The sequence below is a fragment of the Felis catus genome, chromosome C2 (assembly GCF_018350175.1).
Source record: "Felis catus isolate Fca126 chromosome C2, F.catus_Fca126_mat1.0, whole genome shotgun sequence".
In the NCBI taxonomy this organism is placed as follows: domain Eukaryota; kingdom Metazoa; phylum Chordata; class Mammalia; order Carnivora; family Felidae; genus Felis; species Felis catus.
This window is the reverse complement of record NC_058376.1, coordinates 15,879,534-15,935,704: the sequence shown is the minus strand read 5'-3', so window position 1 is coordinate 15,935,704 and position 56,171 is coordinate 15,879,534. Positions and strand designations below refer to the sequence as shown.

Sequence of the window (56,171 nt, the reverse complement as noted above, 5' to 3'; positions counted from 1 at the left end):
AAGTCTGCCTCGGATTCTGTGTTTCCCCCTCTCTCTGCCCCTCCCCCATTCATGCTCTGTCTCTGTCTGTCTCAAAAATAAATAAACATTTGAAAAATAAATAAACATTAAAAAATATAATGTACACGTAAGTTTTTTTTTCCATGTCTTTTTGTTTTAACTGCTCATTTCTTTTTATCACTGAATAACATTCTACTGTCTGGATGTACCACAGTTTGTCCTTTCCAAAGGATGTGTTGTTTCCTCCAAGTTCTGGCAATTATGAATAAAGCTGCCGTAGACACGCGGGTGTTAAGTTTTTGTGTGGATGGAAGTTTTCAGCGACTTTAGGTAAATACCAGGGAGTGTGATTACTGGATCATATGGTAAGAGTTCATTTAGTTTTGTAAGAAACTGCCAAATTGTCTTCCAAAGTGGCTGAGCCATTTTGCATCCTTGTCAGTACTGGGTGTTGTCAGTGTTTTGGTTTTGACCATTCTAATATGCGTGCAGTGGTAACTCATAGTTGTTTTAATTTGTAATTCTCTAATAATATATGGTGTTCGGCAGCTTCTCATTTGCTTATTTGCCATCTTTGGTGAGGTGTCTGCTCAGATCTTTTGCCCATTTTTTACATTGGGTTTATTTTCCTATTGTTTAAAGAGGTCTTCTTATATTTTGGATACTCGTTCTTTTTCTGGTACTTATTTTGCAAAGGCTGTTCTTCCCATCTATGGCTTGTCTTTGCCTCCTCTTAATACTTATTTTTCTTTAATTGTTTAACCTCAACATCACCACCCAACTCTCTCAAAGTACTACTGACCTTCAGGTTTATAGCCATTAAAAAGGTTGAACAGTTCTAACGCTCCATTCCTTCTCCCCATTGACTGGTTTGGCGGTCAAGTGCACTTGTAGATGGGATCAAGTCATCAAGCCCATCAGTGGCTCCATCTCCAACCTCACGTTCTTAACCGGGATCGTTGCTGCTATCATCTGAGAGTTAGCTTGCGGTCTGTCCAAGTTGGCTGGGTCTTGCTGAGCTGATTGGAGCTGCCGACATTTTTGCTGACTGGAGTCATGCTATCTTTGCCAGTTTGCTGGAATAGACACAGACACCGATTGGGTCACGCTGAAGACATTCCTGTCTTGTGAAGCAAGTCTGTTTGTATTTTAGGTTTGCCAGGACTAATGAATTAAAACATTTGGACTCTCCACAACTTGCTGTTTATCAATGCCTCTGACAGGAGGAGGGTTTTCTTTTGCACTTGCTTTTTCTAGAAGCATGACAACATCCTGGCTGTTGGAGAGGCAAGGAAAGGAGAGAGGGGTTGTGGAGGGAAGCGGAACAGGAGGCCCGTGGGACGCGGGGGTCTGGGGGAGAGCAGGTAGCAGTGAGCTGCCCTGACAGCTGTCACTGCTCCTCAGATTGTCAGTGGTTGCTATGCAGCAGGTGCAGCCTGCCCTCTTACTAGGTCTTCACTCCACAAAGGCAACGACTGGCCAAGGCAGCGGCTGGCCCTGGATTACACAAGTGCAGACACTCAACTAAGTGAGGTAAGGCAACAGGTGTGAAAACCGAACTAAATGCTCGGGGCACCGGCCACTGAACCAAAGCTCTGTTACAGCCGAGAGGAGGAATCAGTGGTCCATCTCCCCAGGCGGTGTGATGAAAAGGCAAGTTGCTTTAGGGGCTCTCCTGGCCGACACCGTGGGGAACTCAAAATCAACCCCACTTGGCTGTTGTCATCCTTCCTGAGGCAGACAGATGTTCTTGGTTGTGTGGAGGGGAGGGGCTCTAATGAGCTGTGTTTATCAATTTCATTGCCCGGCGCGAGAAACCTGGAGGCAAACGTTCACCTTTTGTGCTTGGTTTCTTGGTGCAGGAAAGCGTTGGGAAATGTAGCCAAAAGAGGAGTGCTTTTCATCCCTAGATGTTAGGATAAAATGGGTTGGTGATGGTATAGTGCATAACCATAAGGCTTTTTCTTTTAGCTGCAACTTTAAGGGGCTTTTTATTGTTTGTTTTGTCAAATTTGAGACAGTCTGTTCTATTCCCTAGGAACAGGTGGCTAACAAGATGGTTGATTCTAAGCAGAGGAGACTACACAGAAATGTATGTCAGAGCTAAGATAAAACAAATCCTGAGTCAAGTAACAGCAATTTCATATTACCCTTTTCTTACGTTGAATGTTTCACGTGATTACTCTTTTCTAACTTAAAACGACACGACTCGGAGTGCTTTATGGTTCACTGCTATTTGTAGTTTTAAATGAATGGGCCGAATATCATTCTAACTGGGTGATAAACAGCTGTGGGTTTTTCTCCAAAGCTGTACTAGGTGTTTAAGCTTGTTCTCTTTCCATGTACGGGGTAGGATGATTCCATATGTATGTATGTCTAAATATACGTGTGTGCGCATATAAATATACATATGCATTCGTGTCTGCTCTATAAATAAGCGTAAAAACAAAATTCACTGTCCTAGACACTATTTTTAGATATAGAAAAGTTATGGGAAAGAGTCAGAAACCTTGCTATGAGAAAATGTCCTGGTAAACATTTCCCAGAAGCTCGCTCAGGATGGCAGAAGAGATGATTTATATTTTGCCATTTTTAGAGACGTTTTCCTTAAAATATCACTCAGTTTTTTCCTTAAAATATCACTCAGTACTCATGTACTGCTTACATGACAAGGAAAGCAGAGAGTTTAGGGAAGCGTGATTAAAAATAGAAAAGTTGCACATATGTATTCAAATAATGAAGATATATGTATAACAGTATCTTTTCCTTAGTCCCATTGAACAAAAATTATCAAATATCTTGGTTAAAATGTATTTGTGCTAAGTTCTATTATTATAACAAGGAAATATTCATGCATTTTTGCCCATCCTAACTCATCTGTAGGATGTTTTCCCATTCATTCTATCTTTATTAATTAAATGATAATTTAACACGTACATCAGTAGAATGTTTTTAAGTTCTGTCTTTTGCTTGTATCATACGTTGTTAAGATGTACAATCTGAGAAGTGTTTCATATATTTACATGTAGTTAATTAGATATTCAAAGCCCATAATGTTCATAATATAACCGTAAGATATTTAACAATAGTCTTGGTGTTCTTGAAATGGTTCCGTGATACTCATCCTTTACCACTCAATAATTCAGGTCCAATTTAGGCATTTGAGTGTGAAAAGCTAATCTAATATGAGGCTGTCTGATGCCCTCTTAGGACTTCTTCATCCCCCTCAATCAAAATAAAACATTATATCAGACCTTGAAGGGCTAGGGTTGGACCGGTCAGTGTGAAGGGATACTAAAAAAGCGAGGTGGGTGGAGATTTTGCTCTATCTTGTATATTTTATTCTAGGTGTGTATTTCCAAAACAATTCTTCTATAAGCCAGAAAAAGAATTTTACATGGGACAGGTGAATACTTTCCATGCAGGGGAGGAAAGCTAGGGACTAGGAGTATCTTCAAAATAAGACAGTAATGCTTACTAACTTTCCAAGGTCCTCTGAATATTTGAAGGACGACTTGGGTAAATGACAATGGCTCTCTTTTGTCCTTACAGCTGGAAGACCCAGGGGAAGGCCAAGGCTCAGGTGCCCACATGATCAGCACAGCCAGGGTACCTGCAGATAAGCCAGTACGCATCGCCTTCAGCCTCGATAATGCCTCAGGTACGCTCTGCCCCCAGGGAAAGGGTCACCTCTTAACCATCATCTTTTCCTGTTCCACAAAGGGTGTTTAAACATGCATGCCTGGCATGACCTAATGATGGGGCGTGTGATTTTTTCATCATGTCTTGTTCGAGTGTGGCCTCCAGAAATGCCTCTGGTGATGCTTCCCCCATTTCCAATCCTCTGGTTGTTTTAGCACATTCCTTCTTCCTTTTTACTTTCCCCACTTTCTTTTATTATCAAATACATAGAGCTATAACCACTTCTAACGATTCCAACGTATGTCATTGTTGAAACTGTGTGAGGAAACATTTATAGAAGGGCTGGCAGTTGGTTAGGTAATATAAAAATATCACTGTCCTGGTTCCAGCAGCATTTCCTGGAGCCCAAGTTCCAAATGCTGGTTTCCCACTGGTGCTCCCCCACTTCCGGCTGAATCAACAGATTTCAGCCAGAGGGATGAATGGGACAGGTGAGACAGACCCTCTCGAAACAGTAAGGTCTGAGGTGAGGCTGCCATACTTAGAGCCCTTTGTCATGGCTCCCCTCAGTGGCTTCTTAACACACATACTGAATTACACCACCTATGATGGAGACCTCAGGTGGTGTGAGGTCACAGACGTGAGGAAGGGAATGCTTGGATCTCTTTCACTGGCATAAGCCTTCTCAGTCTGTCATCTGTTAAAATCACGTAATCATGTGCTCAAACAACATTAGCATTTATACCTTGGGTCTTTTGAGGGCTGATTCTGTTAATCAATCAATCAATCAATCAATCATCTATTCTTCTTCCTACAGTGCCACTGTAGGAGTAATATTTTAAAACGTAATAATTGGAAAGGACCAAGTTTATCCCTAAAAGAATGCAAAGTAAGGATCTGGGCTCTCTGAAGTCTGACATTACACAGCCAGTTACTATATCAAGTAATTATGGTGGTAGGACATGTGGCTCCGTTTTCCTGGACTGTGCAGCCCCCCATGGAGGATATGTTCCAGAGTAAGGAGAAGTGAAGCCTTGACTCTTCATCATCTGTTCTTTTGACCCTCTTCCCATGGTCTGCTGTTGTCCTATATCTCCACTCAGGGGTTGCCTTCAAGCGCAGGGGTAAAGGGAAATTCTCCCAATAGGCAAACCACTCTATCCCAACAAAGAAATGATAGTTAACATTAATTGCGTTCCTCTTTTGTATTAGGCATTCACATATATTATTTCGAATCTTTAGAATAACCATGCAACAGGGGCGCTTGGATGGCTCAGTCGGTTGAGCGTCTGACTTCGGCTCAGGTCACGATCTCACAGTTTGTGAGTTTGAGCCCTGCATCGGGCTCTGTGCTGACAGCTCAGAGCCTGGGGCCTGCTTTGAATTCTGTGTCTCCCTCTCTCTGCTCCTCCCCTGCTGATGCTCTGTCTCTCTCTCTCCTTCAAAAAAAATAAAAACATTAAAAAAAAAATAAAATAACCATGCAACATAGGGGTGGCTGGCTGGCTGAATCAGTAGAGCACAGGACTCTTGATATGGGGGTTATGAGTTCGAGCCCCACTTTTGGTATAGAGATTTATTTATTTATTTATTCCTCAAATAAATAAATAAATCTTAAAAAAAAATAACCATGCAATGTAGGCATTAGAATTGCCAATTTACAGAAAGAGAACTTGAGGTCCAGAGACCACACTGTTAGTAGGTAACAGAGTTCTGATTTAAACTCAGGTCTCTAGATTTATGAATCTGAACTCTATTTTATATCACTTCTCTGAAAAGGAAAAGAAAAGTCCCTCCTGCTTTTATGCATTTCATAAGTGCAAGGTTTTGAGGAATAATTCATGCTTGAGTGGCTAGCTCTCAAGACAGGTACGTGTAAGCCCCCAAATCCAGGGAGAAAGAAGTATAATTTTCTTCCCTGTGACTGTGTCCCAGAACAAGTCTTATTATAGTCAACAGCCTTACAAAGAAAATTTTAGTGTATAAACTTGTTTATTCCAAGCAATATTATTGTATGATAATTTTGGACGAGACAAATAAATGTACCATTTCCTTATCTTTATTTTAACAGAATTTAATTTCTGTACAGAAAAGAGCCATGGAGAGATGGATCTTGATATTTGGGCCGTGTGAATAGACTCTTCCTTGAAGTACAAGACATACAGCTTGTAATTAATTTGCCACCATCCCTTTATTGGCCCCTGACTGGGAGCTCTTGCATGTTTTGTATCAGTCAATTTAGATTGATCTGTTCCGGTCTTTCAAATGTCCCAGGAATGCCCACTTTTGAAATTCATGTTTTTTTTTTTTTTTTTGAGATGGTAGCTTCAAAAAGGGGTTGTCATTTATTTCCAGTAGTGCCACAAAAAGATGCTTAGGAAGATTTATAAAGAAATTGCTAAAATTAAAATTTTTTTCTCCTTATGATCTATGTGTCCTCGTATCTCTAAAAAGGCATCCAACTAGAGAATCCAGGACAGGAATGGGTTTCTGTGTTTCTCAGCTTTTCTCAGAATAATCATCTGAGAGCCCTCATCAAAAATACATGTTCCCAGGCCCTAGTCCTGCATATTCGCATTTATGCAGTAGGTATAGATGGAGGCCCAGGAATCTGTATTTTTGCATGCACATGAACTTGTGAGTGTACAGAAAGATGCTTTGCAGATATTTGGAGACACTCCCTCTGAATTCTTGAAGAAGGAGCATGTGGAGTGTCACAGTGAGTAACACTTGCCGTCACACACACTGTGCATGCCTTTTGAATTCCAGTGCATTCTAGACCACACATTTAGGGGGAAATAAAGGAAAACATCCTAGACTTCCATTGTAAATGGGGGAGCTAAGGTGGAATTTTGGGAAGCATCTCCATATTCATGGATTTATTGCTGAGGGGTATGCAGAGTCCATGAGAAAAGAGACATCTTTGCCTGTTAATATTAATTTATTCATTCTTGGGTGCCTAATACAGTTATATTAAGTTATATTAAACTTCTTGCATGTTTTTGTATATTTTGCACATTTTTCTGAGATGTCTTGGTGTAGAGGTTTGTCCTTAACCTCTGGAGTCTTTGGACTCCAGGCTAAGGCTTTGGAGTCAGGAAGATGTGGTTTCTAGACCTGTCTCCATCACTATTTCTTTGATCTTGGTGAAGTCACTCAATTTTGCTCTACTTCAGTTTCCCACAAGGGGTATATAGTGATAGTTCACACATTTATTGTAAGAATTAAATCACACTATATAGGTAAAACATTTAGCATAGTGCTTGATACAAATTATGTACTCAACTGGTCCATGTATCTATGATAATTGATTCTGGAGTATTAAGGAAAATATAAACCACTTAAGCAATTTTATGTCCCACCTATATCTCCCACATCTACTTAATGTCAAGGTAGGGGCATAAATGACCTGAGATTATTTAGGGACTAGTTATCCAATTGGTGGATTGTGGGTATCCCTGCCTCTCCTTTTATCAATGAGCTGAACTTAGTTTCTGTGCTTCCAGCAACCTTCCAAAGGTGGGTGAGATGTGCAAAAGAGGAGTGTTGCATGATCCTTCCTATGGGTTTCATAAGGCAAAGAGATTTGGGGAAAAATCCGTGTCACCAAGAGCAGATGAGAACAGCTTCTTGGGAGATGTGATAGTCTGCCAGGTCTTGAAGATGGGTAGGGTATTGAAAAGCAGTGTAGCATTTCTGGGTACCAGGTACAAAAAAATGGGGGCGACACAACTTTTAACAATTCTTCTTTTTCCTGCCAAACAGAAAAGCTGAGCAAAACCTAAGAGTCAGGAAGAGCATGATATACTCAAGAAATAGTAAAATTCTTGTCAACTGGAGCAGAAGTCTGAATGGAAGGAGAGTAGCATACCATTTAAATGAACCCTGCTTTGAGCCTTACATTGAATATCTGTTTACACAGCCATAGATTAAAGCTAACAATATAATCCTGAAAGTTCAACAACACAGTTTGCATTTGATCAGAAACAATCAAGTGTCAAAAGTTCTTGAGCAAGGGAGTGATAGGATGAAAATGGTAAATGTTCCATTGGTGGCATAGTCTGGAATATGTAGAGATGAAAAAATAGATGAAGCTTTTTAGAATGGTACAGATACTGGGTACCTGGATCAGGTAACAGAATGAGATGACTGAATTCAGAGAACACTATGAAGGAAGAGTTGAAAGGACTTGGTGAGAGAGGGAGGCAAACCATAAAAGACTCTTAGATACAGAGAACAACCTGAGGGCTGCCGGAGGGGTGTTGGGTGGGGAATGGGCTAAATGGGTGATGGGCATTAAAGAAGGCACTTGTTGGGATGAGCACTGGGTGTTATATGTAAGTGATGAATCACTAAATTCTACTCCTGAAACCATTATTACACTGTATGTTAATTAACCTGGATTTAAATAAAATTAGAAAACTAAAAAAAAAAAAAGAAAATGGTGGAACTGGGACTCAAACCAAGGTCTCTTTGACACTGATATCCTTTAAACAATACCTCATTGCCCTTGGTGGGCTAGAAGCAATTTATTAATCCATCTCCTTTTGGATAAGTTGCATCCAGTACTTGATTGGAAAGAAAGGGTTATAAATGTAAATTTTTCTATCTCTAACAAAGTGTGCATGATCTTGCTTAAACCAGTCTTATGCTATGTAGCAAGAAATTGCTAAAGGACGGGGTACTGGTAAAGCTTAATTCCAAGAAATTCTACAATTGCTTTAAAAAAAAAAAAAGGACTTGGTGACAGACTGGCCCTGGTAGATGGGGAGTTTATCATTGTTTATTGATAGCAGAATGAGGCACAACAATCCAAATAGACCCTGGACCTCCAGGAACTTAAATAAAGGAAGCACGTTTTTAGGGGAACAAAAGCCCTTTAAAATACAATCACCTCTTCTAGCTTATCATCAGAACCCTTTGTTGATTAACACTTAGCTAACCATAATCTTGGAGGCATCAGTGAGTGTCTTTAATAAACTAATGATCTGATTGACATTACTTCCCAACTGGGAATTCCAAAGAGTTAACTTTCTAAATTGGGACATTCATGGAGTTAGTTTTCCCAATAGAAAATATGCAGAAGAGAAACATGAATCCCATCTCTTGGGTTATTAGAGAGTCACTGGCCCTTCTCCAATTGGAGAGAATTTAGAGTTGGACTGACATGAGGATTTCATGCTCATTACTTGAGAGTTTTCTTTATTTCAGTCAAGCTATGAAATCTGGTACACTCAAGCATGGATTTAGACCTTGACTTTGGGGTTCTTTTTGTTGTTGTTGTTATTTTTTATTTAGAAAGTGTCAAGGAGACTAGTATCAGCCCAAGATGGTAGCTTTCAACATTTTGTTTTTAAAAAATTCTTTCAAGCGAGGCACCTGGGTGGCTCAGTTGGTTAAATCATCCGACTTTGGCTGAGGTCATGGGTTCCAGTGGTCTGTGAGTTTGAGCCGCACGTCAGGCTCTGTGCTGACAACAACAGAGCCTGGAACCTGCTTCAGATTCTGTGTCTCCCTCTCTCTCTCTCCTTCCCCCGCTCACAGTCTGTCTCTTTGTCTCTCTCCCTCTCTCAAAAAAAAAATTAAAAAAAATAAAAACTAAATAATTCTTTCAAGGTATCAGAAGTTTTCCTATCTGGATATAAATTAATCAGATGACATTTAGTTGAAAAAGCACAAGGCCCATCCTGTTGGTTTAAGTAACACTATTCTCGCATATCAGGGTGTTTGTATGGAGCTGCTGAAATAGCTCCCATGCATCTAATTTAACCGTGTGACTGTCTAGTGTGCACGTGCACAATTGGTTCTCAGCAAAATTGTGAGGCAGGGAAGTGTCTGTTGTCATTGTTGCTTTCCTTCAACTTTTTCTATATGTGATACCTTTGGGTAGTATTTCCCTCTCCCTCCTCGGGCCCTAATGTTTCCCGTATTCTCTTTGCTCCCTGCTCTCAGTCCTTGTTCAATGGAAAGACTCCGGAAAACCTCATTCACACTAAGCATTAAATGAATATTGAGGTTAACTTTTTAAAAACAATCTCTCTCACGGTGTTGCTGTTGTTCTTGTTGTTGTCGTTGTCGTTGTTTTGTCATCTCCACAGGGGAGTCGGTAGGAAGTCAAGGATTTGCCTCCAGTTATGCCCAGCATGGACAGCACAGTGGGAGGGGGAGGTAATTGATTCCAAAGTCTAGTCAAGATGTTGCCTGGAACAGTGGTTCTCAAATGCTGCTTTGCAGACCTGGTCTGGCTTTGACGAAGTTTTCACTTGTCTGATGTGAAACAAAAGAAATAAGGGCATGGAATCCCCCTGGAGTTTTGCCAGCCAATGAGGTGAGGATGGCCTTTGGGAAAATAGTGGCTGGGAGAGACTTTTTGAGCTCTTTCAAGTCACCGTTCCCGACTCTGACCTGACCTCCAAAGCTGCCTCCACACGCCGCGACAGCGAGCAGTTGAAAATCCCTCATAGGTTGGTGGCAGTGGGGGTCTCCTGTATTTACATCTTTTACAAAGCACAGAGGTGAGAACCACGGTAGAAACTTTATCATCAAATACTATAAAGTCAACAATACAGTATCTCTAATCATTTTGAGTTTGTTATTCTTTTTTTTTTTTTTAATTTTTTTTCAACGTTTTTTATTTATTTTTGGGACAGAGAGAGACAGAGCATGAACGGGGGAGGGGCAGAGAGAGAGGGAGACACAGAATCGGAAACAGGCTCCAGGCTCTGAGCCATCAGCCCAGAGCCCGACGCGGGGCTCGAACTCACGGACCGCGAGATCGTGACCTGGCTGAAGTCGGACGCTTAACCGACTGCGCCACCCAGGCGCCCCTTGAGTTTGTTATTCTGATATCTGATGAAGGTTCTTTGAGATACAGTTGGATTTACTGGTTGGTATCTGTCCCTTGAGGCCACAAAGACCAGAAGGGAAATCGGTGTTTATTGAGTACGTAAATGCTTCTACTTGTATCATCTCATCAATTTAGACTGGCAACAACTCTGTGGGGAGATGCTATTCGACCCATTTTACAGATGTGGACCATTGATTGGCAAAGGGAGGCTAAGTAACTTGCCTCAAATCAAGCAGTTAATAAACAGTAGGAAGGGATTCAAAGACAGGCCCTTGGGGCTGTTTTTCCTTTATTACCCATTTGGAGGCAGGGTCCATGTAATGAGAGACAAGCATGATTGTTTCTGAAAGCAAAGAACTTCCTCAGTAGTCATAGGAAATGATGGAGAAAAATTAGTTCTGATTTGCTTTTATAGAGTGGGAAAGAAGAAAAGTTGAGTTAAGTTTTATTTGGTGGTGTGCTGAATATACTTCCAACATATTCTTTTTGAAGCCAATGTTTCTTATAAGCTAAATAAGTAAAAATATTCTTATAAAAGAATAAATTGATGAGCTACAATAATAGTGGCTAGATGAATGTTTCTAAGAAACATCAAACCTGTCTTTAAGCTGAATCAGATCTCTCTGTGTGGGGAAATATCATTCAGGCTATTTGATGTGTGATCCTGTTTGCCTCATTATTACAGGTACTGGTTGAGGCGATGTGACGATTACTATTAATTACAAAGCATTGGCAATCTGCTAGATATACCAAATCACTGCCTGCATCCATATCCATATCTGTACTTTTAATTTTATGGGTCCTGAAAAATCTAATGTGTATTAAATTTTCACATATCTAATGTTTTTTTTTAATGTGTATTCATTTTTGAGACAGAGAGAGACAGAGCATGAATAAGGGAAGTTTCAAAGAGAGAGGGAGACACAGAATCTGAAACAGGCTCCAGGCTCTGAGCTGTCAGTACAGAGCCCAACGCGGGGCTCGAACTCACGGACCGCGAGATCATGACCTGAGCCAAAGTCGGATGCCCAACCGACTGAGCCACCCAGGCGCCCCTCACATCACTAATGTTTAACAAGCAGGAAGCAAAGTTTCAAAAAGCTTTTGAGATGTCTCCAAATAATGTGGTTCTCTAACAAGAACCAAGGTATACAGGCTTTTTTAAAAAAAGTTTTTCGATACATTAGTAATGCGAGTTGGCAGCCTTATATCACTTATTTCTAAAAATAAAATATGAATCTCGATTTAGATTTAAAATGAAAGTACTTAAAGAACTTTCATGCCTAATTTTTTTTACTGATATTTCATATAGAAAGTGTTTGCTTTGATGGGGAAGTAAAAGAGAAACATTTCTTAAATTCTGAGTTAAATGAAGAAGGAAAACCCATGAGACATGAGGTTGTGGCTGCACTAGGGAAATCTCTCTTAACTGGCATGGGGATAACTAAGTAATCAGAAGCAATGATTCTCACTCTGCCTACTGTCTGTATTATTCAGATGAGGAACAATACCTTCAATGCCCACCATCATACACATATGCACATATTCACATACAGGTGCCTTGTCCCCCATTACCCCTTTGGTTGGGTTTATGGTGAAAGGAACGGAGAAAGTGAACCCAGTTTTATTAAGCATTTATTATCATTACTGATTATTTCCTAGGTGTCAGGCTTCAGGCTAAATGAATTGACATGTGCATTCCTTTACTAATAACAAGTTTTTGAGGCAGGGAATATCATGCCCATTTTGCAGAGAAGAAACTACGTCTCAAAGAGATTATGTGGGTTGTTCATATCAAAAGGTGGCTGACTTGAGCCCTACAGAGGCTTGCATTGACCCTCTTTGCCTTTAGTGGTTAGGAGCCTTCCCAGGCAAATGGTTCCAGGAAAATTTTTGCATGAGCCTTGGCACATGTACCCATTGCCCAAACTCATTTGCCTCTTAAGTGTGCGTTTGTTCCTGAAGGATGATCTCCAGGACACTCACGGGCAGGATAGCTACACAATTTGCAGAGACATAGTGCAAAAAGTGCAGGGCTACTTGTTCAAAAATGATTAAGAATTTCAAGTATTATGGATAGAATATTAAACCAGGAGCAGGGTCCACCAGAGGGAAGGGCTCTGTGTGTCTGCACAGACACATGCCCATGGAGCCGGCTCTGACTGCAGAGAATGCAGTCAGATGGAATGGATTCTGGACAAGGCTGACTCTTGGGTTTCTGGTTGGGGAGCAGAGTGGGGCTTGGAAGTGTCCTCTGAGGGTGGCTTATCTCTGTTCTGAGGGCTCCTCTGTGTGGAAATCTAGATTCTTCCTACCAAGGATCTGCCTCCAATTATGCCCAGGATGGAGAGCACAGTGGGGGGGGGGGGGAGGGGGGGGAGGTAACTGATTCCAAAGTCCAGTCAAGATTTTGCCTGGAACAGTGGTTCTCAAATGCTGCTTTGTAAACCTGGTCTGGTTTGACGAAGTTTTCACTTCTCTGATGTAAAACAAAAGAAATAAGGACATGGCATGAAGTGTTTCGGTGTGTGTTTGCTTTTGTCTCTAAAGCTAAATTTATCCAATATAATGGACACTCTTCTACGATCATTTTTGTCTTCAGATTTGGGGACTAACGTGTTCTCTCTGTCATAAAGAGAAGCTAATGATAGGTAGTTATTTTGACTCATCTTCACTCGCCGAATAAAAAGGTGGACACTCTAAGGCGTGATTCCAAATGTTTTGAGGAACATTTCACTGTTGCATGAAGTACAAAAGTCTGGGAGCCCATGGACCAGAAAGTGAAGAAAAGCAGAGTAGTATAGAGAAGAGCCCCAGGCTGTGAGTCACCCCTTAATCTTAGGAGACTCCTTTCTTTTGTTGGGGCCCTTATCCTTTGCTCTACACTGAGTCCTGGAGCACGACAGCTTAGCCCCATTCTCCAAAAACTCTGACCCCATGGCCTCTCATTGCTAAATAACAGTGAGGATTTGGACTTACAGTGCCACTTGGTCCCATGTATCTTATTCATGGAGAAACACAGAGCGGACAACTTAAAGAAATCTGAAACAGAATAACCTCAAAGGCAACTCAACAGCTGTTCGATAGATGCTGAGGCGAGCCCATAATAAAATGTACTATGGCATGTCATAATGGTTGGAATACCAGTAAGAAAGTTCTATCTTAAGTTCCATTGACTTAGTCTCATTGTGTTTGCAAAACAGGCAGTGAACATCTGCTTATCAAAAAAAAAAAAAAATCCCTTTAGATTCCTTCCCTTATATTTTATTCTTTCAAAGTTCCTTAGGATACATTTTACTTCGTCCATTAAGCCCACTGTGGCATTTTGAAAATGAGTTATTTTTTTAAATAATAACACGTTAAAGATTATGATAAAATGATTTGCCAATTTAGCCTACAGCCTTAGTTGCTGCCCCGCCCATAACAAGCATTCAATCACTATTTGGTAAACAAATATATTTTAATAAAAGTATACTTGCATTTTGATTTTGTCACATTATAAGCATGACTAGTAAACTGCTTTCCTTTAAAAAAAAAACAAAAACAAAAACAAAAACACAAGCCAAACTTGCCAGAGAGAGGGTCTCTTGCATACCTACTGCACCATCTACTTTGTTCTTCTGGAATCGTCAAAACAAACTTAACTGCTCTCAGGAACTCTGATCCAATATCACTGTCAAAATGTTTTACAACGATTTGGCCAAATGTTTGTGGAACAGCTGTGCTACTAGTCTGCCTGAGTCATTTTCCTTCTTTCCTTTTGGCCCAATCCTGTGATTCATCATTCTGCTTTTAGAATATTTGCCTATTTTTAAAACCAGTCAAAGAAGGCAGCCACTGTTTGAAAGTAAACACACCACGCATCAACTCAGGGCAGCTATGCAAGCAGCTTCACAAGCCCTGAAATTTCTGGCTGCAAGGGTGCTAGCTAAACCAGATGGCATCAGGCAGTGGAATACAGGACCGACTTTCAGACTTGGTTGTCTCCTTACATCTGTCTTTGGTTTTCTTATTTCCGTTGCCATTTCCTGCTTGAATTAATCCAACTTGAACCCGTTGTTTAACAAAAGTCTTATTTTTATTCTGCTCGTCGTTACGACGTCCATTACATGTTTCTATGCCAATTAATTAGACTTTGTTTTCAAACTCAAGAAATCCAGTCTGAAACGTTATCTGCAAAATTATCAGCATGGTTACATAGAAGCGCCATGGTTTAACTATAGATAATGACATAGATTTCTATAATACACTTTATTAATTCTGGGTCAGACCAGTATTTGCTATTTACTTGACCGTAGTAAAGCAATTGAATAGCTTTCTTCTTTTTTATGATTGAGCAGGAAGGAGTGTGACTTCACATGGAGGAAGGTGGATTAAATCCAAGGAGCCTTGAGCTCCATTCCTGGCTGTCTTTTGGAATTCTAGAAGGCACTGTCTATTCTGGTACTTTATAGAAGTGGTTTCTCCTTCTAACGAGTGCCTGTTCATCTATGATTATTAGATGCCAAAGTATAATATGTTCCCATTGACCTGTGCCAAATTGCCCTGGCCTTGAACTCAATGCACTGACATAATCAAGATGTCTGGGTCTGGGTTATTGATATTTCATTGAAGTAAATTTAAGTGAACCTTAGACCAAAATCAGTTTTAGAAACTATAGGTTTTATTATGAAGGCTACCTGTAAAGGATCCATAGCAACAAGTGAATATTTCTGTCTTTTGTCCAATGCTTTTCAGATGAAGGGGTGTATTTAAAAAGCCACAGTATTTGTCAGAAGTCATTCTGAGTAGGAAGAGAGTGCTCAAAAGGGCCTGAGGATTGGGTGTCCTCTTGATTCAATCCTCTAGGCTGCAGCAAGGGTCTTGGGAGCATTTCTCCATTTCTACTTCCTCTGGGAAGCTGAATAGTGTTAAATGGGAGTATTATTATACTACGCTTGGCTAAAATATACCAGAGGCTGTTAACTGCTGTGACCCTTGAGGTGTTTGGCAGAGGCAAATACTGTCCTTGTTTGAATTATCTTTCTGGTAATTCTCTTTGATGCCTTCAAAGAACTGTAATGCCTGGAAGCCAGGAGCTTCATTTTGCTCTGGACTATGTTATCAGAGAGTAGGGAGAGAAGACTTGTTTCTGCATTGGGTATGGCCCATATCACTTGCTCTTGTTCAAACAGAACATCACATTTTGGGACACCTGGGTGGCTCAGTCGGTTAAGTGTCTGACTCTTGATATCACCTCAGGTCATGATCTCACAGTTCATGAGTTCAAGCCCCGCGTCGGGCTCTGTGCTGATAGCTCGGAGCCTTCTTGGGATTCTCTCTCTCCCTCTCTCTCTGCCCTTCCCCCCCCCCAAAAGAAACATTGAAAAAAAAACCCAAAATAACAAATAGAACGTCACATTTTTATAAACAAATTTGGTTATGGTAGTGAGATTATAAAAGCCATGATATTTCCTTTCTTCATTATAATTTAAAACAGATTTGGCTTTTAAACTATTCTTTTTAATGTTTATTTTTGAGAGAGAGAGAGAGAGGCAGAGCATGAGAGGGGGAGGGGCAGAGAGAGAGAGAATGAGAGAGAGAGAGAGAGAGAGAGAGAGAGAGAGAGAGAGAGAGACAGAATCCGAAGCAGGCTCCAGGCTCTGAGCTGTCAGCACAGAGCCCGATGCGGGGCTCCAACTCACAAACTGTGAAATCATGATCTGAGCTGAAGTCGGACACTTAACTGACTGAGCCACCCAGGTGCCCTGATTTTTAAACTATTCTTAGTCTATGTTTCATTTTATTCTCATAGTCAGCTGCCCTGGGATAGGTGTTGTCAACATGGAGGGGATGGGAAATGAATGGCCCCACAGAGCCAGAGTCTGCCTGGAGACATGAGGTCCTGCTGACAAGGGACTGTCCTCAGGTGGCACGGCAGGGTCAGCAGTGTGTCCTTGAGGAGATTTGGGGCTGATTTGATTATTTGAGGCCAAACTCCTCTCAGGTTTCCTCTGATGCTTCTGAGACCATCTTTTGATCCGGCAACATCTGCCTATTGTCAGACAGTCAGTTTAAGGCAGCTGAGGACAGAGCGGCCATGGCTCTCTTCGCTCACGCTCTCCCACATCCAGGCAGTGATCTGGGCCTCAGATGGGGACCACCACCTGGTGTGTTGAGAAGAAACGCTCTGACGGGGTTGCCGCCTGTTATCAACTGTAACCCAGAACGAGGCTCTGCTTAACTGCCTGGTGGTGGTGGCTTGTGGTAAAGACATCAAAGCTTGCCACCTCACAGAAGAACTTCTATTTTTCACTAACACGTTCTTCTGTCCCATTGAGGTTGTCTTGGTCGCCTCATTAGCACCTTGTTAAAGCACTTTCCGCCATACCATGTAATCTGGCTTTGGCCAACATGAGAATACTGAAGGACAAACAATACTTCTTAATTGTAGAGCTACCAGACTGAACATTTGAGGATTCTGGGATTTGTTTGCAAAATGTTGGTCAGGCCAACTATGCTCTCCGTGGTTCTGTTTGTACCAAAGGTGAGCAAAATTGTCTTCTGTCCTCTATCTGTCCCCACCGGAAGTGATGAAAATATACATCACACGAGTCTAAAGATGGTAAGAGCGGAACATCGCCTGTGAGAGAAAGAGCTCTATAGTGAAGAATCATTTTATTTTCATGTTCTAGATGATACACCTCCTGAAGACTCCATTCCTCTGGTCTTTCCAGAATTAGACCAGCAGCTACAGGTAAGGATATTTCCAGAGTCTTTCTTTTTTCCTCCTTACTTTCACAAATTATAGTGAATGGAGAAATGGCGTAATTGAGAAAAGACTGACTTAGAGACAGAGCGGGGAGCTTTCAAGTCATGAAGCCTTGCATTTCTAGAGCTCCAAAGTCTAAGTGAAATATCAGTGAAAGCAAGCTTCTAAAGAGCTTTAGGAGTTCTGGAGCCTGGGAACAGGGCTTGTACCTACTCTCCTTTGCTGAGGATGTCCCTGTGCCATTGCAGTGATGACCCATTTCGAATTGGTGATTTAGTGGTAAACTGTGCAGATGTTACTTGTTATGGGGCAGGGGGTGGGGAAGACTTCAGAATAACCTTCCTTTGTCTCCTCCACCCCAACCCTTCTCCACTCTTCTGACAACCTTTTTTAAAAATTTTTTTCTTTAACATTTATTCATTCTTGTGACACAGAGAGAGACAGAGTGCAAGCAGGCGAGGGACAGAGAGAGAGGGAGACACAGAACCTGAAGCAGGCTCCAGGTTCTGAGCTGTCAGCACAGGGTCTGATGCAGGGCTCAGGAACTGTGAGATCATGACCTGAGCCGAAGTCAGACGCTTAACGGACTGAGCCACCCAGGTGCCCCTGACAACTTTTAATAAAATATAATTGTTTTAAGTTAAACATTCTGAAAACTGTCTGGTTTGATCCATGGGAAAAATATTTCGTGTGCATAGTTTATGGATGATCTGTCAAAGGGATCCCATTTTAATACACCAGAATTATTTGAAGGGAATTAATTTGTAACACTTCAATTTTCTTTAGACGACATATGGTGATGCCAGGCAAAGATGGCTGTCTGCCTGAAATGTTTGGATACTGGCCTTGGGTCAAATGTTCTCTTGAGTGCCTCACTTTGCAGTTACATCTAGACAAACCTAATAGGGGTCTTGAATCCTGCACGTAGACATTTGCTTCATCTCTTACTTGTTTTTCTCTACGTATTGATTTTGAACGCCTTTAGGAGGGGTCTGCCACCCCCATTTCCCCCCCAGGTGTGATGTTCCCCCTTCTCTTAACACCCAGCAGCTTTTCCCATTCGCGGGTGTGACTGCCATCCTGAAGTCATTTGCGTTTGGGAGCCCTGGTCCTGCACAGCCCTCGACAGAGGTGGGAAGAGCCCTCATGCAAACCCAACCGAAAGTCTTTTCCATTGGCTCCGGTTCTTATCTCAGTCCCAGGGCCCTGAGTTAAAAACCCGGAAGTAGCCACGTCAGAAAGGAAGAGCTGGTCCTCCAGTACCGGAGTGCTCTCTGAAAAAACAAGCCAGCACGACTCAGGTGTGACTAGGTGTGAGGAGTCCTCATTCTTACCTCTGCCACAGTCCTGGGCATTGTCACGGTGCTCCGGCAGAGAGCCCACTCCACAGAACAGTATCAGGTATACAGAGATCCCTGAAGATTGTCTCTACTGTCTCTAAAATTTCCTCGCAGGTATCAGCCATCTTGTCTCCTCCTTCTGCCCCCCCCCCCCCCCCCCATGCAGGGTCTTTAACCCAGCTCTCCTGGTTCCTGATATCTAACCATATCCCCCAATATCACTTCTTTTCACCAGGGCAAACAACTCAGCTCTCTGTTTCTGTCTGGCATTTTCCACCACACACACCCCTTGCTTCCATTCTGTCCTCAGAGGAGGGCTGTGTTTGTGCTGCTGGTGGGATGGTTGGGATTGTAAGATAATAACTAGATTTTTTTCCCCCCAAGTCCTAGTTGGTTTTTTTTTTTCTACTTCATTTTACTGTCACCTCAAAGCTATTTTATTATCATGGGAGTTAGATAAAAATGAATAAACATGTTTTGGAAATAAAACGGTAAAAGCATATTCAGGTTCTGGTTCCTCCGTCAAACTACGGATCATTAATTCTCCTTTTTTGTATTGACAAAAAAATTTTTTCCCCCTTTGGGAACATTAATGATCTTCCCTGGCTCACGGATCATTCTTCACAGGATTCATAGCACCCTTGGCAATTCTCCAGACAGTTTTTCTGTTAAAGCCTTGCAACATCCATTTGGATTTTATGGTTTTAATTCCATTTGACATATATTAGAAATTAAGTCTATTTAATTATCTTAGTACAATGAGACTATTTCATGTTCATTGATGAAGTTAAGCAGGTGAGAGGCTGCTTTCTGGCTCCTGGGTTTTGATTCCCCCCCCCCCCCCCCCGCCGCCCCATCCCAACCCTTAAAATATGGTATTATTTAAGCCTTCATGAGTGGAGGGAATATTCTTAGCTTTATACCTAAAATCATTTAAGCAAGTGCTTGTTTGTTGGGTAAAGTGTATGACTGAGTTTGTTATAAACATTTGCCAGTTTTCAAGCCATTTGGTTAGGGTCACCTCTGTCTGGGGCTGTTGCCTGCTACCTTTATTCTGTCTCCAGTGCATGAATGACGAAAATACAAGACAGTGAGACTGGAGAGGGGAAAGCTCACACAGGAAATCACTCTTAAAGCAGATTCTTCTCTCCATGTTTAGCCTAGGCATATAAATTTAAGCCATTCCGCAGCAGGAAGTCTCTGTGTTGGAAGCAATGAAAATGCTTTATGTACAAAAGGCACAATCCATTCTGCAGAGCAGGCCGACTTCACAGTCAGTGTCATGTGCTTTCATCACATGGTAATGGCTCTTGGAATTTTACCGACCATCATTGTCCTCTACGGTAGAATAAAAGTTAGGTTACAAAGGCATATGAAGTGCCTTGTGGTTGTCACTATTTGCTTGAGGATAAACTGACTCTTGATTATCTCTCCAGGAGCCTTCAAAACTTGCCAAATGAAAACTAAATGATGCCAGGTGATTATTGCCGGCCCTGCTCTCTGCAGAGCCTCAGATTTAAATCCCTCCATGCGTGTCGAGCATCGCTAGGCCAGTGATGCTTCCCCACAAATAATCTCATCTGAGCCTTGCCAGGATTGTGTGAGCTATTATGTCTCCACTTTAGAGATGAGAAACCTGAGGTCAAATTTTGGTCTAAATGAATTTTCTATTTCTGACTAGATCTCGGATTCTGAGTCTAGGCAGCTTTCTTTCCCTTGCACCTTTTGTGAAACCTACGGACTGTTTAAATTACTTTGATAGGTAGAGGTTTTTTTGTTCTGGTTTGCAAGGTTGCCATAGTGTGGTTATAGAACCTTGCAAAACCTGTTCTGACTTTCTGATATCCATTACACATTCTTGTGTTGTTTATAAAATGGAGCTATAAAGTATCTATTTGGTAGATACTCTATCACCAGTTTGACCCCCTAGATTTTTCTGTTGCTTTGCCAAGAATGTGGACATGTTTGAGCATGTAATTCGTGTGGCTTCTATTTTCACAGAAGCCAAAAAAAGCCCTGTGCAAGAATAGCAGTGACAAACATTTCTCTTGATGTCTCTATTAATGCAAAATGTTGGGCAAGAGACTTTGGGGTAAGGTAGGTGTTAAAATGAACATCTCTTTATAATGTTCATTTGTGGGCCTTCAGCCTCAGCCCGGGGGCAATGGGTAGGTTGATTCTATTTTATGCGGATTCCTTTCCTGGAACTTGGTTTCTAAATTCTCTATGCCTAGTAGAGGCAGTATTTGGGCACAGCTGATGTAGCACAGCCAGTCCAAAGAAAAGAGGCTCAATTCTATGTCCACTTCTAAGAATGAATGAAAAATCACTACTTTTCTTTAGGCCTCGGTTTCCTTCTATTTGGAAAGGAGATAATGCCTGACCTCCTTCTTTATCCTGAAGGATGGTGTGAGTCAGCACCATATTTGTCCTAAAATTTAACCACGTTCTTATGCTTCGGAGATCGTCGTTTGACCTATAGATGATCCAAAGCTAAGCTGCAATATGGTCTTAAGTGCACTGGAATGAAAATATGCTTTTATAATCGGGCAGGGAACATGTTAACCAGTACGTTGTAACAACTTCCTAATGGGACTCACAATGGCTGGAGCACGGGTATTGGCATTGGGTTGGCCTGAATTTGGATCTCAGCTCTACACCTACCAGTTTCGTGATTGATATTATTTACTCTCTCTAAACCTCACTTTTCTGAACTGCAAGGTGGAGACAGCAGTATCGATCTTACATTGTTATTGTGGGAATTAAATGTGAGAATGAGTAGATATAACACAGTGCTTGGCAAAATGATTGCTCACTTAATGTTAATCTTCTTCTCTGGTGAAATTGTGTTTTGAATGATGTATTTAAGAATTAGCAATTTATCTTTATATGTATAACATGATAAGAGAAGCATCTCTTTGGATTTTTGAGTTAGGGATAGAGGTTCTGATGCTCTCTCTTTTCCATTAAGCTAAGGTACTTGGAAAACAATATGACTTTTTTTTTTTTTAAGTCAAATTGAGCAATAGCTTCAATCCTCCTAAAGTCCTCCCATCTAATCTGAGAAGACAGTGACAGGTGTCTCTGTGGTACACACTGAACTTGCTTTTTCTCAGACAGAGTCTGGTGAGTCCAGAAACTGATGTCACCTCCACAAATAAACAATTTCCTAGCTTCAGTTGTGTGCCTTAAGATCTTGTTATCCGAGTAGTCTCTTCAGAAATTTCCTTTGAGTCTTGCATCAGTGTATTGCTTGATATCTTGGGAAAGACAGTGAGAGAAAACGGAGAAGTCTTAGCATTCCAGGATTCTGCTACACCGGTCTTGAACATCCATCTGGAAATGCAATTAAGAAATAATCCCATGGAAAACACTGAAAATGTCTGCATTTTCTCAGACACATGTTGGAAAGTATGGTATGGTTGTCTGTTGGCTGCTGTGACCACACAGAAAATATACACACATGCCTTGGAGCTTTACAATGGTAGGTGTACTTTTTTTTTTTTTCTTTTTTGTGAAGCCCAGTAGTCGTCTAACAAGATGCCTTGTTGGAAAAGTCTGAGACACTCTTGAGTTACCTCTCTCTTGAATATTGCTTACATTAATAAACATGACTTAAATAGCCTTCATTTCAATGTTATATAAGATATGCAGTAAAATTACTAGCATTGACTCTGACTATAATGTAGATATTATAGAAATGTCAATCCTTAAAATATTTTAGGGGTGCTTGGGTGGCTCAGTCGGTTAAGTGTCTGACTTTGGCTCAGTCTGTGAGTTCTATCCCGTGTCAGGCTCTGTGCTGACGGCTCAGAGCCTGGAGTCTGCTTGGGATTCTGTGTCTCCCTCTCTCTCTGCTCCTTTCCTCCTTGCACACACTCGCTCTGCCCCTCAAAAATAAATTAAGAAAAAAAAATATGTTCAATTCTAATATAACAGAGTTTTCCAATATTGCAATTAGTCCTATGTTTTTCCATTTGGTTTCTAACAAATTATGTTAATTTTGGGACATTAAAATGCAACGTAAATTTGAACCAGATACCTCCCCCTGCCCCTCCCCCAATAAAGATAACGCTGAGATTCAAGGAATAAATAAAAAATCTGCTCAGCAACTGTAGAATATTTAGCTTCCTAAATATATCCTCTGTGTGGGAAGCTGGGAGAGGAAAATTAAATTCTTACATCTCTTGAAGTGGATGGGGCCAGTAGTATTTGAAGAAGCCAAGTAGAAAACGGAAGCACTTAAGTTGGCTTTGCCCCCTTGCGGAGAGATGCTTGGCTGGGTCCTGTCCCACGGGGTGCTTTCCAGAAGACGGAGTCCATTTCAGGAGGAGATCTAAACCTGGGCAGAGAGCAGAGATGGGATGGTGTGGCTCAAGCCGGCATTCTTGGAACAGGAGCCTGTGGTTTCTCTCTTACTTCATCTTGTTAAATCTGTCCTGATGATTGGGGTGGAGACCAGGGAGAGTAGTGGCTCAGTCACACTGCCGTGTAATTTAAAGCCCTTACAAGCTTCATCCTCAGGCAGCAGATGGGGCTGAGCTGGAGGAAAGGAGGTGAGAAGGAAGTCCCGCTCCCGGGCTCTGACCTCATCCAAACCCCCATCTGGGTCTTGGAAAAATGTGTTTCAAAGTTGGCTTGAGTCGCTGTTGGGAGACTATCTTAATTTAACCTTCTTAGAACTGTGAATTTCTAGTTAGAAATTAGGTTAGAAGGTTAGAAGAATTTAACCTTCTTAGAATTGTGAGAAAACTAGTACCATGGCATTGAGTGAGTCTGAAGAGTTGTTTCTGTGATCCCACAGAATTCGTTCTCTGGTCCAGGAAGAATACCTTGACCTTTTCACTTTCAAATCAAGTATCTTTGGATTCCTTGTCTTTGGAATGTGATATTTCATTCTTCAGGCAAGAGGGTAGGACAAATGTATCCAGAATGTAGCATAATTATGGAGAAAATAAGGAAAATTTTTTCTCTGGATGTGAGAAGAAATTCACTGTCAACACAGAAGCATTTATTTATTGCTCGCCTGTTCCCAGCACGGAGCGAGGACTACAAAAACCTCTTGGAGGAGAACAGTCAAAATTAAGCAATGAAAATATGTGTTAATTTTTATTCCAAGAAGCAAATAGATTTTTCTCACCTGGTTACCACCAGTATTCTTTTACAATATTGTTTGGTTTTCAATGTGAACATGTGTTAAACCCTATCTTAAACCCAGGTATGGCTGATTAATTCATGAATGTCAATGTTTTAAATGTCACATGATAAAAGCCTTAGGATAGCTCCATTTTTACACTGGAAACCAGATTATTGTGCTTGAATTTTAGAAATGTTTCCTCAAACACTTTCATTTTCTTCAATGGATACTGTTGGTCATAGATTATCTCTTATTTTGAGGGGTTATAAGAAGGTAAGAGAGAGTCACTCTCAGTGAAGACCTTATCATGCTACACACACACACACACACACACACACACAGAGAGAGAGAGAGAGAGAGAGAGAGAGAGAGAGAGAGAGAGAGACGTTATATCATAAGGCAATGACAGTGTTCTGTGTTGTACAGAACAACATCTCATTACCTATAGTTTTACTTTTTTGGGGGGGTATAACCCTAAATATCTTAAAATTCTTCATTCACCAGAATTCCTGCTGGAATGAGAACCATACGTATTTCAAAAATTCTTTGCTTAGTTTCTTTGCCTGGGATAACTGTCAAATGCCTTTTAAAGACAATAGGTCCTGCTGCCTGTTTTTTTTGGGGTGCGGGGAGGCGTTGATTTGTCTAGTGATGTTTAGGGTTTGTGATGAATGGTTCTGGATGTAAAGGGGTGAGAAATTTTAAGCTCCCTGGAGAGAAATTTGGGAAAGAAAGAGTATTTGGGTGCAAATGAAGTGAACTTCAGATAGTGAGTCTTCATAGGAGTTCTTAGAAGATGAGGGAGGAACAGTGGAAAGATCTAATGACAATTTTTTTTTTGCATTAAGTTTTTAAAAAATTTTGGTAAAAACACACAACATAAATTTTTCCATCTTGATAATTTGGAAGTGTACAGTTCAATAACATTAAGTATATTCGCATTGTTGTGCAACTGATCTCCAGAACTTTTTCCTCTTGCAAAACTGAAACTCTATACCCATTAAACAATGCCTCATTTCCCCCTCCCGCCAGCCCCTGGCGACTAATGGAATGATTTTACGATGTTGTAGTGGGTTATGCAATATAACTTCCCTCCTTGCTTTAAAAAAACAAAACTATATTGCTCCTTAATGCGTTCATGCAGATTGTGAGGGCTTGAAGTGGAGCCCAGTTATATACCAGGTTGGATGAAGACAGAGCTCGCAGGAGCTGGAGGCTGGAGTAGCACCTGGCATCCTTTTACACCCTGAGATGCTGAACACTAAGCATTTTTGGCTTGTGCTTTTTTAACTGTGAGAAACCTTGAAAATAGCGTTATGTGTAAGTAGGCTGATCACCCTGCTAAGAGCATGTGAGGGTACTGAATATATCCGGAATTACTCCCTATCCTCATACACCCTTAGCAGCATGATCTTGCTACCTCTACATAATATTTTCAAATTTCCCACAATTAAGAAGTGCCAGTAAAAAAAAGAGCAGAGGAAGAAACTTCCCACTTAATAAAAAAGCATTGCAGGGGAGCAAGCTAAGGGGGAAAGAGACCCCTCTGTTCTTGAGAAAATTGTGAATGTAACTTTCAGTTTCGCTTTTTGATGACATCAGGGGATATTTCTCCCTCTACATGGCTACTTTCATTTATTTCCTCTTAAGACATAAAGCCTTTGCACAGAGTCCTAGAATCTTTTGGCTGTCACATAGGTTAACTATGCTGAATTTGTGGCTCAGGGACCTCGAAGTGGTGGCAAGTTTTGGCATGGACTGAATATAGCTTATGTGATGTTCGTAAGGACAGGAAACGGGATGCGTAGAGTCTTAGGGCCTTTCAGGAAGGACACAGGGCACAGATGATTTAATAGCGACTTGGCTAAGGTGTCCGGAGTAAATTGTTTTCATTCTCCTTACTGTTATACTTGGTAATTTGCCAGGGTAACAGGTGAAAATTGATGAGAGGGTGGTGATGTCTAGGACATAGGCCCAGAGGAGCCAGGAGTTCTGAATTCCTTTGGCAAGAGCTTTGCCTCATGGGGTGCATTATACGGTAATACTACAGGGCATTACTTTTCAATTTATTATCATAAATAAAGAGATAATGGTTCCAACAGACTGAGTTTATGCTACAAATGTGTTTATGGGGCAGTAGGGAAAAATGCTATATAATGTAGTTATTATTACATTTTCCATGAATTTGGACATAGGAGATGATCCACGTGAAGGTAAATTTCATGCAAATCTATTTTGAATTTTATTTCCTTTAGAAAATCTCTACTCAGAGGCCTCAGAATAAATAGGGATCATCTTATTTATCTGTCAAACTTTATAGGATTTTATAGAACTTTATAGAATTTTTATTACATCCTGGATGGGGTTGCTAAATAGAACACCCAAAGAAATCTTTGTCTTTAGTATAATGAGAGGAGAAAGAACTAAGAAATGCATTACTTCCCTATTTCCTAGTGTAAAATTAGTGAAAATATGACCTAGTCAGGCACATACTTACATATATAGACTGCTGCGAGAAAGGGATTAGACTGAAGAGCCCATTTAACAGTAAAGTTGTATTTCTCAGATTTTATATACCATTTTCTATAAATAACTGAAAAGGGTGATTAAAAAACCTCTTTAAAAGTCTATTAGCTACTGTTCCTTAAAGTAATATTTTTAATAATGTATTGCTAACTAGAAATTAGAATTATAAACCCAGGGAAAGTCAGTTCTTTAAAAAATAATTTCTAGAAAGAAGTAGGATTTTCAACACATGATGGGTCTGCAGGCTTGCCCTGTTCATCTTTGTTTTCCTTGTAGATGGGAGAAAAACAAAGACATAAATCCATGCTGTCTTTGACCTCACATGTTATAAGCATTGTCTTACTTGAAGTTTGGTCTTTCATGGGATTTGTTAATCCTTGTAAGCTTTATTTCCAGTCCAGCATCATTTCTTCAGTTTGGATGCATCTCTCAAAAGAGAGCCTTTCTTGTAGGGTTACTCCACACTACAGGATGAGATTATGCCTCTGGGCTGCAGGAACAGAAAGTAAGGGGCAATTAAAGCAGACAACTGAACTATTTCCCCACCACTGCCCTTCTTGAAAGCAGAGTTTGAGATTTCCGGGGAGAAGTACAGAATTATTAGAAGATCTAATTTTACTCCAATGCATGGCAAATAATAGATATGTCATGAGCCTTCCGGTTCTGGCTCAGGCCTGAGAATGCCCAACAATGACACTGGAAGATGAATGTAGAGAATATCAGCCCACCTCCCTATTTTCAGTCAAGCAGAATCAGCCAGACCCTGTCCAATGTTGACTGCCAATACTATTGTCCTGCAAAAAAATCTCTCTCTAAAGAACATCAGTAGAGTAAAATCATTTATAATGTATTCTGATACAAAGAAATGGACTGATTTCTTCTTGTTGTTGTTTGTGAAGCCTCTGCCGCCTTGTCATGACTCCGTGGAATCCATGCAGGTGTTCAAACAGCACTGTCAAATAGCAGAAGAATACAATGAGGTCAAAAAGGAAATCGCTCTGCTTGAGGAAAGGAAGTAAGTACTGTTTCCCTGAACCCTCTTACCTCTGAGTGATGTCTCCTGGTCATGGACTGGGGGAGGTGGGCATGGAATGGGCTGAACTTGAGGGTGAGAGGGAGGGGTGTGGGCAAGTGACATTCTATGGTTCAGAGGTTACTGGGCAACTTCCATGTTTTTATCACGTTTGACTATAGAAAGAATGCAAATGGAACTGCTGAGGATTAAAAGCTTTACTCTACGGAGTACTGAGACGAATAACAGGAGTACTTCCTACCCAAACCCAATTTTTTGATCATCATTTTTAGATCAGGAAGGTAAAAATGTCCAAACAGCACCCAGACGCACACTATGTGCCCTGTGGATGTGCCCAAAGCCCCCAGAGCACTTTGGCTTCGAGTGAGTTTTAATGAATGGTTACATGGTGGCATTCCCACGTCAAGTAAAGAAGCCACTGTGACAGATCTTTGGAATAATGTAAATGTATTAACATTTTATAGTCCAATAGCCCGAGGAAGTTTTTTTATTTTGATAGCTCCATTACCATTCCAGTTCTACTGTAGGGAACTTTGGGTATCTATTAATTAAATTAATTAAAGCATTCTAATTATAGTCACACTAAGCTTTTTCTTTCAGAATTATCATCCTTTTTAATTGCACTCGATTCTGCCAGTGTCTACCCCAGTGACCCCCATTCCTTCATACTTTCAAAGCACCAGACACTTTTCCATCCTAGCACTGGGTAGTTTGCACTTACACATTTATTAGTGGGATCTTTTGGTTAATAGTTGTGTCTCCTACTAAGTGGTAAACTACTAAGTGCTTTGAACCCCTGAAAGCAGGGCAAGTCAGGTGTTACTCACCACCATATTTCTAAAGCTGGACACAGTACATGGGATGTAAATGCTGAATCCATTTTTGTTGAGTGAGTGACACATAATCAGAACCTATTTTGATTCTTTAACTTCCTACTTTTCCCCCTCTTCCTCTTACTGATACATGATATATATTTATTACTTAGTTTTTAAATCAAAGTGAGTGAAATATGTTATGTTTTGAGAAATCTATAAAATTCTTGGGACTCTTTGAAGACCCCCCTCCACCCCCTAGATCGTGGTTGGACAGTACAACATGGTGGGGAGGAGTATGGGTTATGGGGTCAGACTTTGCACTTACTGTAAGACCTCGGATAACAAACCTTTCCTTAGTGCCTTGCTGTGTTGTGCTTCAAATGTAAAATCATACCTGGACTTATGGCCAAAGGGGGTTAAAATATGTTTAAAAAATTTTTTTTTAATGTCTATTTATTCTTTTTTTTAAAAAATTTTTAATGTTTTTATTTATTTTTGAAGGAGAGAGAGAGACAGCATGAGTGGGGGAGGAACAGAGAGAGAGGGAGACACAGAATTCAAGGCAGGCTCCAGGCTCTAAGCTGCCAGCACAGAGCCTGATGCGGGGCTCAAACTCACGAACTGTGAGATCATGACCTGAGCTGAAGTCGGATGCTTAACCGACTGAGCCACCCAGGCACCCCTAATGTCTATTTATTCTTGAGACAGAGACAGAGTGTGAACAGGGGAGGGACAGAGAGAGAGGGAGACACAGAATCTGAAACAGGCTCCAGGCTCTGAGCTGTCAGCATAGAGCCCGACGTGGGGCTTGAACCCACGAACTGTGAGATCATGACCTGAGCCGAAGTCGGACGCTTAACGACTGAGCCACCCAGGCGCCCCGGGGGTTAAAATATGTTTAAGAGGAGATCAGAAAAACGCAACTTCTCCTCATATATCTGAGACTTTCTTTTTGGTCTGAGAGTTTTCAGACCAAGGTGGTTGGAAGGCTCAGATTGCACATTTGCATACAGTCTGAGTCCTAAAAAAAGTTTCTTAAAGAAGCTGAAGAAGTTTACTAATAATGTGGCCTATAGTGAAATTAAAGGAGAATTTGTATAATCAATAACCTATAAATGTGTCTGTGTGTGTCTGTGTGTGCGTCTGTGTGTGTGTGTGTGTGTGTGTGTGTGTGTGTGCACATGAACTATGCTGTTGAGGCAGAAAAAAGCCAGGTAATTCTGTATTTATTTGTAAACTCTTCAGATTGAAGGTAATGGAGGACTTGGCTTATTTTAATTAACCCATGTGTGGTTTTTTTTTTGGCAATGTAAAACTTACCCACTAAATTATATGTTCTGTGAGTTTATATTTTTTGTATGTTTTGTTAAAAAATATGATAGGATAATGATGTAAGAGTGACTCATCTGGTCTTTTGTTGAAACATATCCCTGCTGTTTCTGCATTAACTCATCTTATTTTTTCCCTAAGCCTATTTGAACTTTGGACTTGTCTTGAAACTAGGATATTATCTCCCTCCCTCCCCAGCCCCCACTTTCTTCCTAAATAATTGGCTAGATGCATGGTAAAGGCCAAATTCTTTTGTTATCTTTTTTTCCTTTCTTTTTAAATAAAGTCTCTCAAGTTCCTTTTTCTCCATTCCTTCTTGTGCTGTTTGGGGTCAGGACTTGCTGCTTCACATCTTGGTCAATGTAATGTTATACCTGGTTTCTCTGCCTATGATTTCCTGTTGTTGGAAAAGGACACGGAGTTCTTGGCCTGGTTTGCAAGCTCTAGCCCCCTATGGCTTTACACCCCAGCAGAATGTTCTTTCTCATCATTGTCTTCAGCTACATTGACCTCTTTGCTTCTTCCTGCCTCTGTGACCTTGTTCACAGCAGCCTCTGGGTCTGGAGCACTTATTTCTTCCTCAGATGCTACCCTCGAGGAGAGCTTAGCTAATATCCCTGCCCAAACACTCCATGGGATTCATCTCTCTTCCTGGGTGAAAGAAAATACACTGGAATGACTCTTTTTGCACGTTTGTAGGCTGGGGTTATCAATTGTTATCCTTTTAACTTCACGTCCTGACTTTCTGACTGTGCATAGTTACCTACAAATGTGAATACCTTTGAATATCTCTTTGTGTCCCCATCACCGAACAGGGACTTGCGCATAGGGTCAAACATGAGTGAGGGTGATTTTGAGTGATTGATTGTAGGATATAGTAATACCCTCTGTGTATACAAACAGTGTAACAAATGTGTCATTTGTAATTTATATGGTCCATATTTAAAATACAGAGTCAATATCAGCATTAAGGAATTGCTAAGGTAAATTAAAATAGGAAGTATGGTTATATCTTATATTTATAAATAAATGATCCTGGTCCTCCAAGTGTTATTGGTGATCATTATTTCCATTAACACTTTACTGAAGTGGAAATTCATTACACAACAACTAATTTCCAGAACAGTGTTTAAGCAAGATAAATTAAGCCAAATGCATCTGACCCACGTAATTAACTCTCTGTTTTTTGGTGATTTGGATAAGAATTTCTCATCATTTCATACAGTGTGGGCGATTATGTTGGTCTCTGGTGATTGGCTAGCGTAAGCTAGACACAGAGAGAGATGTTACTCAGGTATTTTAAATGAAAGTTTTTCTTTAGTAGAGTCAGGCAGGCACAGGTTAAGCTGAACTTCTCTCTCATCTCCAGAGGGGGTCACCCTGGATCAAGCTTGGGAGACCGCAGAGGGGAGCGAAGAGTTGATTATAATTATTATTTGAAATCATGTCTATTAGATAAAGAGAGTCCAACATTTTCTAGGACTATAAACTCAGCACGCAGTGAATTTAATTTAAAGAATCACTTCTGGCTTATGTGATGTATGAAAAGCTTGTTCTTACTTTTATTGGATTTTTTTTCTCAATTGAAAAAAAAATGACAATTTTATTAAAAGCCTTAAAAACTTACCGAGAATTCTGACATCTTTCCAGGACTCCTACTATTATTTCTTGCCTCTTTCTAGGCCTTTTGAATGTGAATAATCTTATAGAATTGCATATATAGTAAAATGAAACGTATACATGATTTTCTCAACAAATAGTATAAACTCTTAAAATATAACACATGCAGTTTTTTGTGGACGTAATGGAAAGAAGTGAGAGGTAGACATTGGATGCCTTCTGAAATTTATCATCCATATTTTGACAGCAAGTTAAGGTACATGATTAAGCTACAATTAGATCTAAAATTGAGATTTACAATTAGTAAAGGTTGCTTTGCTCCAGATAGGGTATTTTATCTTGTTCAAAGGAGAAACCATTTGTCTTCTGTGTATATGAAACATTGTGCCAGGTGCTGTGGTGTTTAAAAGATTGACTTAGAATGTCAGAAAGAGAGATAGATTCTTAGAAAAGTCAGGATGAAAAATGTCACATAATTAAGAAAAAATAACTCCATGGTTTTCAGTACACTCACAGAGTTGTGCAGCCATCATTACAGTTTTAGGACATTTTCATCACCCAGGAAACCTCGTAGCTCCTGCTTCCCTCCCTCCCCCCGCCCCCAACAGCCACTGGCCACCACTCATCTACTTTCTCTCTATGCATTTGCCAATTCTGGATACGTCATATAAAAGGAACAATATGGTCTGTGGTCTTTTGTGGCTGGCTTCTTTCACCTGACAGGATATTTTCAAGGTTCATCCACATTGTAGCATGTATTCCTTTCTCTTGTTGAATAATATTCCATTGCACGGAGAGTCCATACTTTATCCGTTCACCAGTTGATGGACATTTGGGTTGTTTGCCCTTTTGGTTATTATGAACATTTGTGTACAAGTTTTGGGTGGATGTATGCTTTCGGTTCACTTGGGTATGTGCCTTGGAGTGGAACTGTCGGGTCATGTGGTAAATCAACGTGTAACCTTTGGAGGAATTGCCAGGCTTTTTCTAAAGTGGCTGCACCCCTTCATAGTCCCACCAGAAATGTCCGAAGGTTCCGATTTCTCCTTATCTTTGCCAACACTTCATGCTAGTGAGTGCAAAATGTGGTCTCGTTGTTGTTTTGATTTATAGTCCCCCGACAGCTAGAGATGTTGAGCATCTTTTCGTGTGCTTTTTGCAATTTTTATGTCTTCTCGGAGAAATGTACATTCAGATCCTAGCCCATGTTTTAGTTGGATTATTTCTCTTTTTATTATGGAATTGAAAAAATGTTATAGAAGTTCGTGAGTTCAGGTAAAACATTAGAAAAGGATTTTCATATGGGGGTAACACAAAAATAGCAGACCTATATTTTCATATCTTTTGAAAAGACATAAAATGATGATTGAAGAAGCAACATCTCATTGAGGGGATAATATTGGAATTGGGGGAAAGGGAGCATATATAATTTGTAATAGCATAGTCTAAAAATAGCCCTGTTCTGATTTGTTTTCAGTTGTGGCATTTAATTTGTCCCGAATTTTCCAATAACTATAGATTTTTATGTTTAACCAGCAACATTTATTTCTTTAGGACATTCCTGATGGCAGAGATTTTTAAGTTGTATTCTGGGGACCCTTTCAAAGATTGGGGATGGAGCCAGTATCAGGCAGGGGACTGTCCAAAGGCCAATGAGAGACGGTCCCATTAGCTCTGTTTTATTTTCTTCACTTCAGACTAAGATTTTCCTTGCAAAAGGGCATCATGCTAGAAAACATTGAAAACCTCACTTTATATTTGTTTTATATGTATTATATATATTTATATATATTTTATTTTTAGCACTTATTTAAAAAAATTTTTTTTAATGTTTATTTTTGAGACAGAGTGAGACAGAGCATGAATTGGGGAGGGGCAGAGAGAGAGAGGGAGACACAGAATCTGAAGCAGGCTCCGCGCTCTGAGCACAGAGTCCGACGCGGGGCTCGAACTCACAGACCGTGAGATCATGATCTGAGCTGAAGTTGGAAGCTCAACTGACTGAGCCATCCAGGCGCCCCTATTTTTAGCACTTATTTTTATTTAAAAAATGTTTATTTACTTTGGGGGAGAGAGAAATAGAGATAGGGAGAGCGAGCACAACCAGGGAAAGGGCAGAGAGAAAAACAGAGAGAGAGAGAGAGAGAGAGAGAGAGAGAGAGAGAGAGAGAGAGAGAGAATCCAAGCAAGCAGTGCAGATCCCAATGTGGGACTTGATCGCATGACCGTGAAATCATGACCTAAGCCAGAATCAAGAGTCAAATGCTTAGCTGACTGAGCTACCCAGTCGCCCCTATATTCCAAGCAGTTAAAAAAATTATTAAAAGACATTTACACAGGGGCACCTGGGTGGCTCAGTCAGTTGAGCATCCAACTTCACTCAGGGCACGATCTTATAGCTCGTGAGTTTGAGCCCCATGTCAGGCTCTGTGCTGACAGCTCAGAGCCTGAAGCCTGCTCTGGATTCTATGTCTCCCTCTCTCTGCCCCTTCCCCAGTTTACACTCGGTCTCTCTTTGTCTCTCTCTCTCTCTCTCTCTCTCTCTCTCTCTCTCTCTCTCAAAAATAAATAAACATTAAAAAACATAAAAAAAAAGACATTTACACAGCTCCCAGAAATGAGGTTTCTGCTGTCATAAAGAAATAGTAAATGGAGATATTTCTCCATATGTCTGCAATGTTGGCAGTAATGGGGGAGTCCTATCGTCCTCACTAAGACATCCTGATGTGGGTCTGATGCCTCTGTATAAAGTGTAGGACTTGTGGTCAATTTCTAATAGTGGAGATATGCTTCCTAAGACCAACTTGGCTAGCAAGAATCGAGGTTAGCGCCTGGTTTGCAATAGGATTTCAATAAATACTTGAACGGATGAGTGGAGGAACCAAAGAACTGTCTTGGCTCTTGACTTTTCTCCAGAGGTATAGCCGAGGGAGTTTTTCATTTTAGGATTTAGCTTTGTGTGAAATCCCCATGTTCCAAACTTCATCAGGCTTTGAGATTACACTTTCTGTTAATGCCCCAGTCATAATGATTTGGGTCTTTTATGCCACCTAATTACATGCTGTTCAGTCTTCTAACTGGAATCTCATTCCTCAACATCTCTCCATCTAATCTCTGCCTGGAACTATGTTGAAAGGGACAGAATATTTACCACTCCTCAGTGAGAGTGCCTTTAAGCAGGTCTCCCTGGCTAAGGAAAGAGGGTCCAATCTTTGGGGGAGCAGAGTGAGGAAACATTTTGCCTTTCATCTATCCCTATTCCACGATTAACTCTTGGTGGGATGATTGATAGTGGAAATCTCCATTTCCTTTGGAATAAGTGGTTCTTAACTGGGCCAACTCCTCAGCCCCCAACCCCCAAGATATTGACAATACTTAGAGACATTTTTGGTTATAATGACGGGCTGGGGGAAAATGCTACTGGCATTTAGTGAATAGAGGCCAAGGATGCTGCTGACCCTTCTACGATGTCAGTGGATATAGGGCAGCCACCAATAGCAAAGAGTTGTCTAGCCCAAAAGATCAATTGTGCCAAGAGAAAATCTAGAGCAAATCTCAATTCTTCCTGCAAGGAAGTGTTGTCCTTTGGCTCCCAAATGATATAATCCATTTATTCCTTATGCATTATTCATTTGTAGGGCTTCAGTGCCACAGTCTAGACTGCACTTTGCAATTCCATTTCAGTACCATTTATTATTACCCCACCTGCATAAAATGAAGGTAGACTTTCACATACTTTTTACCATCTTGAGGCATCTACTTCTTCTCTCCTGTGTGTCATTGCTTGTACTAGAACACACATCTTTTAAGAACCACCGACAGTGCGGTCGAAATCACTATTTAAAATAAATTCTCCCCAGTATTTTATAATATTATTACCCAAAACTCTTTAGCTCTTTAAGTCTGAACTGTCTAGGATTTTGTCTTTTCCAAATGAAAGTCTTAGTTAATGCTGAACATCTAAAAAACCATGGTAGTGGTCTTTCCCAAATTAGAGAAATGTTTGTCCTAATGATGAATTCATGTTCTAAACTCCTGCAACATAAAGAATCTACTTAATTTTGGAGTTAGTTTCTACGAAGTTTCAAAGTTCTCTTCACTTGGACTCTCCCTTACCCTATTTGTTGTAGCAAATAAAACCTTTTCCAGGCATATGGCTTATGATGGGAGTGGCAGATAGTCTATGATGGACCCAAGGTTATGGCCTTTTTACTGTTGAAGTACATTATGTTGGAAACAGTATTACAGACTCTTGACTTCAGCAATAGGATTCCTGTAATGATGGTCTTCTACCCCCATATCACATTACACTGAAGGGAATGATAGAAGTGATCAACCCAAAATCAAAGGCAAGACCACATTCTAGCCAATTATAGACATTGATTTGTTCCTCAGATCATCTATTTACAAGATTGTCTCCATAGCTTAATGTGCCAGGTTTAATTATGAATTGCTATTGGATGAACATAAACACGTCTACGTAAATAGGTCTTGGACAGGAGACAGCAGACATTTTGATAGTATTCATTGAATATATGTATAGTTGCTTATCAGATACATCAAACTAATTTAAAAACCTATCAGTTGAGTCCTCCTGATTCCAGTAAGGAAGAAATTATCATTCGCTTTCTCCAATGCAAGAAAAATGGACTAGACAGTCATGATCATTCCTTTTAGTTGTAAAGTCTGTGATTTTCTAATTTATCTTTTCTACCAGTCAGAATGAATAACAGAGGTCTTCAGGAGTTTTAAATGAGATCGGATATGGAACCAGGACGGCAGCCATTGTTATACCTTGTACTGCCAGTTCCCGGACCAGGATTTGAGAGCAAAACTCTACTTCCATTTGAATTACTTGTGTGAGACAGTTAATTTGAAAAGAAAAAAAGAACGAGAATAGACGATCTGATGGGTGGGGGCTTGAGAGATATGCATCCTCTTTACTTCTCTAAGTTTTACTATAAATTTCGTTAGGACAGTTACCTAAGGAGCTTTACCAATATTTAATTATTGACATGTATTGCTTAAACTATGCTTAGAGGCAAAGGGCCATAAGCATTTAATCATAAGGATAGGTTTGATTTCTGGCTTAGTCTTATTAGTCGTGGGATTTTTTCAATGGAGTTAAGCCCTTTGCATTTCTTTTTCCTCATCTTTAAAATGCATGTGATTTGTCTCTGAGGCATCTTACTCCTCAGTTATTCATTCAGCAAGTATTTATTGGGAGCCTTTATATTCTAAATACCATGGGAGACTCAAAGATCAACAAGAACTCAGAGGACCTTTGTGTATATACATATCAGTGTTTCAGCTTACCTTCCTTTTGTCCCTTCTAGGCCCTTCCTTTCCAATGCCTGGTTTTGCTCAGTGGTCATCAAAGCAGATGCACAAAGCAGTCCATTGGGGGAAGAAAGAAAACACTAGAACTTCCATTCTGATTTGTGTTTTGTCCTTTTCCTGGAGTAACTGTTTATTTTGACAGTTTCAGACTTACAGAAAAGTTGCAAAAATGGTGCAAAGACCTCCCATATGTCCTTTCTTGGATTCACTGATTATTATTCTTCTTGTATTATCATTAAATATTTGTTATTTACCTTTGAGAGAGCACAAGATGGGGAGGGGCAGAGAGGGGGGAATAGAGGATCCGAATCGGGCTCTGCATTGACAGTCTGACAGCAGTGAGCCAGTGTGGGGCTCAAACTCACAAACCGTGAGGTCATGACCTGAACTTGAACCTGAAGTCAGATGCTCAACCAACTAAGCCACCCAGGCACCCCTGGATTCACTGATGATTAAAAACTTCCCCAGTTGTGCTTTAGTCTCTCTCCCCCAACACTGCACACTACTAGGGTTCTCTCTCTCTCCCTCTCTCAGTGAGATGAGGTATCTATCTGTCTACCTATTGTCTCTCTACCTCTATCTATCTATCTATCTATCTATCTATCTATCTATCTATCATCTCTCTATCCCCCCCATCTAATCATGCCCCATTATTCTAAATATTTCAGTATTTTCTTTTTTTAAAAAAAATTAAAATATTTATTTATTTATTTTGAGAGAAGAGTGAGCAGGGGAAGGGCAGAGAGAGGGGGACAGAAGATCTAAAGCAGATTCTGCACTGATAGCGCCGAGCCCCCTTCGGGCCTCAAACTCCTGACCCATGAAATGATGACCAGAGCTGAAGTCAGATGCTCAACTGACTGAGCCACCCAGGTGCCCCAGTGTGTTCTAAGAACAAGGATATTCTCTCACTTAACCACAGTACAATAATTACACATTAAGAATTTTAGCATTGATGCAGGGATATTTCATAATCCACGTTTGAATTGCATCAATTTCCGAACGATGTCCTTCACAGCAATTTTTTTTTTTTTCCGGCCCAGAATTGCACATTGACCTTAGTTGTCATCTCTTTAGTTTCTTTAAATGTGGAACCATTTAGGCTAGCGGTTTAAAGAGTACATGCTAGCAATTTTGTAGAATTTCCCTCAATTTGAGGTTGTCTAGTGTATGCATTTTTGGCAGGAATACCAGAAAAAGGATGTGTCCTTCTCGGTGCACGTGATATCTATTTATCTCCTTACTGGTGATGTCAAGGTTGATCACTTGGTTAAAGGAGTCTTCCAGGTTTCTGTGCACTTTTGCCTACAGAGAAAGAGATGTGACACACGCTTATAGGCAAAGAATTCTGTTAGATCTAGTTTAGGATTAACTGACCCACATAAGGGGGGTGGACCTGTGTTGGGTTGTCATGTTTAGTAAATCTAAACATAGACTGGGAACCTTTAGCTCCTTATTATGTGTATTTATATCAATGAATTATTGATAGGTAATTACTGAGAACTGAATTTGTTTAAGACTTTATCACTCCTTATCCCTCCAATAACCTTAGCCTGCTCTCTGAATTCTAGAGTCAGGCCAGAAGGAAATGTAGATATAATGTTTTGTTAAATAGGGCTGCAGATATCTATACCTATCTATATCAGCAGTCCAGAAAGGCATGGAAAATAATATTTGCAGGCAGAAGTTGGATTCTTTAGTTTAAAGGAGACTGTTAAGGATTTGTTAAGCTCTCAAGTAGAAAACAAAGTTAGATAGTAACTGATTTTGGAGGACAAAGACAAGGTAAAGGACAAACTACAGTTCTATCTGTAAGACAATAGATAACATTTTATATATATTTTTTCAACGTTTTTTATTTATTTTTGGGACAGAGAGAGACAGAGCATGAACGGGGGAGGGGCAGAGAGAGAGGAAGACACAGAATCGGAAACAGGCTCCAGGCTCCGAGCCATCAGCCCAGAGCCTGACGCGGGGCTCGAACTCACGGACCGCGAGATCGTGACCTGGCTGAAGTCGGACGCTTAGCCGACTGCGCCACCCAGGCGCCCCAAATAGATAACATTTTAACTCATAAACCGACTTTCTGGGGTTTTTTCCCCTTAAATTAATTGTAACTTTTACCATTTTTGTACTCTTTAAACAAATCACCTTGTTTTGACTGTCAAAGGACTAATTGAGCTTTTTGGGTCTATGTTGAGTATTTTGGATGTGTCTGGTAGAGGTGCTAGAATAAAATAAAGTGGCTACAACTTGCAAAGCTGGAAAAGCTAAAAGGAAGTCGCTGGAAGTAACTAGAGGTGGTGAATTTAGAAAAGCAGAATCAAAATTCTGCTTCCATTATGCTGTTACTGCATAATTTACTTGGTTTGCATTAAATTGTGTGCTTTTTCCCTCACCTGCCCCCTGGGTCTTCAGAAAGGAGCTCATTGCCAAGCTGGATCAGGCAGAAAAGGAGAAGGTGGACGCCGCTCAGCTGGCCCGAGAATTCGAGGTACTGATGGAGGAGAACCGGACATTGAAGTTGGCTCAGTCCCAATGTGTAGAACAGCTGGAAAAACTTAGAATACAGTATCAGAAGAGACAGGGCTCATCCTAACTTGAAACTATTCAATGTGAGCATAAAAGGTCGGTGACTGTTGTGTGCTGGCCAAAAGATTTTCATTTTAAAGGGATAGTGTGTAAAACCTACTGTTTCTTTCTATTACCCACGTGGCAAACATCTGTAATGAATTTAATGCTTGCCAGATCAAGTTTGTGAGAAGGGAGATTATATTTTAAATAAGATGATTAAAGCAAGCCTATTGGCAGTATACGTTTTCCGAGATCATAACTCACTTCCAAAGATACATTTTTTTTCTTATTTACGAAGATGTGATCAGAGTGTACATCAGGGTAGAAAAAGATGAAAATAGAATATTAACTGACTCCGCTAACAATTGTGAACAGAATTAAGCCAGGAAAACAAACTAGTAAGATGCTCACTGTAGTTTCATACCCGTGTATTTTTAAATTTCGTGTCTCGAATATTTCAACTATGCTCAAACCTGAAGTCAGAAACTTCTGCACACATTTTTATGTTCACCAGAGTTAGGCTTAATCCCTCAATGATTGATTGTACTGAGAATAAATGGTTGCATATCATAAAAGATTTCTCATGAAAATATTAGCAGAAAGCATGTTTGTGCCAAAAGCACACTGCCAGTGCTAACTTGCTGTTGTAATAAAAAGCTGATAAGGCTGCATTTTTTTTTCACGCCATGTTACCTGACGGTAAACATCTCTGCCTTTGCTTGTGTGTGTTCTGGGGGCATGCGGGAAATGGAAAAGTATTGTTTGGATGTTGCTTTGGTGAGTTCCCATGAAAACATGAGTAAAACTATGACTATGACTTTGTTTTGGATTTAAGGAGAGGTTTTGGATCAGTGATAACTAATAAGAATATATGAGTAATTTCAAGAATAAAATGATTCGTCTCTTGTTCCAACTATCACCATAGTTCCCCAAATGGATCTTTGTTTTATGTCCATTTCTGTTCATGTAACTTCTTTTTCATTAAACACGAATCAAACTGTCAGTCTGTATTTTGTCCCTTTCTTAACTTCCCTTATGCTACCGTTAGTTGGGACTGGCTACCCTGAGTCGGAATGTGTTCCTAGTCATATCTGTATGCGCAGAATCAGCAGTGAAGCCCCTTCTCTTGGAAAGACTGCAGATTCTCATGTAGGTCATGCAGAATTCTAATACTCAATATGATGCATTAGTGTCTTAAGGTATTTTCCCAGAAAACGTAAAAGAGGATGGTTGATTAAAACACCAGGATGGCCAAGGATAGACCAGTTTTTATGGACGGGGGGTGACTCACCCCTGGGTGGACAGATGGCAAGGTCTAGAGCCATTTTGTTGTTGTTATTGTCATGACTAGGATGAACAGGTGCTAGAGGCGTCTAGAGAATAGTGGCCAGGGATGCTGCTAGACATCCTGCCGTGCACAGGATGACACCCTCAGCTACAAGGAATTGCCTGGCCCAACATGCCAATGGTGACCAGTCTGATACACCCAAGACTAGACTAGTCACTGGGCAGGTGGGCAGATGCCAAGGGGAAGCATGTTGCAGGGTCACAAGTTTCTTGCCAGGTGGTGCAGAGTCCATGAAGTCTCTATACACCCCGAACGTCCGTTTCCTCATTTGTAAAACAAAGCTTTTTGCTAGATCTCAACATTTTAATGTTATATGCACCTATTCATCCTGAAGCTGCTTTAACATTTGACCAAAGACGAAAGTCCCTATTATCCTGGTAGAACCTTCTTCTTTAGTAACCCCAAGCCTTATACATACTAATATAAAGAAGGAATTGGCCACTAAATTTATATAAATCCAGGGTTAATGGACTGGGAGAATGAAGAGTACATTGCCAATGTCTAAACACAGGAATTAGTTTTTGGTCACTGCCCATCTGAAGAGGTTTACATAGATTTACAGAATTCAAGCAGTAATGGCCCCTTATAGATAATTGGGAGCAGGGAAATATAGTTCCAAAATATCTTTGCTCTACCAGAATGAAAATAATTTAACAGGGTCAAAATATTGGAACACCATTGGTAATATATTGAGGAGATACTGAGTAAATACTTGTAATATCTGTGCCTGTCTCAGCCTGAAATTTTACTACATGTTTCCTAAAGGTATCTATTCATGACTCAACAGCAAGAATTTCCCTACGTGTGTGTGTCTGAGGCAGACTTTTATTCATTGAAAACATGAAAACATCATCTACTTTTGAAGTCGTGCCAGAGAAATCTAAAAGGAAAATTTCTCGCATTGCCAGTCTCAGCTTTCCATGCATGTAACAAATTCCCCCCAGTCTTACTCACCTCTGCATATTATCTATATAACACAGAACCATTTAAGAATTTCCTATCTTCGGGGCGCCTGGGTGGCGCAGTCGGTTAAGCGTCCGACTTCAGCCAGGTCACGATCTCGCGGTCCGGGAGTTCGAGCCCCGCGTCAGGCTCTGGGCTGATGGCTCAGAGCCTGGAGCCTGTTTCCGATTCTGTGTCTCCCTCTCTCTCTGCCCCTCTCCCATTCATGCTCTGTCTCTCTCTGTCCCAAAAATAAATAAAAACGTTGGGAAAAAAAAAAGAATTTCCTATCTTCAAATATATTTACAGTATTCTTGCTATTGGCAATAATGAAAATGATATAGAGCATTAAAAATGAGCACAGAGGTCCGATGAATATTAAGGTGAAGATATTTGCTTTTAGGCCAGAATTAAAGGAAAATGCAACCCATATTGTATTCTGCAATTGCTCTATTGGAGAATTGCTCTTTGTGGGTCACTTAGTTGATGTAGACACGACAAGAATGTGGTCATCTGTGGGTAGAAGTCAAATGTCTAATCACTGGAAAGGGCAGAGCATGTGCTCTATCTCATTCTGGCATCTGGACTTGGCTGTATCGCGAAGTCAGTATAAATAAGGAAATAAAAGCCGTCTGGAACTCAAATCCAATTCAACAAAAGTTTATGGTACACTTTCCTAGTGCAGGCAGAGGAGCGACAACAGAGGATGAAGAATGAATTACACCATCCTAGCCTTCGAGATGCTTCCAATTTAGTAACAGAAGTAGCATATTTGTTCTAGTTCCTGAAGACATGAATAAACGTCAGTGCAATAAGATAGATGAAGTTTTGAGTCGGAGTTCAGAGAAGGAAAGGATGGCATGAGCAGAAGAACAGTGGTTGGGAAGCCCAGATATGGGGGCGGTGACGAGTCTTTACTGTCGAGTATATGCAGGCGGATAGTGAATAATTAGGTTGGGAAGTACCACCGGGCCCTGGTTGCAGGGGGAGTTTGGACAGAAATGTTTTAAAAACTTTGTTTTTTAATGTTTCTTTATTATTTTTTAACGTTTATTTATTTTTGAGACAGAGAGAGACAGAGCATGAATGGGGGAGGGTCAGAGACAGAGGAAGACACAGAATCCGAAGCAGGCTGCGGGCTCTGGGCTGTCAGCACAGAGCCCGACGCCGGGCTTGAACTCACCAACCGCGAGATCATGAACTGAGCTGAAGTCGGACGCTTAACGGACTGAGCCACCCAGGCGCCCCTAATGTTTATTTTTGAGAGAGAGAGAGAGAGAGAGAGAGAGACAGGATGTGGGCAGGGGGAGGGGCAGAGAGAGAGGGAGACACAGAATCTGAAGTCAGTTCCAGGCTCTGAGCTGTCAGCACAGAACCCAATGGGGGGCCCCGAGTGCATGAACCGTGAGATCATGAGGTGAGCCAAAGTTGGATGCTTAACCGACTGAACCACCCAGGCGCCCCTGGACAGAAATGTTTTGAAATCAGGAGTGAATGATGAGGACAGGACTTGAAGATAAGCGATATGGTTGTAGTGCGTGGGATGGATCACAGGAGACAGAGACCAGAGGCAGAGGAACTGTCAGAAGGGTAATAGGAGTGTGCAAGGAGAGAGGCCGCAATTGAAATGGAGTAACAGACTAGAAGGGATGGGGAGACGTGATAAGTAGAATCCATGTGGCTTGGGTTGGATTCCATATGCAACGGAAGCAAAGAAGATGAGAGGTGACATTTCCTGAGCCCCTTCTGTGCCAGACTATGCCAGTGCTTTACATAGACTGTATTGTTAAATTCTTATAACGACCTGAGAGGTAGCTATAATTATCCCCATTCTCCCGAATTAGTAACTAAGTAATTTGTAAAAGTTCCCTAGCACTGGGATTGAAATACTAAGTTTCATTCACTTAATTTTTTTAAGTTTATTTTTGAGAGAGAGTGCAAGCGCGATCAGGGAGGGGCAGAGAGAGAGGGAGACACCGAATCTGAAGCAGGCTCCAGGCTCTGAGCTGTCAGCACAGAGCACGATGCAGGGCTTGAACCCACGAATGGTGAGATCATGACCTGAGTCGAAGTCGGACGCTCAACTGACCAAGCCACCCAGGCGCCCCAAATTCATTCATTTTTAAAACTATTTCCTGAATGCTTGTACTTTGCTAGGCATCCTGGAAGGTGCCAGGGACACAACAGTGAATAAAAAAATGGGTGCCATTCTTAAGGTACCCTTAGTCTAGTAAGGGAGGTAGACATTTACCCAAATACCCACTTGGGGTAGTCTTTTTTTGTTGTTTCTTTTAAGAGAGAGACAGAGAGAGAGAAAAAGAATGAGTGAAGGAGAGGGGCAGAGGTAGAGAAAGAGAATCCTAAGTAGGCTCCACGTTCAGGACAGAGCCTGACGCAGGGCTCCATCCCACGACCCCGGGATCATAACTTGAGCCGAAATCAAGAGCTAGACTGTCAACCGACTGAGCCACCCAGGCGCCCTGGGGTCATCTTAAAATATATCCAAAAATCCCCTCCAAAGGTAGAGTGTAAATTTCCTGCCGTGTAGTGTGGATTGGACTAAAAGACCTATTTTTAACAAACAGAATAGAGAAGAAGTGGCACTATGTGACTTCTAAGGCGAGGTCATAAAAGACATAGTAGCTCCCTTCTCATCTGTTCTCTGGGATCACTTGCTCTGGGGAGAGCCCCCTGCCATGTTCTGAAGAGACTTAAGCAGGCCTTGGAGAGGCCACATGGTAAGGAACTGAGGCCCTACAGATGGACTTGGAAGCAGACCTTCTAGCACCAGGCAAGACTTCAAATGGCTGCAGCCTGGCTGACATCTTGATGCCATGTCACGAGACTCTGAGCCACAGCCACACCACCAGTCTGCTCCTGGTTCTTGATTAGCAGGAACCAAGAGATGCTAAATGTTTGCTGTTTTAAGCTAATAAATTTCGAGGTGATATTTAGCAGTAGATAACAAATACATCATGCAAATGAGGTAAGTGCCAAGCAGAAAAGAAGCCTAGTTTATGAAAGCGAATCTAACTGAGATGAGGAGGCTGGGATGGTTTCCGTAAGGTGGTAACTCCTGAGGTAAGATCTGGTAGATGAGTAAGAGCTCAGGAGGCAAAGAAGGTGGGTGGAGGAAGGCATCTAGACAGAATGAAGACATGTACAAAGGCCCTGGGACATGGTCAGAGACCTGAAGGAAGACCAGTGTGGCTGAGCATGAAGATGTAGGGAGAGTGTGATACAAGATGAAGTTGTAGAATAAGGCAGAAACTTGAAGATCACATTAAGAATTTTGGCCTTAATCCTGAAAGCAATAGGAAGCCACTGAATTTAAACATAGGGCGTACCATGTGAACACATTATCTTCTATAGTGACATGTTTTAAGAGTTTTTTTCCTAAAGTTACTTCACTTTAAATTACTGAGAGTGTTGGGCGTCTGGGTGGCTCAGTCGGTTAAGTGTCCGACTTCGGCTCAGGTTATGATCTCGCGGTCCGTGAGTTCGAGCCCTGCGTCGGGCTCTGTGCTGACAGCTCAGAGCCCGGAGCCTGTTTCAGATTCTGTGTCTCCCTCTCTCTATGACCCTCCCCCGTTCATGCTCTGTCTCTCTCTGTCTCAAAAATAAATAAACATTAAAAAAAATTTTTTTTAAAATTGCTGAGAGTGCTATATAGGACTATTTATATTGTATATATTTAGCTAGTGGGCTAGATAGATGATAAGTTAGTTAGACAGGGTTATTATATACATTTGATTTGATAAGTCACTTAATGAATATTTTTCTCCTTAGAGAATAATAAACGCTTGGTCAGACTGAATCTACCTTAACAGTCACCATTAATATATTTAAATGGGTGACGCTTATAATAATCCTTCTTTTTAATGAATATTTCTACTATCCACCTGTTTTTATTTCAAAAATTTTTTTATTTAAAAAATTAAAAAAAAATTTTAATGTTTATTTATTTTTTGAGAGACAGGGAGAGACAGAGTGTGAGTGGGGGAGGGGCAGAGAGAGAGAGGGAGTCACAGATTCCAAAGCAGGCCTCAGGCTCTGAGCTGTCAGCACAGATCCTGAGGCTAGGCTCGAACTCTCAGACCACGAGATCATGACCTGAGCCAAAGTCGGACGCTTCACCGGCTGAGCCACGCAGGCACCCCTAGCAACCTGTTTTTAAATGTTTATTTCATGTTTCAAAATTGCCAAACCTAGAACTGGCAAGAGAATATTCTTAAGCAATTAGAACTTCTAAGACAATATTTTTCAGCCATCTTGTTATTTTTAAAGAATGATAATCAGAGGAGAGAGTGAAATCATCTCACACATGAACATAGAAACTTGAAATGCACATAGGTCAAGATTAAATAACCCATGAAGCTGATAGCATGAACCTTTAGATTCTTTGAATACCCTTCCAGTTCTAACAGTCTGTGTTTTAAATAACTGGGAATATATGATTTCTCAGGGTTACCAACAAAAGTTCCCTGAAAGAAAAATGTCTTCTACTCAAAAGAGTTTTAAGTTATACTGTTAAAATCATATCTATTTCATTCTGCTCCCTGAAACCTTGAAAATGTTCCTTCCTATCCAGTCCTTGTGTGTGGGTGGCTTTTAAGAGTGCAGATAATGTGATAATGATGGTGAGGTGATGGCCTGAGTCATACAAGCCAGAAAACAGAGTGGGTCCCTGAAGATTTTGTCTTTTAAAAACTTTTTAGTGGCTGCTTTTGCACTAAGGAGTTTAGGATGAGAATTCTGAGCAGAAGGACTGAGCCAGTGTGAATAGAGGAGGAACCAAGTTTTTCAACAGCCAATGAGGGAGAAATTGCATTTGCAACTGGCTGATCTCAACCTATTTTGTCTGTCACTGAACATGTCTGGGCAGTAGCTGTTCTCTCAGATCTGAGCCTTGGAAAGGGAAAGATAAAGAGATAGTAGGATGAGGTAAAGTTATGTGTGAGACAGACTGCCCCCTCCACCCCCCTGCTTCTTAATTGCCTGCTCACTTCTCAAAAATGAAGTAAATACTGAACATGCTGACTTTCCCCATCGTTCCTGTAAATAAGGATATGACTCACAAATCCTGCAATCTCCAGAATGCCATAGATTCTATGGTGATTTGATTTAAAAATAGCTGGGAAAAAGCAAGAAATCATGCGTAAGTTGGGATGGTTTTTCTTTTCTTTCTCTTTCCTTTTCTTTCTTTCTTTCTTCCTTCCTTCTTTCTTTATTTCCTCCTTTCTTTCTTTCCCTTTCTTCTTTCTTTCTTTCTTTCTTTCTTCTTTCTTCTTTCTTTCTTCCTTCTTTGTTTCTTTCTATTTTTTAAACTTAATTTAAAATGTTTATTTATTTTAAGAGAAAGAGAGAGTGTGTGAGGGGCAGAGAGAAAGAATCCCAAGCAAGCTCCACACTGTCCGTGCAGAGCCTGATGGGGGGTTTGATCCCATGAACCGTGAGACCATGACATGAGCCGAAAGCAACAGCCAGACGCTTAACTGACTGAACCACCCAGGCGCCCCTGTTTTTGTTTTTCATTTAACTTGTTATTGTGTCAAGCCCTATTCCGTCACAATATATATTCTGAGAATATCTGGTTTCCTGACCAAATTTTAGGGATTTCTGCCTTCTGGGAACTAGCATAGTGAACACAGGGGTCAGATCTCAGATCTCAGGTGAGAAGACTCAAGACTCGGGAGTCACTGTGCTCTACGTGCAAATCTCCATCTGGTTGTACGTTCTTCTTTTCACAGAGAGAGATGAATGTTGATGGCATTTGAATACACTGACCCCCACCCCCAAACTGTGACAAAACCATTGCAATATTATAAATACAGATATGCAGGGTGCTAATTATAACAATAGTGGTTCAAGTAGCAGTAACTATAAAAGCCTACTGAGTGGCATTCACTGACCTTTAGCTGGCTGAACCAGAGATGAGAAGCAAGGAATCTCTTTATTATTGGTGCTAAAACCCCCAAAGCGAGACTTTCTGCAAACCTAGTTTGAGTTTGAGATTGAGGATTAAGGTGCAGGTGAGGAGTTTGTATATCCCCCAAATCTCAGTCCTCCTCTCTGTAATCAATGTCCCTGTAGGGAACAAGAGTGCATTCAAAAGGGGCCAATGAAAGGAGACCTAATGAAGGGAATATTTACCAAGTTGGGAACAGAGTTAAGGGAAGCTGGGAGGATTGGTGAAGCTGTTGGGACTGGCAGCCTCAGGGAAGTCTCTCCTACGCCTTGGAAGATGAAGGAGGGAAGAAGCAGTACTAGGACCTGGCAGGGACTGTTCTGGAGAGGAGGCTCCGCCCCATCCCATTCCCAAGAATTTGTGCTTTGGTGAGGAGGTGAGGCCACAGCTTACCCAGGGCTTAGCTGGGAGTAGCGTAGAGGATAGATACGTCCGTCTTTCCCTCCTCCTGTCCTTCTCTCTTCTGCTGGTGGCTTCCACTGGGAAAACCCAATCACAAGTCAGAGGGCAAGGGAACTTTGTTGCTGTGGTCCCTCTAGCCAGGCTCCTGGGGCACATACCAGGGTGGAAAAGTGGGGAGAGCGGTGCATCTACAGAGGTGCATGGAGAGTCTTTTTTTTAACTTTTTATATTTTTGAGAGAGAGAGAGAGAGAGACAGAGTGAGAACAGGGGAGGAACAGAGAGAGAGGGAGACACAGAATCCGAAGCAGGTTCCAGGCTCTAAGCTCTCAGCACAGAGCCCGACACGGGGCTTGAACTCGTGAACTGTGAGATCATGACCTGAGCCGAAGTCAGACACTCGACCAACTGAGCCACCCAGGCATCCCTGAGAGTCTTTTGCACAGACGACCAACAAGGTAAAAAGGTAGAAATACCTCAGTAGCTAATTAATAACAAACAAAAAAACCCCAAGATGGCCAGGATGGCCAAGTTTGTGATTTTAACCCTGTGTCCTTCCTAGTTTGTCCATTAAATGTCTGGAAATATGAGCCAGGAGGACCATCAGCCCCTCCCTTCCTAAGGGTGGGTCAGGGGCAGGGTTGTCAGACAAAATATGAGATGTATATATATATACATATACATATATGGCATAAGTATGTCCCAATCATTGTGTAAAAAAAAAAAAAAAGCTATTTATCTGAAGTTTAATTTTAACTGGGAACTCTGTATTTTAAAATTTTTTTTATCTTTTTAAAGTTTATTTATTTATTTTGATGGGGAGGGAGGGGCACAGAGAGAGGGAGAGAGAATCTCAAGGAGGCTCCACACTGTCAGTGCAGAGCCCAACGTGGGGACTGAACTCACAAACCATGAGATCAGGACCTGAGCCAAGATCAAGTGTTGGTCGCTGAACCCACTGAGCCACCCAGATGCCTCTGTATTTTGTTTTAAATGGTTTATTTAGTTTTGAGAGGTGGGGGAGAGGAGCAGAGAGAGAGACAGAAAATCTAAAGCAGGCTGAGCGCTGTCAGCACAGAGCCCAACACAGGGTTCGATCCCCTGAACCGGGGGGGATCATGACCTGAGCTGAAATCTAGAGTAAGAGGCTCAACAGACTTAACCCCCCAGGTGCGCTGGGAGCTCTGTATTTTTATTGGCTGAGTCTGGCAATCCTAATTTGGGAGGATGGTGGAGAGAAAGCTGGGCTGCAGACCCTGCCCCCTCCCAACCTCATCCTTAACTGCTGTTTGTTTAGAAGAAAGTGCTCTGGAAGTTGAATGTGGCATCGGATTTCTGAAACCATGCTTTTGCAACATCAGTGTTTGAAATGTTAGGTATGTAATAAAAAAAAAAAAAGAAGAAAACACTGTTTCATGATCAAATAAATTAGAGTAACACAGGGCTAAAAAAAGTTAAAGAGCTCTCAGCTTTAGGATTTCTCCTGGCCTTTATGTATTTATTTATTTATTTAAAGATTTTATTTTTAGGGGCACCTGGGTGGCTCAGTTGGTTAAACATCTGACTTTGGCTCAGGTCATGATCTCACAGTTTTTGAGTTCCAGCCCCACGTTGGACCCTGTGCTGACAACTCGGAACCTGGAGTCTGCTTCGGATTCTGTGTCTCCCTCGCTCTCTGCCTCTCCTCTGCTCACACTCTGTCTCTCTCTGGCTTTCAAAAATAAATAAAGGTTTTTAAAAAATTTAAGATTTTATTTTATTTAAAAAAAAATTTTTTTTTCTTTTTAACGTTTATTTTATTTTTGAGACAGAGAGAGACAGAGCATGAATGGGGGAGGGTCAGAGAGAGGGAGACACAGAATCCGAAACAGGCTCCAGGCTCTGAGCTATCAGCACAGAGCCCGACGCGGGGCTCGAACTCACGGACCGTGAGATCATGACCTGAGCCGAAGTCGGCCGCTTAACCGACTGAGCCACCCAGGCGCCCCAAGATTTTATTTTTAAGTAATCTCTACATCCAACGTGGGGCTTGAACCCACAACCTCAAGATCAAAAGCTGCACACTTCACTAAACTAAGCCAGCCAGGCGCCCCTCCCCTGGCCTTTAATGCTAACATGCATTTAACACCAATAATAGCGTTTTCTTGTTTAATTGAAAACCCAAGACAACGAACAAATGACAAGCCCAAGGTCCTTCTGTTCTACAGTGACCAGAGGTTTCCATTGAAAGGCAATTAAATTTAGCAGTCATTTTGATGTTGATCATGTTAAAACAGAATTTTATTATTATCTCAGCATATTGCTTTAAGGCTTAATTTGCATTTATAAAGGCCGTTTTAAAGCTCCCCATAAACGTTTGCAAAGTGATAGTGTTCTATTTAATAAGATATTAGATTGCCCACTTGATTCTGCATGGTTTTGCTTAGCTTCATATGAAGAATCAATTAAAACCAAATTATCATCCAAGCAGAGCAATCCTAGATTTTTCAGAGAGAAACATGAGGGTGAAAATATCAGGTTTCTCTGCTTCACAATGTTATTTTTGGAAAGAAATGAATTGTTGTGAAAGGTGCACGAAAGATCACTGTGCTGTAGAAGTCTTATTATCACCCTCACTGTAGAGTTGGTGAGCTACACAGGTCTTATAGCTTTCTTTCTTTCTAGTCGTATTTTAGCTAATTTGTTGTCCAATGTGTGATCCTGTTCTGTAATGTGCAATGGGAGAATAAGGGAGGTGTATTGGGATTAGAATCAGTGGCAAAGGGGCAGATTCCATGCGTGTGCCCCAGCCCCAATCACCACCCCCTTGTAACAATGGAAAGATTCTTCTATAATGTGAAAAAGCATTTTTTTTTTTTCACATCATAGAGTAGGTGTGAACATAGAGTCCTGGGTTGGTTTGGAGGTTCTGCTCCATAAAATCTTCGGAGCCTCAAATTTATCTGCTCTTGTTAAGGGATGTCCCTCATTATTATATTAATTTTTTTTTTAAAGTTTATTTATTTTTGAGACAATGCGGGAGACAGAGTGCAAGCAGTGGAGGGGCAGACCAGAGCCTGATGCGGGGCTCGAACTCACAAACCATGAGATCATGACCTGAGCCGAAGTCAGACGCTTAACCTATAGAGCCACTCAGGTGCCCCTAGGGATGTCCCTCGTTATTATAATCTGAGATGCCAGCTGCTCATTGTTAGGGTTCAAGATGGTTACAGGGAGTAGGGACACAGAAGAAGAGAGGCCAACTTGGTGGGCTGGCTATCCTGGAAGCTGCCATGAGATGCTTCTGGGCCATGGGGTCCCCAGATGTTTGGTCAAACATTATTCTGGGTGTCTCTGTGAGGGTGTTTTTGCATGAGATTTACTTTTTTGTTTCTTTGTTTTTATTTTGAGAGAAAGAAAGAGAGAGAGAGAGAATGAGCGAGGGAGGGGCAGAGAGAGGGAGTGAGACAGAATCCCAGGTAGGCTCTGTACTGTCAGCAAAGAAGCTCAAACTCATGAATCATGAGATCATGACCTGAGTCAAAATCAAGAGTCTGAGGCTTAACCGACTGAGCCACCCAGGCTTCCTGGGATTTACTTTTTAATTAGTAAAATGAGTAAAGCAGATAGGCCTCCCTAATGTGGGTGGAGCTTGTCTGATCAGTTGAAGTACTGAATAGAACAAAAAGGCTGTGAGTAAGAGAGATCTCCTCCTGCCTGCCTCCCTTGAGTTGGGATGTTGGCTCTTTCCTGCCTTTAGACCAGATAAGAGACATTGGCTCTTTCTGGGTCTCAAGCCTGTCCACCTTCACATGAGAACTGCACCATTGGCTTCCTAGGTCTCTAGCTAACAGATGACAAATCTTGGGACTTGTCAGCCTCCACAATCACATGCGCTAATTCCCTTTAATAAATCCCCCCCTCTCTCTATCTCCTATTGGTTCTGTTTCTCTGGGGAACTCTGGCCAATACAATCCTATTGCTTGAAACTTAGTATGGAAGAAAAAGAACCAGTATATGGGGTGAAGTGTGTGGGGGCGGATGCAGAAGATTCTGCCACATGAAGGAAACCCAAACCCTTGAGGGTAGTGGTGAATCAGCAGTGATGGGGCTATGTTCTTTTATTTTGGGAGCTGATTAAGAGCACTGCCATACCAGCAGGTCAGGCTCTCCATTTATCAATTTGGGCAGCAGTGACCTCTGTCTTACCAGATGAAAGTTCTTGGAAGATATTGATCATATCCAAATTCCTTCATTTTAAATATCTTTTCAGAGTATGTTAAAGAAATTTTTTACATCCTATTTTTTTTTTGAGAGAGAGAGGCAGAAAGAAATCCCAAGCAGTCTCCATGCTGTCAGTGCAGAGCCGTAGGCGGGGCTCTCGCTCATGAATCCTGAGATCATGACCTGAGCTGAAATCAAGAGTTGGGCGCTTAACTGGCTGAGCCCCCCCGCCTCATGTGCCCCTCTATCCAGAGTATGTTACATACAAATATGTCTACAAATAGAAAGCCCTGTCACTTCGTGCAGAGATGCACGTTTGTATTTATATGAATATGTGTGTATAGAACGTGGAAATAGGACATTTGGTCTGTTTCAATGCCTGAAATGGGAGTAAGGGTAATTGCTTTTCTACAGTGAGTAATGCACTCTCAGCTTGTAGGCATTTTCTTTTTCTTACACCGGGTAACGTCTGTTAAGGGTGAAGGATGACAAAGGATGGTTTTGACAATGGTGACGAATTACTCAGTTCCTAGATTGGGGATTTTGAAGCCACTTCACTAGCTAGGGGCAGATGTCACCCATTACTAGAGGTCTAGCATTCGATTTTAGGAGCAGTTATCTAAGCTCGTGTAAGAACTGCTAATAGGAACACGCGTCTCTTCCTACGCTCTGCGCAAAGATCAATTGTACATGACTCCTGATGGTTGTTGCTCAGAGTCGTTTCTTGACTCCTATTCTTTCCATCTGTGGGAAAAGCATGGGACTGTGAGATCTCAGTTTGGTTTGCTATTATTCTTGGATCCTAGTATAAGGCCATCAAAGTAATAAATAGGTGGAAATTTGAATAAATGCTTACTTTTAATTTGTAATTGGTTCAAACTTAAAAAAAGCTTGATGTAGCATCAGGGTTTATTGCATAATTTGTGGACCAAGCGTGACATGAAAATTTGGACCCCTTGGCTCAAAAACTAAGAATCTCTGACACTGACAATAAAGCATTTAAAGCCAGGGCAGGGCCCTTCTGAGTGCAGGTCCTGTGCAACTGCACATGTGGCACATCTATGAAGCCAGCCGTGTTTAGCTCTGTATGATCATCACTTTGATGCCCTTGAAATCCCCACAAAACTCCCACTTTATCCTCTCCCTCCATGTCCTCGAATCTTCTCTTTCTTCCGAAATCTTTACTTTGTATAACATTATAGGAAATGAGAGAATCTAAAGAGAAAACATTAATTGATTTTAGATTCCCCCCCCCCCCTTCCTGACTATCAGGGCTCACAGACATTTCCCTGTTTTCTGACTTCCTCTAAATCGATGCAGTACCCTAGGTTGCTTCCTTGTCATGTATACACACGTGGAGAAAATTCGTGGGGCTGTATGTAGGGAATTGATTCCTATCAAATAAACTAGGAATAGTCTTCAAAGGCCCTTGACATTTAATATGGAAAAGTGACCTATAAGAATCACGTCATCCACATGTAGTGAAAAGTGAACTAATTACCCAGGGAGATGGGATATACCTGGATCCTGAAAAGATTTATAAGGCAAATTAAAGGCACAACTTTTTTTCCTTTTTTTTAAAATATGAAATTTATTGTCAAATTGGTTTCCATACAACACCCAGTGCTCATCCCAACAGGTGCCCTCCTCAATGCCCACCACTCACCCTCCCCTCCCTCCCACCCCCTATCAACCCCCAGTTTATTCTCAGTTTTTAAGAGTCTCTTGTGGTTTGGCTCCCTCCCTCTCTTTTTTTTCCTTCCCCTCCCCCATGGTCTTCTGTTAAGTTTCTCAGGATCCACATAAGAATGAAAACATATGGGGGTGCCTGGGTGGCTCGGTCGGTTGGGTGTCCGACTTCAGCTCAGGTCCTGATCTCACGGTCCGTGAGTTCGAGCCCCGCGTCAGGCTCTGTGCTGACAGCTCAGAGCCTGGAGCCTGCTTCAGATTCTGTGTCTCCCTCTCTCTCTGCCCCTCCCCTGCTCATGCTCTGTCTCTCTCTGTCTCAAAAATAAATAAAAACATTTAAAAAAATTAAAAAAAAAGAATGAAAACATATGGTATCTGTCTTTCTCTGTATGACTTATTTCACTTAGCATTAACACTCTCCAGTTCCATCCACGTTGCTACAAAAGGCCACATCTCATTCGTTCTCATTGCCAAGTAGTATTCCATTGTGTATGTAAACCACAATTTCTTTATCCATTCATCAGTTGATGGACATTTAGGGTCTTTCCATAATTTGGCTATTGTTGAAAGTGCTGCTATAAACATTGGGGTACAAGTGCCCCTATGCATCAGCACTCCTGTATCCCTTGGGTAAATTCCTAGCAGTGCTATTGCTGGGTCATAGGGTAGTTCTATTTTTAATTTTTTGAGGAAACTCCACACTGTTTTCCAGAGTGGCTGCACCAGTTTGCATTCCCACCAACAGTGCAAGAGGGTTCCCATTTCTCCACATCCTCACCAACATCTACAGTCTCCTGATTTGTTCATTTTAGCCACTCTGACAGGCATGAGGTGGTATCTCACTGTGGTTTTGATTTGTATTTCCCTGATGAGGAGTGATGTTGAGCATCTTTTCATGTGTCTATTGGCCATCTGGATGTCTTCTTTGAAAAAGTGTCTGTTCCTGTCTTCTGCCCATTTCTTCACTGGATTATTTGTTTTTTGGGTGTGGAGTTTGGTGAGTTCTTTATAGATTTTAGATACTAGCCCTTTATCTGATATGTCATTTGCAAATATCTTTTCCCATTCCATCAGTTGCCTTTTAGTTTTGTCAATTGTTTGCAGTGTAGAAGCTTTTTATCTTGATGAGGTCCCAATAGTTCACTCTCACCATTGTTATTTAACATAGTGTTGTAAGTCCTAGTATACAGCTTTCTCAATTGTCTGTGTATGCGTGTGTGTGTGTGTGTGTGTGTGTGTGTGTGTTCTTTCAATACTTTCTTGAATATATAACATCTTACTGTCCCACATTAAGTAATGAATTAAATAAAACCTTTGCCATGTGTTTATTTAATATTTGTATTGATTTATGTATCATGTTTTTACCTTTAAAAAATTATCTTTTAACTTCATAAAAAAAAAAGTGCTTCCTGAATGGCAGATAAGGATCTCCAAAAATCTGCTTCTCCATAAAGGCAATAAAAGCTGTGGCAAAAGTCGAAATCAAATTTTTCTGTATTCTGAAAATTAACTAAAGAATTACACAATTCCAAGTCGTGTTTATCAAGAAAAATGGCTGACTCTTGGTAAGAACCATCCTCCTCTCCCCTTGAGGACCAAAAGTTGCACAACGTGATAGCTGTGTGAACCAGCAGTCTAACTGGAGAGGGTAGAATGGGTTTGGAACTTCCCCAAAGCCTGTCAACATTTGACCAGTTGTCAACATTTGACCAGTAAAGCCTCTTATTGAAAATCCCCCTTCCCATGACCTGACTTTATTTGACCTGACTCAGAGCATGCTCTGTACCAACATCCCTGATTCTAGGGACTTTGGGGAAAAAAAATCAATGGCAATTGTTTAATATTGCATCTATCTGAGATGAGGTTACTGAGTGGGCCTAATCAAAACACTTAAAAAAGAACAACAGGGAAATGAGAGGTCCATAAGAGATTTTGAAAAGCTCACACACATTCTTGGAAATCTAGAAGACCATGTGCATACACAGAAAAGGCCCCAGAAGGTCCTAATCTTTCCTCTCTAGCTTGCCTTGACGCTCTGCACAAGCTAAGACAGAGCTGTAAGATCCCAACACACAAAGGCTGGGAGAGTTATTAGTTCAAAGCATTTATGGAAATCTCTAGGTAATCATTAGCTGACCACTAAGCTAACCAGGCAGAGACTTCAACAGCCACATATGACAAAGAACACAGACTTTACACAAAGACTGCAGAAAAGTCACTAAACCGATAAATAAATAAACAGCAACAATAATAACAAAAACAAAAAAACAGCAACAAAAAAGCCTGGAGAGAGCATCTGATTTCCAGAGTTGCCACAATATATAGTTTATAAAAAGAAACATATTTTTTCAACAGAAAAATATGAGACACACAAAGAAACAAGAATGTGTAGCCCATGCAAAAGAAAACAACCAGACAATTCTAACAATGTCCAGACTTTGGACTTTTTAAACAAAGACTTTAAATCACCTAATGAACTAAAGGAAACCATGTTTAAAGAATTAAAGGAAAGTGTGAGAATAATCCAAAACTATAATCAACTATAATCACCTATAATCAATCTTGTAAATTCCATTTACAAGAGCAAAAAAAAATTTAGAAATGAATTTATTTAAAAAAATTTTTTTAACGTTTATTTATTTTTGAGACAGAGAGAGACAGAGCATG

At 41.0% G+C, this 56,171-nt stretch overlaps 1 protein-coding gene across 5 annotated transcripts; it reads left to right on the top strand.

Annotated features, from left to right (window-relative positions):
* The first annotated feature begins 1,154 nt into the window (after nucleotides 1-1,154).
* Nucleotides 1,155-39,957, top strand: MAP3K7CL (MAP3K7 C-terminal like). Of its 5 annotated transcripts, XM_006935936.4 has the most exons (6): nucleotides 1,155-1,533; nucleotides 2,039-2,092; nucleotides 3,553-3,661; nucleotides 17,164-17,225; nucleotides 27,143-27,258; nucleotides 38,799-39,957. In XM_006935936.4, the coding sequence occupies exons 2-6, from the start codon at nucleotides 2,057-2,059 to the stop codon at nucleotides 38,977-38,979; spliced, it is 504 nt and encodes a 167-aa protein (XP_006935998.1). In that variant the 5' UTR covers nucleotides 1,155-1,533; nucleotides 2,039-2,056; the 3' UTR covers nucleotides 38,980-39,957. The 5 variants fall into 5 exon arrangements, with proteins under 5 accessions (XP_006935998.1, XP_003991537.1, XP_044892632.1 ...); XM_003991488.6 differs by lacking the exon at nucleotides 2,039-2,092 and having other exon boundaries at nucleotides 1,160-1,533; XM_045036697.1 differs by lacking the exon at nucleotides 2,039-2,092 and having other exon boundaries at nucleotides 1,533-1,653.
* Nucleotides 39,958-56,171: the final 16,214 nt, after the last annotated feature.

Excerpts from the sequence above, each read along its gene's own strand:
- MAP3K7CL (XM_045036697.1), top strand. The coding sequence starts at position 1,564 with ATGCTCGGGGCACCGGCCACTGAACCAAAGCTCTGTTACAGCCGAGAG. Across the intron at positions 3,662-17,163 it reads CAGCCTCGATAATGCCTCAG|ATGATACACCTCCTGAAGAC; the intron begins GTACGCTCTGCC and ends TTCATGTTCTAG. Across the intron at positions 27,259-38,798 it reads GCTCTGCTTGAGGAAAGGAA|AAAGGAGCTCATTGCCAAGC; the intron begins GTAAGTACTGTT and ends CTGGGTCTTCAG.